Source organism: Elaeis guineensis, chromosome 9 (assembly GCF_000442705.2).
Source record: "Elaeis guineensis isolate ETL-2024a chromosome 9, EG11, whole genome shotgun sequence".
NCBI classification, from domain to species: Eukaryota; Viridiplantae; Streptophyta; class Magnoliopsida; order Arecales; family Arecaceae; genus Elaeis; species Elaeis guineensis.
Genome location: NC_026001.2, coordinates 18,674,361 through 18,746,449, shown reverse-complemented (window position 1 = coordinate 18,746,449; position 72,089 = coordinate 18,674,361). Strand labels below are relative to the sequence as shown.

Below are 72,089 nucleotides of genomic sequence, written 5' to 3'. Positions count from 1 at the left end.
CTATTAGTTAACATTTGTGAAAATATTCATACTTTCCATTGAGAATCCAGCCTTGATCATCCTGTCTTCCATGTCCTCACCAAAGCATGCTTTAACAAAAGCCTGTTGTAGGAACAGTTGGATCAAGATGTGATATGAAAGTATATGCTTTTCATGAGCGATTTCAAGGAAGCAGGAGGATAGTGAGAGCACAGGTAAAGGAAATAGAAAACTAAGTAAGCTCTCTTTCTGTATCAGACGATAAGAATGCATCTTGAACTTAATTACCTACCATGAGGGTCATCTTGTAGCCTCACTTAAACGACCCAAGGAACAAACATGTATATTCTGCAATCAAGCCTGTCTATTAACGAGGTCACCTTATGAAATTAGCAAACAATTAAGAAAAACAGGTTTTTAGCTCAGGCATTGAACTTGCAAGACCTCCAAATTTCTATCCAATTTATAGTTCACTTATGATAAATATAATTTTAAATGATTCATCAAAATCACATTGAGAAGAGAGTGCACATGGGTATCTTCAAAAAGAAGCTCCTTATCGACATTCCACCTTCTCCCTTTTTGTTCTCACTTGAAATCCTTCCTCTGTTATCACAAAGGTGGTCTTTTGAATCCAAAAATCCTCCCTGTCAAGGGGATCACGACACCGTGAGAATGATTTTGTTCTGTCATGTCTGAGAAATATAGGACTAGTATCTATGAGATGTATGTCAATTCATCATGTTTGAAGCTAGAAAGGGCCGGCATGCTTTCCTAACATTAAGTCCAGATTGCTTGGGTCAAATTGCAGCTAAACACTCTTTACTCCAACAATAACCTCTTTTTTTGCATTATATCCTTAACCATAGTCTCTTTGAAGGAACGTTAGATCATCTTAATCTTTTAAGGGATCTAATAAAAAGCCCCTGGTTATCTTTTCCCAGATTATATCAAGGAAAGTATGAGATTCCCTGAGTATGTTGGAGGTGGAAAAGAATATAGACAGGAGGAAGAATGGAGATGCAAACAAAATCCATTCAAAAAATCCCCAACGTTATTCAACCATTAACTCTCAAATATTTAGCGCTCTGCACAGAGAAATCAATACAAGATTTGCTTTTAGAGAATACAAACCAAAGTTAAGCTTAAAACAAAAGCCAATCCTAACCATGGCATATGGTTTGTGGAGACTGAGGAACCCAAAATCATAAATATTGGTCTTAAATTTTGTCCATAAATGCTCGAGCTCAACCAGAACTCAATCGATCTTCCAAATGAGCTCAGGTAACTCAGTTTTATCCTAAATGCTAAATTAGTGAATTATGCAACTATAGTTCTTGGTAGTAGCAAAGTGCAAAATGAGGTCTCATGTACCTCATCCTGGTTACATTCTTGCATCATCTTTATCATGCATGAATTTGATCCGTACAACATTGTTGGTATGATTTTCTTTCACTTCTCCTCATACTCTTATGCTGCTCTAGTTCTGTTATATGTCCATCTATCCCTTGATTCCTCAGTACATTTGATCGAGCAGTGAAATGATTGTAGTAGTAATTTCATTTATCTGGAATGTCACTTTTGTTTCTATTTCCACTATAACTGCACCATTTGTGCCACCAATCCCCAGTTCATATTCTTCAAAACCTTTCATCAATTTCACTTTTATGTTGTACCATGATTTCATAAGTCGGTTACCAAATTTTGTTTTTGATTATTATGTGCCATGGTGCCTTCTTCATCCTAGAAATATATAAACAAAATAATGATAAATCTATTACCTAATGAAAATCTGAAGCTCTTTCCTTATGTTGGTTGCCAGATTTTTGCTTCTTTTGATTCAGCTCAACCATGAGCATCCCAGTTAATTTCCCGATTAGTTTTTCTCACTTGTTTGCTATAAGTGGAATTGCTTGAAGTCATTGTGTCAGTGCTTGGTGTGCTAATAATGGAGTGCTTTGATGTTTCCCATATTCTGGTGGTTTTTGCCTTTCTGGAGCTGTTGTGTTTTTGCCCCTGGTAAAAAATTCATGAGAATATATGCTTGAACCAATGTTCATTCTGAGTCAATAATATGAGGCAAGGATCTCAGTTCTCAGGATGAAAAGTAAATATTGATAAATATAGACTATTTTGAGTGAAATTTGGAGAATAGGGTCTTGGCATGTTGTAGATTGCTTGCCATACATATCCTTTTGTTTACTCTTATTGAAATTCTACTGTTACCAATATTTTTCGATCATGTTTTACAAGGTACTTAGGATCGATAAATGAATCTGCTGCTGTTGCTCTATAGCATGTATTATTAATAAGCAATAGATCCAAATGTCTCCATATAGAGGTGCATGTCACCACAGGAGGAATTAGCCTTTCTATTGCATAACCTTTGCAGTTCATTTTAGCAGCTGGTATCATTTGGTGATGTGAAAGATTTTGAATGTAGTTCTTATAATTTGATTGACCTTCAATTTAGAAACATTAAAACTTACAGGATGAAGACGACTAATATGACTTTGTAGGCGTGCTCTAATCACTAAAAATAAAAAGAACAACGTCTTGATATTCCAAGTTTCAAATCTCCCACATCATAGTTGCTTGTCCACCATCAGTTTAGTTTATTTTATCAGGAGGAATTTGTGAAATGATGATTTTATTTCGACTGATAATTGCCTTTGACAGAAGAACCAACAGTAATGGTTGAAGGTCCAAAGAAACAAATGGTAAGAAGCTTGACACTGGAAGAGGCAACTGACACCATACTCTTCTGCAGTTCTATCATTCATGATCTGGCCTACACGGCTGCAACAATTGGGATGGAAAAGGAGTTTGTTCCACCTGAGATTCCCCGTCCAACAGTTACAATATTAGGAAAAACTGTTTCTGATCTGAAAGACTCATGCAAGATTTCCAATAAACGGAGTCCATATTCACGAAAGGTCAAACGGAAAAAGGTGGAGACTCTGACCCCATTACCATCTGCAGAATTGGGAAATAGTTGGAAAAAATCAGATTGTACACCTCCCAATCCTGAGGTTTCAAACACGGTGGATGGTGTAAAGCCTCCAAAGCTGGAATCAAAATGCAACTGCACAGTGATGTAGAGAGTTCTAATTCGTTCAGCGCATATATTTCGATGAGAATTGCAATGTTTGCCACGTTCTCCACCCTTCAGTCCAGTATTTGTAGAGATCTCTATATTCTTTCTGAAGAATGAAATTTATATACTTTCAGGGGAATATCAGCATGTATGCCCCCATTCCAATGTATTTGTAGAATATGCCACGAGCTGGTAACGTTATCTTGCAAAATTATTGTCTTTTTGGTCCGTTCACGAGGTGAATCAGAGGTTTGAGACAGTCCATCTCACTGTTTTCCTGTTAGTCTCGCTTTGTGCTGATGATCTGCTGTTTTGTTTTGCATCTTCTGAGGAAAGGGTGCAGTATGAGTTATTCTTTTGTAAATTCTCTTAGTATTGCTTTTTGGTGAGTAACTGAATGTTTGCATTTCATGAACTTTATTTTAAGAATTTGCTTGAAAGGGGATTCACCAAATGTGCTAATTCAGATGTCTGCAGTCTGTAATTTTTTACTTTTCCAAATGATGCAATCTCTCTCTATCTCTCTCTCTCTCTGCTTTGCAACTCTAGGCTGAAATGCAATACTGCTATCAATCACCCGCTAATAATCACTACTGCTCAAATTGCTCGGTGATTGATGCCATACATAGCCGGTGTATGGTGCTAGTTGAGCTTTGCTTTCTCTTGAACCGACTAGCGATCAGTGGTAGGTGATCTTTAGAATTTTCTGTTGAGCTAAACAATTTCCTTGGTGATCGAGATGTATCATTTGATAGGTAAATATTTCCCAAAGTGCTTGGCGAAAATTTCTTATATTCTTTCGAAATGGAAATGGGTCTGGGCAGGCCTAAGGATTTTTGAGTTCACCGCATGCATTTATAATATGAAATATGAAATAGGAAAGGGGCCACAAATAATACCATGAGCCTTGTTCGTGTTGATGGATGCTGTTGCAGTCTCTTTTTTTTTTTTTTTGGTGGATAGTCGGTAGCCGGTCTAGAGTCGATTAGGAGCCGTATCTGTTGGAAAGTGGTGGGAGTGTCGGAAGATGATGTGCCATCATCGGAGAAGGTGCATACGGTCAAAACTGAGGGTGGCGAAGTTGATCGAAAAAGAGTGGTGCTGGGCTCTGCTCAGTATCAGAGTGGAAGGGTCTGCAAAATAAGTCCCGTCGGAGGTAGCTCCAGTGAGGATCTTCCGACGCTCAAATCAGTGAAGTAGCTCGAGGAGAAAGAGCGATGGAGTCTTTGGGTTGCAAAATAGTATGCATATCTGGAGGGGTTTTCGCTTATCTCTATTTATAGAGGGAGCAAAATGAATAATAAGAGGATAGGTAATCATGTCTATCATATCCTATCGTATGGTGCTGCGTGGGCGTTTTTAAATGCTTACGGCAGGCATGCCTTCTACTCGACGTGCTTATGGCGGCGGATGCTATCGGATGTGAGATGTAATAAATGATCCTGTAGGCGCATTTAATGAAGTCATAGTATCTTATCACGGCGCGCAGCTAGCTGGTCAGAGTATGGTATCTCAGTGACATGATCTTAATGTGGTCCGTCAGAATGACATGGTGGTCATATTCAGTGCTCAGCTAGTCGGTAGAGGTCCGTGTTGTCGAAGTCGGCAAGATAAAGCCATGGGGGGTGGTGCCCCACAGTCCAATGGTGTAGGCAACTGTGCATCGTACCGGAGAAGTCGGTTAAAGGTCGGCATAGTGGACCGTGGGTAGCATGTAAAACCTAGTCGGCTTTGTGTCAACTGGAAGTATGCTGCTCTTAGTTGATCGAATGTCCACGATGGTGGCCGACGTCGATCCTGTCGGTCGAGACTCATGAATCCGAGTTAGATTGAGTGGCAGTATCTTAGTCGATGTAGCTCCTCTAGTCAGCTCGGAGACGAGAAGAATTGATAGTTGACTAAGCGATGGGGATCTACCCCAACATCTGCCCCCAAGTCCCGAGTCTGATTGCGTGGTTTAGTTGGGCGAAGGGAGTTCGTCTTTAAGCAGATCCGAGTTGCTTTTGCCGACTGTCACTCACTTGTCATGTCGCTTCGTGGGATGGACCGTCGTCTTATCTTTTCTTAGAACGTGTGGTGGTGCCATCCCATCATAAGTCGTGCGGCAATAAATGCCGTAAAGCTCGAGGTGATCTTTCTTATCAATGACAGAAGATCAGCTGATAGAGTGATAATAAACATGTGTACCAGAGTCATCCGCATATCGAGCGTTTGTTGGCTTGTCTTATTATCATGCAGATTCAGCTTATTCGGCGAGATCTGAGTAACAGTGCATCGAATAGGCATCAAGATCGTTGGTCGAGATAGCCGCCATGTGTCAAGATCTTTAAGTAAGACATGGTATTCGGTGTCGATTCAGGCCGTTGAAGGGATTTATAAATAGGGGTTGATCTCCTCCCATTTTCGGTTTCATTGTTTCTGCTCCACCTCAAGTCTTTCTTATCTTCTTCTTAGCAGAGAGTTTAGGTAGTATCACTGGCGAGTAATCTCCTCTGGTGCTGGTCTTCCATCGCCGTCATCATTGCCGCCAGTCTTTTCCTCTAAAGGTTTCTTTCTCGATCTTTTTTTCTCTTTCCTTGGGTTTCTTCTGTTCTCCTTTTTATGGCTTCCATTGGTAGAGAATCCAGAGACGAGAATCAGATCAGTGATCGGGGTTCTCAGGCTCCAACCGTCCAAAGGGTGACCAAGGAGATTACTCGTGATGAGCCCGATGAGGCATCTTCTTGACAGGATCAGTCGGATCCAAATGAGTCAAATGAACAGCCGACTGCCAAAAATCTCTTTGGACCTCTTGTCGAGAGGTCCGAGTTGACGGAGTCAGCCATTGACCGACTTAGGAGTCATTACCATATTTCTAGTCGGTATCGATTGATGGTGCCCGACGAAGGAGGCTGGGTTGTTCGTCCTCTTGATGGCTATATTGCCATTTATGAGGAGTTTCTTTGATCGGGACTCCAATTTTCTCTGCACTCCTTATTTGCCAACATTATCGACCTGTACGAGGTCGTCCCTGTATGGCTTGCCCCCAACTTTTGTCACATTTTTGCTTGTTTTGTTATTCTTTGTCAGTTTCTTTGGGTTGAGCCTCGAGTTTCCTTATTTCGAGCCATTTTTATATTGAAGAAACATCCTCGGGAATGGAGATGGTGGTTCTTCTGTCCTTGGCCCCATCAACAACTTTTCAAGAAACTTCCTTCCTCCATCCATGGGTGGAAAGGCAAATTTTTCTATACTGTCGCCGACTACCCATGGGGCTTCGACTGGACCTGGATGACTCCCAATCTCTCCCCGAATAGAAATGAAACAGTCCTGGAAGAAGATCAAGAGGCGTACGAGAAATTGTTCGAAGTCCAGATCCCTGTACATCAAGAGCTGCTTAAGAAGCAGTCCCTTTATGACACCAAGATAAAACCGACTAGTCATCTCGGTAGTCTTTTTTTCTGCAAAATTTTTGTAGCTTTTACTTTATTCGTAGACTAACTTTTCTTTGTTGTATTTATATAGGCATGATGGTTACGACGGGATCCCTCAAGGAAGCGGTCCAGAAGAAGAAGACAAAGGCATCATCCGGGCCTGACGGTCCCTCTCGGCCACTGAAGAAGTCGAGAGAAGAGTCTCCTCCTCGGGCACCAAGGAGTACTCAGCCACCGTCGCCATCCCTAGTAGCGTCGGAGCATTTGTCTCCACCATCTGCCGCTGAAGTTGTCATGATCGTGGCTTCTCCCTCGATCGACAAGGATGTGGTGGTTTTGGAGCCACTGACTAGGACGGTCGAAGCAGTACAAATCCTTCCGATCCAAGCCGAGTCCGGAGGAGGTCGGCAACTGGTCGGGAAGCTACTGACAATGGTGCTGACAAAAGTAAGGCACCAATGCTCTCCAGTTTTATTACGGACTACGATCCAGATTTGCCTTCTGGAGAGTCGACTATAGCGATCGGAATGCGCTTCAAAGCCACCGATCAGGCACTTCAAGACCACGACTTGTTGAAGAGTTGGCGAGAATGATGATGCTTCTTGCAGACCGAAAAGTCAAGAAGGCATGCCTAGTCTTGGAGATTCAGTCGGACGCTTACATGTTGTTGATCGGGATAAGTCTTTGATCTTTTCTTATTTGGTTTTTTTTCGAATTACTTTTGGCCGAGTAGATGACTTAGCCATTTTTTCTATTTTACAGATGATCCACGACATTATAGTTTTATCGAAGAGGTTGATCAAATCTACTCAGATCAATCATGATTTGCAGGACTAGGCTCAAATCGCTCGTGCATTGGCTGAGGTCTCTAAGGAGCTCCTTTGAGCTACCAAAGAGTGAGAGAGGAAAAGTAGAGAGAGAATAACTCTGCTGGAGGCTGAATTGATGAATTTGGCAACCCAGCAGAGAAAAGAGGAGTTTAAAAAATTGAAGGCCGACTATCAAAAGAAGATAGAGTTGGCTGAGAGTGCCCTCATCGAGAAGAAGAAAAAGGTGCAAAGGCCTAAGAAGGCTGCCAAAGAGGTCGAGAACGCCATCAAGAAAGCTGAGAAGACTGCCATCGAGCTATAAGAGAAATTATCGGCGGTAGAAATTCGGGTCCAAGCTACTTTTCGGACACTAGCCAAGTTCTGAAATTCAAAAGAATATGAGGAAGAACTTGCTAATGCAGGTGCGGATGCGTATTAGTTCAGGTTTGCGAAATGTAAGAAGTAGGTCCGTCGTCTCGTGCCCAAGGTAGATCTGAGCTCCATACAAGCCGACAAAGAATCAGATAAGTCAAACGATGAGGAAGCTGAGGCTAAGAAGGACCATCCCTAGCCCACTTCTTAGATTTCTTTTGTACTCTTTTTTTTTTGTTTCTTTATCATGTACCTTTTTCTTATTTTATATTAAACTTCTTTGAAATGAAATGAAATTATTTTCTCTTTTAACTTATGAATTGTCTTACTTGATCTTTATGCATGTTTTCCTTCTTTACTCACTTGGCAATCTTTCTATAAAATTGGCTAAGTAATAAAGTTGGTAATAAAGCAAAGTAGTTGGTAGGAAGCAGCAAACCAAGTAGATCGTAGCCGAATTAATAAACTTGAGAAGATTCTCTAAGTCATATAGTCAGTTTTCGTAGACGAACTCGGTCAAACTGAAGTCATAGTCGTAGATCTTTCGTCGTAGATTGTTTCGCTGAGTAGGAACTTAGAGAAGATTTTTGTTTAGGATCAGTGGATCCTTGGCCAGTCGGTATTGAGCCGACTTATCATAATTTATTTTCTTTAGATCGTATGACGAACTGTAGCTTACATGCTCGTGGCCCTTGGACCGTTGCGGGTATGGTGATGGTTGTCAGACCGTATGGCTCCGATATTCGATTATTTGCCAAACACCATATTTGTTCCGTCGGGAGTTATGGCTCCATGGCTTACAGACCCTATCAAGCTTGTTGGAGCTCAGACAGGTACACCATCGGATGTCAGACCTCAAGATTTCGCTAATCGGCCATTAGCCAACTAATGCAATGATTTTGTCTAGATCTCGTGTTCAACCTGATGTTGCAGCCTTTGGCAAGCACACTAATGGTTGAGGGATCCATCCGTTGTTAGGAATGGGTCTGCTCCTAGCTTTGTTAGTTGGGTATAAGCCTACTAGCATTTCATCAGGTACAAGCTGACGATGAAGTGGTAATGTTGTAAATCTCCGAGAACTTGATCTACAAGGTACAGAATGGCAGAAAGAAAGATCTTTTTATTGATGAAGGCATTCTTATCAATAATACATCCATAGTTCTTGGTGTTCCAGATTCGAGGGATCTTCGGTGCCATCCAAGTTCTTAATTTTGTAGGCTCCCGATCGCAGGACTGCTGAGATTCTATAGGGACCTTTCCAATTAGGAGACAGCTTCTCTTGCTCAGTGGACTTGGAGATTTCTACTCTTCTAAGGACTAAGTCTCATATTCAAAAGTTTTTTAGTTTGACTCGAGAGTTGTAATACCGAGCTACCCTTTATTGGTAGGAGGCCATTCTCAAACGAGCTCGTTCTCAGATTTTCTCGAGCAAATCCAAGTCTACTTATCTCTTGTCCAAATTGGTTGATTCATCGTAGTGTTCCACCCAAGTTGAAGGTAAGCTGATTTCAACTGGAATTATAGCTTCGGTCCCAAATGCCAGCTTGAATGGAGTCTCTCTGATCGGGATCCGAGAAGTTATTCGGTAAGACCATAGGATACTCTTGTCGGCCCAGCTACCTTTAGCTTGATTGATTCTAGTCTTTAGTCCTTGGAGAATTATCTTGTTGATCATCTCAGCTTCTCCATTGGATTGAGGATGCCCGACTGAAGTGAGCTTGTGGATGATATGATACCTCACACAGAACTCTTCAAACTTGATGTTGTTGAACTGTCGGTCGTTGTCGGTGACGACCACTCGGGGTAGATCAAATCAGCAAATGATAGATTTTCGTAGAAAACTATTAGTCTTTTGCTCCGTTATCTATGCTAGTGGTTCAGCTTCGACCTACTTAGTGAAGTAGTCAACGGCCATTATGAGAAATCTCCTTTGTTCGCTAGCTGACGAGAACGGACCAAGTATATCGACACCCCATTGGTCAAATGGCCAGGATGTTGAAATGGTTGTAAGGTGACTGGACGGAAGCTTTTGGATGTTGGCATACTTTTGACATTGGTTATATTTCTACACCAAGTCATAGGCATCCTTCTGTATAGTCCGTCAGTAATATCCTTGTCAGAAGATTCTGTAGGACAGTGACTTGCCTCCTAAGTGATTGCTGCAAATATCTTCATGCACCATCCAAAGAGTGTAGTCGGCTTCGGAAGGTCAGAGATACTTGAGCAGAGGCAGAGATGCTGATCTTCTATAGAGTTGATCGTCAATGATCACATACTGAGTTGCCAATCATTTTAGTCAGCGTGCCTCAGTAGGATCAGCCAGTAAAATTCCATCTATCAAGAAGTTAATGAATGGGTCAATCCAATTCGGCTCATGTCCGACTTGGATCAAATGAACTTCTTTCTCCGAGTCGATGTTTGGACTCTCGAGATGCTCGATGAAGATTTTTTCAAACTCGTCGTAATCAAAGATAGCGAGATGAGATAGAAAATCATCTCGGACATTCTCGGAGTGAGGGATGTGAAAAATCTCAAAATTGTCAAAGTACAATTGTAGAGATTTGAGCTTTTATAGATATCTAAAGAGAACAGGATCTCGGGCCACATATTCTCCTCGAGACTATTCGACGATGAGTTACGAGTCGGTGAACACCCGTAGGTGCTTCACACCAAGATATTTAGTGATCTTCAGCCTGATTATTAGGGTTTTGTACTCTACTTGATCATTTGAAGTCTTGAAACCGAATCAAAAAGCATATTCGATCACCATCTCATCAACATTAGTCAAAATCAGGCCCGCACCGCATCCTTAAGCATTTGAAGCTCCATCCACACGTAGAATCCATGCGGGTTCTTGAGTGTCCTCTGGGGAGTTATCTTCGACTCGATCACTGTCAGTTGGAGTACACTCGATGATGAAGTCAGCGAGAATTTAGATTTTGATCGAAGATCTTGGAACAAAAGAAAGATCAAACTCGATGAGCTCGATCGCCCACTTGGCCATTCTCTCTGAGATGTTTGGTTGAAGGAGAATCCTTAGGGGAAGATCGGTCAAGACTTTTACTGAACGGGCTTAGAAGTAGGATTGTAGTTGGCAAATAGTTGTTATGATTGTGAGTACGACCTTTTCAATACGAGAGTATCTTGTTTCGGCATCGCATAGCATTCGACTGATATAGTAAATGAGCTTCTACATTTTGTCTTCTTTTTGGACCAATATAGAGCTGACAGCTTCAGAAATCGTCGCTACGTACATGAGTAATTCATTATTAGTGTTGGGTTTTGTCAGGAGTGGAGGAGAGCTAAGATATTACTTCAACTCATCAAAGAATTTTTGACATTCCTCCATCCAGGTGAAGTCCTTCATCTATCTGAGGGTCTTGAAAAAGGGAAGGCACCACTCTACGGATCTGGAGATGAATCAGCTTAAGGATGCGATGCGTCCTACCAATCTCTGAATATTTCGTCAAGAAGTTGGAGGCTTCATGTCAAAGATCGTCTTGATTTTCTCGAGGTTGGCCTTGATTTCTCACTTCATCATCGTAAAGTCGAAAAACTTCTTTGATGTGACGTCAAAGGCACATTTAGTTGGATTTAGCTTTATCTGATGCTTCCTCAGGACGTCGAAAGCTTTCGTCAAATCATCGATATGGAGGGCAGCTTTAGTATTTTTCACGAGTATGCCATCGATGTAGACCTTCATATTGCATCCAATCTGATTTTTAAAAATTTTGTTGACCAGCCTCTGATACGTTGCTACGATATTTTTTGAGACCAAAGGACATGACTTTATAGTAGTATAGATCCTTGTCGGTGATGAATATCATCTTCTCCTTATCCTCAGATGCCATTAAGATCTGATTGAAGTTAGAGAAAGCATCCATAAAGCTGAGTAACTGATGGTCGGATGTCGTATCAACTAGCTGATCAATCTGTAGAAGTGGCAAACTGTCTTTAGGACAAGCTTTATTCAAGTCAGTGTAGTCGATGCAGATCCGCCATTTACCATTTGCCTTCTTGACCATCATGATATTCATGAGCCAATCCGGGTAGGTTGCCTCATGGATGAAATCGGCTATCCACAGTTTGTCAACCTTTTCATCGATGGCCTTCTGTCGCTCAGAAGCGAAGCTTCTTTTCTTTTGTCTCACTGGCTTGTAGTCGGGATCGATATTAAGTCGGTGAATGATGACTTTTGGAGGGATGCCTGGCATGCTCGAGATAGATTAGGCAATAATGTCAATATTTTTTCTTAGAAAATCAATTAATTTCTCTCGCAATTTCTCGCTTAGCAAAGATCTGACTTGAATGGTTCTAGTTGGGTCTCCACCATACAGGAGAACTGAGATGAGTTGCTTCATGGGTTCTCTCTAACTTTCGACTTCTCTCTGATCTAGCCCATCATCAATAAGGAGAGCTTCAGCTAGTCTTTTTCTATTGAGAGTGATTAAGTAGCATTATTAGGCCAACTGTTGGTCTTCTCGCATCTTGTCGGATCTGTTCTTTATCGAAAAGCATACGAGTAGATGGTAAGTTGAGACGACTGCTCGAAGTGCATTCAATTTGGATCGTCCTAAGATGATGTTGTAGGTGGATGGGACTTGGACTACGAGAAAGTTGAGGTAAATGGTCAACTGTCGAGATGATTTTCTGACCATGATGGGGAGTTCGATCACACCCTTCACTTTGATCGAGTCATCTGTAAATCCGACTAGAAGAATATTGATTGGTTTGAGAAAAGTTTAAAAGAAAATCATCACATTTGGGAGAAGCAATCATAGAAAATTATGTCAGCAGAACTTCTATTATCAATAAGACATCTTTTTACATCATAGTTGGCAATTGTCATTGATACAACTACAGCATCATTATGGGGAGTTTGGACTCCTCGCAAATCTACTTCAATGAAGATGATGTTATTGTCAGCCTGCTGGTGCTTGAAAGTGCTTCCACAGTCATCTGTCCTCTAGAGTCATGGTCCCATCAAGATCATATTGATCACATCCACCGTCGGTTGGATGTAAATCTCTTTCTCAGGTTTTGGATAAGGTGGATCAGAAGATAGTTGCATAGGTCGCTCTCACTATACTTCCTGAGATACCCCCGTCGATCAGGTTTTCAATCTCATTTTTCAACTGGTGGCACTCTTCGATATCATGACCATGGTCGTGAAGGAATCGACAGTAGCCCTTCCGGTCACAAGATGTAGGCTTCAATGTTATCGGTTGGGGTCGTTGAAGAAAGTTCTCCCATTCAATTTCCATGAGAATCTGAGCACGAGGAATAGTCAAAGGAGTTTAGGAGTTATACCTGTTGATGGGGTTCTTGGGCTTCAGATTTGATCAGGGAGGTGGAGCCTTCTTCTCGGTGTGAACCTGAGTAGACTCTTCGGAGATCTCCTCCCTCCTCGCCTTCTTCTTTCAGTCCTTGCCCTCAAACTCATGTCGGTCAATCACAGCTTCCTCGGTGCGAATGTATTTCTGCATGCACTCGAGGAGTTCGGCATAGGACTAAGAAAGCATCTTGTCTAAGGAGTAGATGAACTTGGAGCTTTGCAAGCCCCACTTTATGGCTGTGATGGTTGTCAATTCATTGAGGTCCTTGACCTCCAAGGTGGCAGTATTGAAACACGCCATGAAATCGTGTAGAGATTCCCCATCCTACTGTCTGATGAAAAAAAGACTGTCGGTGGTCTACGGTAGTCTCCGATTGGTACTGAAGTGCACCACAAACAACTGCTTGAATTGCTCAAAGGAGTTAACACTTTTCGATTGAAGTCCGAAATACCATGCTCGCATGGTTTTTTCGAGCATAACCGAAAAGGCAATGCAGAAGAGGGCATCGGATGCCCCCTGTAAGAGCATGAGAGCTTTGTAGCTCTCGAGATGGTTGAGTAGGTCGGTGGAGCCATCGTGAGGCTCAATTTGCAGCATCTTGATCCGAGTTGGAATCGGTTCGTTGAGGATCCAATGAGAGAAAGATGGACTCGTACTGATGTCGAATTCATTGGAGGGATCTTGATGGTTTGCTTGGAGCTATTCTATTCGACGATTCAACTCCTTCAGCTTTCGTGAAGCACTCGACTCTCCATGGGTCGTCGGAAGTGTGTCATGCCGTGATGAGCATGGAATAGAGCCTACAAAAATATTCTACATCCTTATCTTGGCCATGGAGGTCCTTGAGAGAGAAGCATTTTATCTGCTCGATCCCCCCCTAACTGGCGCACTAAACTATTGCGACTTTTCTTTGATGGGTAGTCGATAGTCAATCTGGAGCCGATTAGGAGCCATGCTTATTGGAAGGTGGTGAGAGTGCCAGAAAATGATGTATCATTGTCGGAGAAGGTGCACACAGTCTAGGCCACGACTGAGGGCGGTGAGGTTGATCGGAGAAAGATGGTGCTGGGCTCCGCTCGATGTCAGAGTGGAAGGACCTGCAAAATAAATCTCAGCGGAGGTGGCTCCAGCGAGGACCCTCCGATGCTCAAATCAATAAAGTGGCTCGAGAGAAAAAAATGACAGAGTTTCTGGATTGTAAAATAGTGTGCATACTTAGAGGGATCCCTGCTTACTTCTATTTATAGAGGGAGCAAAATGAATAGTGAGAGAAACGGTGATTATATTAATCATGTTCTATCATACGGTGCTGCATGATGCCGCATGGGCATCTTTAAATACCGATGGCAGGCATGCTTTCTACTCGATGCGCTTATGGCGGCGGATGCTATCGGATGTAGGGTGTAATAAATGACCCTATGGGTGCATTTAATGAAGTCATAGTATCCCATCACGGTGCGAGCTAGTCGATCAGAGTATGGTGTCCGAGTGACATGACCTTAATGTGATCTGTCAGAATGGCATGATGGTCATATTCGGTGCTCAGCTAGTCGGTGAGATCCGTGTTGTCGAAGTCGGCAAGATAAAGCCGTATGAGGAGGGGTGCCCCATAGTGCAATGGTGTAGTCGACTGTGTACTATACCGAAAAAGTTGGTTAAAAATCGAGTACTATTCGACGTAGTGGGCCATGGATAGCATGTAAAACCTAGTTGGCTTTGTGCCGACTACAAGTATGCTGCCCTTAAATGGTCGGATATCCACGATGGTGGCCGGCATCGACCTTATCGGTCGGGACTCATGAATTCGAGTTGGGTTGAGTGGCAGTATCTTAGTCGATGTAGCTCCTCTAGTCGGTTCGGAGATGAGAAAGCTTGGTAGTTGGCTAAACAATAGGGATCTACCCTAACAGCTGTTATGCCTATTAATATGTTGAAAGTTTCAAAGTGCTAGCTTATCAAGTAGCTAAAGTCTTTACAGTTAGAACAAAAGTTTTATAGCCACTAATAGGCTCGTAAAATTAAGATCGAAAGAAGCATGAAGATGAGAATGTAAAGAGACAAAGGTGTAGAAGGATTGAGGTCCGATGCAAGAAAAATGCAGGTAAATTTTACTGTACTGTCTAACTTCTGGACCATGGTCCTAACCCACCTATTCCTCCTAGTAGGGCTGAAATCAAATTAGGTACGGATTGGATATCAGTATATCCATATCCATATTTGTTTTGTTTGACTAATACAAGTATGGGCATGGACATTAGTATGATGCAAAAAATTATATCCATATTTATTTTAGATATAAATTGAATATTAAAAATATAGATATATATTAGATAATTAAACTATGATCATAGAATCAAAAATATTATTAAGCAAATGATAAATCAAATTAATAGCATATTAATATGGTTATAAATATTTTTTAAAAATTTTTAAGTGATATATAAAATTAATAAAAAATTACAGTGATACCCTTCGAATGTTGACCCATTTACACTTGAATCCTAAATGTTTAAAAAGTTTCAAAAGGATCCCAAAATTTTAAAAAGTTACAAAGAGATCCAGCTATCTATCTTTATTTTAATAGTATTAATGATCAAAATGTACTCTATTCTTTTTAACCATTAAACAGATTGCTTTTTTGGGAGAAAAATTATCGGAGCCTTTTCTAATTCCATTGCCTTTCCTTGCTCTAATCCATGGTGGTTATCTGATTGCATCTCTAGGACCATCGAAGAAGTCGGAATCATCAACGAGTTCCTTAACGATTTTGTTGGAAGGAAGAGGTCAAGAGGTAGGTTTTGAAATTGCTTGTGTTTGTGCTTGATAGTCGGTTTTGAAAGGGATTTCATTGCCCTTTAAACTTATTTGTATTTGATAATAATAGATTTTTTGGATTTTATAGTTAGTTCCAATTTGGGGATTTTATAAAATTATTTTTTTAAATTTTTTGAAATTCTATTCCACTAGAATTGGAAACTTTTTTTGGGGGTCACCATCCATATGCATTGGAAGGTATTTTCAGTCTTAGTATAAGGGGATAAATAAATCTAAAAAATTTTAAAATGGTGAAAGCAGGGGACCACTGTACTACTCCAAATCCTACAATTTTGGTATGATAGAAATATAGCAACTCAAGTACTTGTGGACCATTAGAGTAGCTAAATTGCAATGGTCTACTGTAGAATCCATGTAGACTGTTAACCTTGTGTTTAATATAGTTCACATATGCAGATGGGACTTGATTGTTTACTGTATTGTTTATCTTAATGAAAACTAGTTAGTTATTATATTATTTATTGTATTATTGTATTGTAACAGTGTTCTATTTTGAGGTAAGTTGGGCCATCTTAATAAAATTAGATAACACTGTCACAATATAAAATATAATAGCTTTACATATTCATGCAAAATGGATGACCTATTTACACTAGAGATCTACTATAGGGATGTCTTTGTTTCTCTCTCAACATGCAGCATGTTGGTGGCTTCGTCAACTACTTTGATAATTGTGATCTAGACTTAATAAGTTATATAAAGTTAAAAAATTTTATGAAAAAGCTTAGTTACTGAAAGGTGGAAAAACTATGCAATTCTACAATAGTCTTTGAAAAAGGGACTAAAGCCTTTGTACATGTATCAAGATGTGCTCCAAATATCAGCTATCTATAAAGAAGAGAGCAATATAGTAGTTTATATACAACATCAAATTGATGTGATTGATGTGGATATAGTAGAGCCATCCCTCGTACTTCCATCAACCCAAGATATTGATGAGGTAGCTAGGGAGCAGCAAGAGCAAGGGTAGTGGCAGGAGTAGGGTTAGCTACAAGACAAGATCAAGAGCAGGGGCAGGTGTAAGAACATGTTATAAGGTCTGACAAAAGGCCCATGGATGAAGAAAGATATGATACAGTTAGTTCTGATAGTGATCGTAGTGTTTCCTTAAGTGACTTGTTGGATTATGATGAGAAGGATGATGAGTTGTTTGAGTATATTGATGATTTAGTTGTTGATGCAAATATTTCAGGACAGGAGAAAAGAGTTATAGAAGAAGAGGAGATAGTTAGGAAATAACTTGAGCTTGCTAATAATGATGAGCTCAAAAGTATTGATAGCTCATTAATAGGGACGAGGACAGCTCCAGCTTTCTAGAGTTCAATAAGGTCATAGATTTCTCAAAGGCTATAGATTTGAAGTTTGGAATGCCTTTTGCTTCAGTCAATGTATTTAAAAAGGCTTTGAGGCAATATTCTATACAACAAGAGTTTGACTACTAGTACAAACATAATGAAAAAGTTAAAATAATGATAATGCGTAAAAAAATTATGGTTGAAGGATACATGCTTTCTTTTATAAAAGATATCTACTTATCAGATTAAAAACTTTCAACCTACACATAAATGTGAAAGATATTTTGATAATCACCTTATGAACTTCAGATGGTTGTCTGAAGCCTACATTGAAAACATTAGGAATGATACCAAATGGAATGTTAAAGGATTTGTTTCAAAGATCAAGAGGGATGTTAAGGTATAGATTTTTAGGGCTTAGGGCAAAGAAGAAGGTACTCCTAACCATTCATGAGTCACATAGAGAGCAATATGAAAAATTATGGGAGTACCATGATGTTATTAAGAAGACTAACCCTGGTAATACCATGCTCATCAATTCATTGCCTAAGGAAGGATAGCAACCTATGTTTCAAAGATTGTATGTCTACCTTCATGCTTGCAAGAGAGACTTTCTTGATGGATGCAGACCATTATTAGCTTGGATGGGTGTCACTTGAAAAGAGCTATGGGAGGATAACAAATTGTCAGTTATTGAGAGAGATGTAAATGATGACATTTTCTCTATTGCATAGGCTATTATTGAGGTTGAGAATAAAGAGAGTTGGATATAATTTCTGACTAATCTTTTAGCAGATATAAAAACAAAGAAAGAAGGAGGTTGGATATTCATCTCAGACAGACAGAAGGTACTAACCCTTAACTATCCTTGTTAGATTTTTTAATATTTTTGTATATATACTAACTTTTGTCTTATCTTGTTAGGGGTTAGTGGAGATATTCAATTGCAAGATGTTGATCATAAGTTCTATGCGAGGTATTTGCATGCCAATTTTAGAAAGTTGTTCAAAAGAAAAAACTTCAAAGATGTCTTATATGTAGCAGTTAGGATTTCTACCTAATCTGAATTCAAGCTGAGGATGAAAGCCTTAGTTAACTTGGATCAAAAGTAGCAGATTGGCTGCTTAGACAAAAATTATCTCTATGGTGCAAGCATAATTCAGTTGCAGGCTGAGGTGTGATATGATACTAAAGAATATATGAATCATTTAATACTTATATTATCGAAGTCAAGGATAAGCCAATTATCACTTTTCTAGAGGTCATTAGAAGGCTTCTAATATAGAGGTTTCAAACAAAGAGACTACATTAAAGTATAGTGGTCTAATATATCTTAAGATTCAAAACAAAATGGAGTTAGCAAAATTGTAGGCCATGCAGTATCATATCATATGGGTTGGAGGTAATAGCTTTGAAGTGGACCACTATAATTATAACTATATTATTGATCTTGAGAAAAAAATTTATGGTTGTAGGAAGTTTGAGTTAATTGTATACTATGTTGCCGTGCAGTGACAACAATTATGTTCTCTAAAAAAGAAGTTGAGCAATATATAGATCATGGTACACTAAAGAGATCTTCATGAGAGTATACGAGCCAGTTATCAACCCTATACATGATATATATAGTTATAGAAGTCATCTTCTTTTGAGCCACTAGATGCAAAGTACATAAGAGACCTCCTGACGAGCCAAAAAAGTTAATAAAAAGGGAGAAGGATGAGGTGCAGGATTCTCACAAGGTAAAAAGACCAAAGGTGTTTTAGGTGTAGCAACTACATGGAGTGGGGGCAAATGCTAGGATATATAAAGATCCTAAAAAGAACAAACCCTCTATAAAAGAAGCTTCTAAGAAGGGGGGAGCTATACTTAAACAAAAGAGCACTCCATTTGGTGATACATCAGGGAAAATGAAAGTTTAAGGAAGGTAATGAAGAACATCAAAAGAAAATTATCTTATAAAAGCTCTTATCAAATTCATACAAACTAAATATGTTTGTTTGTATTTGCAAATGGTAAAGACTGAACAAGGAGCTGGGACTTCAGATGGCAGCAACCAACCTTCTTCTGTAGTAGCCCTAACTATAGAGGTATCAACAGCCTCAGCAGTAGTAGCAAAGAACAACCAAATGGATATGAAAATAATTTTTCTTAATGGAGAGTTAGATGAGAAAATCTACAAAGAACAACCTGTAGGTTTCATAGTACAAGGCTAAGAGCACAAAGTTTGCAAGCTCAAACAATCAATATATGACCTTAAACAATCATCCAAGCAGTGGTACTAGAGATTTCATCGAGCTGTAACTTTATTTAATTTTATAATGACTAATGAAGACCACTACGTATCTATCAAGCGACATGATAGCAAAATTTGTGATTGTCTCTATATATAGAAGACATTCTATTAGCTGAGAATGATAAGGAGTTTTTGATATTCATAAAAGAATAGTTATCTACTAACTTCGAGATGAAAGATATGAGAGAAGCATCTTACATAATTGTAGTTAAAATTCAAAGAGATCATTCAAAAAAATTAATTTTGATATTTTGATTTAACTACATTTCTGATATAAGCATTATGATTTAACTACATTAATTTAATGTACATTTCTTATGTACATTTACTGAGATATTTTGATACTGATTGGGCTAGAGATTTAGATGGGCACAAATCTACTTCTGATTATATTTTCTTGCTTAATAAAGGTGTAGTTCATAAAGAAGCTAGAAATAAAGTTGCACTACATTATCTACAATGGAGGCAAAATTTATAGTTTGTTCAGCCACAGTGCAAGAGACAATTTGGCTTAGAAGATTCTTGTAAAGTATAGGAATTATAAAGAATGCAAATAAACCTATGACTATTTATAATGATAGCCAAGCAGCTATTACCTATATAAAAGATCCAAAGTATCATGGGAGGACAAAGCACATTGATATTAAGAACAACTTTATTAGAGATACTATTACACAAAAAGAGGTGGTCCTTAAATATGTTTCTATGCATCTGATGTTAGTAGATCCATGTGCTAAGCCTATATCTTTAGATGTATATTCAACTCATATTGAGTCTTTAGGCTTGTATAGAATATGACTTGTAATATGTACATTGTAATAGATCAATTTGTTAATTATTATTGGAGTTTTTTTTAATCTCATATCATATAACTTATGAATACTATAGTTAGCACAAAAAGATTCATTAGTCGACTTTCTCACATGAGCAACTATCTTAGGTGCTGACATAGTGAGCTAAGTTGAGATATTTAGTATACTATCATGTATCGTCTTGATGTAAATCAAGATGAGATTCAATTCTAAGACTGAACATGATATTTCTACTATCATGTGAACCTGTTTTAGCCAGATACCAGATCTCTAATATAAAAGAAGCATTTTAAGAAGATCTTGAGTTAGGTATCTGATGGTGACTAAATTGAGATATGTACGGTGTTTATAATTAAATACAGGACATAATGCTCATTATTGGAGATATTACATCATAGCATATGTTTCATACTATGTGCATTAAGTGACTATGAGGAAAGTGAGTAAGAATCCTTACATCCTTACTATGTGCGTTCTTTGAAGAAAAATATTATTTTACCTTTTTTATTCCTTTTGTCATTTTTGACTATGTTTTGATGTGATGGGCTAAGATCTTGTCACGCCCCCGACCCGAGATTGTGAATCGAGGGTCATGGCAACCGCCGCATACTTATGAAGAACTCTCTCCATAAGCATGCAAGGCATCTCATCACAATATCAATTTATCATAGCGAAAAAAATTTAAATAATTATTATTCAACTGTAATTCAAGTAATTAAATCAAATATCTTACATCCAATAAAATTTTACTAAAACAATAGATCTAAGTTTAATGAAGTTGACAACACTAATCTCGCTTCTAAAAGCTCTGTCCCAATATTTCGTCCCACGCTCGAAATTAATTATTTGAATCTGAAAAATAGAAAGAAAGGTAATGAGCTAGACAGCCCAGTAAGTAACAAGTATCTCTACCAGATATTTCAGATATTATATAATTTTTAAGAATAATGCTGCAAATAAACATAAGAGTATATTTCATGCTGATTTAATACAAACCAAATATTTTTAAATATTCACATATAATATAATCATAAATCCGATTCGATTCAAAATACTCGTAACTCAACAGCCTTGACTATGACCAATGTTTAACCCCCATTGGCGGGGTCCACAGAATACCAGCGCACAACCCCCACTGGTAGGGTCCACAAATACCAGCGCACAACCCCCACTGGCAGGGTCCACAAACACCAGCGCACAACCTCCACTGGCAGGGTCCATTGAGTACCAACGTATAATCCCCATTGGCGGGGCCCACTGAAACATAGTTAGGCTGAGAGCATAAATCCGATCTGTATCAAAATACTTTGTATCATAATATGTCATAATTTTTTACTGAACATGTGCATAAATTGATATACCATAACATTTCAAAGCACTTTTCTTTCAAAACATAATTTCATAAATCATGCATAATTTCAGAGAATAATTATTTATTTTCAGAATAAATATAGAAATATCTCGAGAAGATGATTCATTACTTACCTTCCACGAAGCACTGAATGAACAGATCGACTAACTTCTAGAAGATTCTTCCATACCTATTATTCAAAATTATATTTTTATATTAATTTTAATTTAAAATTAAATCTAAACAAATCTCAATTCAAAACTTCACTTAAAATCGACTCTTTCCTAAACTCGATCAAAATCATCAGATGAGACCTCCCACTAGCTAATCCTAGAGGAATAACTTTAGAGAGAGAAGAATCCATCAAGAGAGAGAAATAACTTAGAGAGAAAAAATTTTAGAGAGAGAAAAGAGAGAGAGAAAGTCCAATTTTAGAGAGAGAAAGTCAGGGTTCAGACTGAAAGAAGAGAGAGAAGAGAGAGAAACTCTCTCTCTCATCATTTTTTTTATTTTTATTTTATTTATTTATTTATTTATTTATTTATTTGTTCATATATATATATATAAATATATATATATTTATTATTATTATTATTATTATTATTATTATTTCTTTCTTTTCTTTTCTTTTCTTTTTCTTCTTTTCTTTTTCTTCTTTTTCTTCTTTTTCTTTCCTTTTCTTTTTTCTTTTTTTTCCTTCTTTCTTTTTTTTTTCTTCTTTTTCTTTTTCTTCTTTTTTCTTCTTCTTCCCGTGCCGGAACAGAGGACCGGCATCCTCCGACCTTGACCGGCCGTTCGGGCCATGACCGCCGCGGCGGAGGCCGACGGCCGACGGGGGCCACTCCCTCGATCACGGAGGAGTATGGCCGGCGATCAATTCCGATCGCCGGCGCCGGAAAATTCAAGGAAAAGAGACCCAAAAACAGAGTCTCTTTTCCGACTGTAGATTGGCGACACTCGTCGCCGGCAGCCGCGTACAGGAGCATGAGAGGAAGGAGAAGAAAGAGGGGAAGAAAAAGGAGACTCACCTCGGCCTCCGGTGACCTCACCGGCGAGAAATCATGGCGAGAAACCAACAGTGCCCGCTGCTCTTCTTCGAGAAAATCGGAGAGAAAGAGAGGGAGAAGAGGCCGATGGATCGATTCTAAAGAGAGGGGAGACCTTCTTATAGAGGGTCCTAGGATTTCGAGGGATCCTAGGACTCCTAATGTGCTTGGGTCTCGCCGGAGAAGAAGACTCCTACCGGGAGTCTTCTTCTCGATTTTTACTCTATTTTTTTTTTCATTTTGGGCTTGGGTCTGTTAATCTAGCTTGGGCTTGGGCTATGACATTCTTCACCCCTAAAAAGAAATTTCATCCTCGAAATTTTTCATACCTATCACCATTGTATTGGAAGCCTGTGGATTCTGTTGAGTAAGCGCATAAACTCTTCCCTGGGTTTTAGAAATCTGTCCGCCACCCTTATGTTGTCCTTCATGAGTTCTTTTGCCAGCTTGATTTTCAGTATTTAGCGGGCAGCTAAAAATTTTATGATCCTTCTGACCACATTTGAAACAAGCACCGATATTCCAATAGCAATCCTTGTCTGCATGATTTTTGCCACATCTGGAGCACGGCTCACCATCAATCTGTTGAGTCTTATTGTCTACTGCTCCCTTAGCTGATCTTTTGATGTTTTTATTATTCTGCTCTTGTGTATCATTTGATTTTGCTCTCTTTCTTTGCCTTCTTTCCCTCTCCATGCGTTCTTCATTGACTTCCCTTTCAATTATCAGTGCTTTGTTTACCACATCTGCATAAGTTGTCAATTCATATGGAACCACTTATTTTCGAATCTCAGTTCTCAGTCCCATCTCAAACTTGTGAACACGTTTTTGCTCACCATCCACTAATCTCGGAGCAAATTTTGCTAATTCTGTAAATTTTGCTTCATATTCAGTCACACTCATACCCTTTTGCTTCAAATAAATAAACTCTTGCTCTTTCTGGATCCTTATACTCCGAGGAAAATACTGATCATAGAATGCAATCCGAAATCTTTCCCAGGTAAGTATTTCACCGTCTTGTTCATGCTTGCGCTGTAGTCGCTGACACCAGTTGTATGCTTCTCCTTGTAGTAAATAAGCTGCATATCGAATCTTTTCTTCATCAAGACACTCTTGGACAGCGAAAGCCTTCTCCATCTCCATTATCTAGTTATCAGCCTCCAAAGGTTCAGTAGTCCCCTTGAAAGCTGGAGGGGCAAGCTTTTTAAATTCTGAAATGTTGTTCCGTTGTACTGGTTGCTCTCCATGTTATGGTGGTGGATGCTGATGTTGTTGTGTATCCCGTTGTATCTGCTGTTGTTCAAACATTTGCTGTTGTATTTGCTATTGCGCTTGTACCATCATGATTAGGGTCTGCATTAACTGAGACATATCTGGTTCTTGACGTGCTCTCGAAGCACTCCCATTAGGATCTACGACTCCCTCCTCCTGAGGGGTGCCACTGGTCAGATGGGGAGTGCTACCATCCCGTGGTTGTGATGTCTCTCTTGCAATTCCTTGAGTAGTTCTTGTCATTCTACGGAGAGGCATGGTAACCTTGTAGTAGTAAAACCTTATTAGATTCATTTATCTATTTGTTAGGATGGGTTTATTATGATGCTCATATTCTAACGTCCCAATATTCCTAATGTTTACCCACCTACACTCATACTATGTCAAATTCTATGTGTCATAATTTATCCACTTATGCTCTGATACCATATTAATTGTCACGCCCCCGACCCGAGATTGTGAATCGAGGGTCATGGCAACCACCGCATACTTATGAAGAACTCTCTCCATAAGCATGCAAGGCATCTCATCACAATATCAATGCATCACAGTGGAAAAAATTTAAATAATTATTATTCAACTGTAATTCAAGTAATTAAATCAAATATCTTACGTCCAATAAAATTTTACTAAAATAATAGATCTAAGTTCAATGAAGTTGACAATGCTAATCTCGCTTCTAAAAGCTCTGTCCCAATATTTCATCCCACGCTCGAAATTAATTATCTGAATCTGAAAAATAGAAAGAAAGGTAATGAGCTAGACAGCCCAGTAAGTAACAAATATCTCTACCAGATATTTCAGATATTATATAATTTTCAAGAATAATGCTGCAAATAAACATAAGAGTATATTTCATGCTGATTTAATACAAACCAAATATTTTTAAATATTCACATATAATATAATCATAAATCCGATTCGATTCAAAACACTCGTAACTCAACAGCCTTGACTATGACCAACGTTTAACCCCCATTGGCGGGGTCCACAGAATACCAGCGCACAACCCCCACTGGTAGGGTCCACAAATACCAGCGCACAACCCCCACTGGCAGGGTCCACAAACACTAGCGCACAACCTCCACTGGCAGGGTCCATTGAGTACCAACGTATAATCTCCATTGGCGGGGCCCACTGAAACATAGTTAGACTGAGAGCATAAATCCGATCTGTATCAAAATACTTTGTATCATAATATGTCATAATTTTTCACTAAACATGTGCATAAATCGATATACCATAACATTTCAAAGCAATTTTCTTTCAAAACATAATTTCATAAATCATGCATAATTTTAGAGAATAATTATTTATTTTCAGAATAAATATAGAAATATCTCGAGAAGATGATTCATTACTTACCTTCCACGAAGCACTGAATGAATAGATCGACTAACTTCTAAGAGATTCTTCCGTACCTATTATTCAAAATTATATTTTTATAGTAATTTTAATTTAAAATTAAATCTAAACAAATCCCAATTCAAAACCTCACTTAAAATCGACTCTTTCCTAAACTCGATCAAAATCATCAGATGAGACCTCCCACTACGCTAATCCTAGAGGAATAACTTTAGAGAGAGAGGAATCCATCAAGAGAGAGAAACAACTTAGAGAGAGAAAATTTTAGAGAGAGAAAATAGAGAGAGAAAGTCCAATTTCAGAGAGAGAAAGTCAGGGTTCAGACTGAAAGAAGAGAGAGAAGAGAGAGAAACTCTCTCTCTCATCATTTTTTTCATTTTTATTTTATTTTATTTATTTATTTATTTATTTATTTGTTCATATATATATATATATAAATATATATATATTTATTATTATTATTATTTTTTTTTCTTTCTTTTCTTTTCTTTTCTTTTTCTTCTTTTCTTTTTCTTCTTTTTCTTCTTTTTCTTTCCTTTTCTTTTTTCTTTTTTTTCCTTCTTTCTTTTTTTTTCTTCTTTTTCTTTTTCTTCTTTTTTCTTCTTCTTCCCGTGCCGGAACAGAGGACCGGCATCCTCCGGCCTTGACCGACCGTTCGGGCCATGATCGCCGCGGTGGAGGCCGGCGACCGACGGGGGCCACTCCCTCGGTCACGGAGGAGTATGGCCGGCGATCGATTCCGATCGCCGGCGCTGGAAAATTCAAGGAAAAGAGACCCAAAAACAGAGTCTCTTTCCCGACTGTAGATCAGCGACACTCGTCGCCGGCAGCCGCGTACAGGAGCATGGGAGGAAGGAGAAGAAAGAGAGGAAGAAGAAGGAGACTCACCTCGGCCTCCGGTGACCTCACCGGCGAGAAATCACGGCGAGAAACCAACAGTGCCCGCGGCTCTTCTTCGGGAAAATTGGAGAGAAAGAGAGGGAGAAGAGGCCGATGGATCGATTCTAAAGAGAGGGGAGACCTTCTTATAGAGGGTCCTAGGATTTCGAGGGATCCTAGGACTCCTAATGTGCTTGGGTCTCGCCGGAGAAGAAGACTCCTACCGGGAGTCTTCTTCCCGATTTTTACTTTGTTTTTTTTTTTTTTTTCATTTTGGGTTTGGGTCTGTTAATCTAGCTTGGGCTTGGGCTATGACAGATCTGCTATCTTAATATGTTTCCGATAGCAATGAAATAATTTAATCTTATGGGATATATTTAGAAAAGTGATTAGTTCAAAATTGAAAAATATAAGGGTGGAAACGAAGATTGTTTAGATTACATTGATTGTGCATTCAATAATCAACCAATTACATCATTTAATATCAGTTATGATGTAATTGTGAATACATAACGTGTAATTCAAGATTAAACATAATCTTTTGGGGATTAGATTTGTTTAATCTAACATAACTAAACATGTCTAGGGCACAATAAGATTTTATTTTAAAAGAATAATAGCCACTATGTTAATCTTATAATATATATAGCAAGAGCTCCCAATTGCAGATATGTTCATAGGTCGCACAACTTATTTGCCTGTATGAAATCATAGAGACCATAGATATATTTATTCATTATGTGTGAGTGGGAGATATTAAATATAAATTGGATCGAATATCCATGATGGGCAAAATCCGACCCATGTCCATTTGAAAATAGATGAGAGAGAGGGATTAATAGCAATTATTTGATATAAATAACTACTAGTTACAGGTTATATAATATGAAGTAACCATTGAATCATTAAGATGTTTTTTCATTCCTCTACATCATTCTGAACACTCTTCCAACATAATAAGGCACAAATCTCTCTCCCTTTTTGTCTCTGTGAATTTGATACTTAAATTGTGGTCTAAGTGTATTTGTCACATTATGATTACACTCACGATCCATTAAAAATATTTGTTCGATTGATCCTTGACTTATGGATTAATAAAGAACAAAAGGTATGCTTATATTCTTGTGTATTTTTGTTTTCAGGAAAAGAGAAAAAAAACACCTGGACTTTGAAGGAACTAATTACAAGGATTTGATATAACTTGGTTGAATGACTAGCCCCCTGCATGCAACATTATTGGAGGGGTTTTTGATGCTTCTGATATTAGTGTAGCAGCAATAATGAGTATCTATTAAGGGGAACTATCATCTCCTTATCTTTCCTATATCTTTTTCTTTTTATGTAGTAATATGGATCAAGAACTATCATTTTCTCTATAAAATTTCTTCTTGAAATTCCTAGAAAGTTGATCTTAAGTAGTTATTTTCTTTTCTTCTTTATTTTTTCTATTTTTTTTTAAGTTCCATGTCACAACCCAAGATCTCACCATACAAACTAGCTGGAAAGTATTATTGGATTTCTTGACTTTATAAAAGTATTCAAAATCTATTCAGTACATAGCAAATATGAGTCTAAATATATGCTACATTTATCTCTATTAACTATGACACCTTTAACTTTAAGGCAATACGTAAGAATGTGGTTCAGAAAAATCAACAATGACAGCCATAATGTTTATGATTAGATGCATTTGAAATCATAGTTTAGGCAAAAATATACATAGAAAAAAAAATAACTACATCCCAAGAGAGGTAGGGTTGTGGTCTGATATCTTCATGGATTCTTTTTTCTATAGATAAAAAATTTATCTAAAAATTTATATTTTTCTAGATAAATATTTTTTAGATAATATTTAGATAGAATATTTATTTATGTTCTTTTACATATGGAATAGTGGCTTTGAAATTAATCTATTGTCCATGTTCTTTTGCCTTACTATTTTCTTGAGTAAGTTGCTAAAATATATTCATATTTTTCATTATATCTTTTATATTTTTAATTTTGAAGAAAGTTGATGATTAAGTTATTGGATATTGAATGATAAAGATATTGGAAATGAGGATGGGGCGCTTTAGGAATAAAATTAAATATCAACTTTATTTGCTGATGGAAAAATGATTTAACTATTCTTTAGGTGGATAAGATTTTCTTTCTATTTCATAGATAAATGCTATCTATAAAAAATAATTTATTTATTTTAAAAAATATAAAAATATTAATAAATCAATTAATAAAAAAATTAATTAATTTTTTATAATATTTATTCACAAAAGAACGGTTTCAAATCGAGATTAATCTCATTCTAGGAATCGTTTCCCTTTGCTTATTTTACCCTACCATTTTAGGAGCTCATCAGCTATACACCCTCTTAAACATCGATTCCTGGTTCCCATTTACCGAAATCGTTTCCCCTTGTTCGCCGCATTCCCTCTCGTCCCAGTTACGGGGGCCTTCTTGTTGTCGATCTCCGTATCTTTCTCAGTCTCAATCGCTGCTCGATCTCTCTTTGGACGCAGGAAGAAAATGGCCTCGACGACGATTCTCCGGTCTCTATCCTCGACGGCTGGCCGGAGGCTCCGCTCCATCTCGACAGCGAGCTTTTCCTCCCTCTCCGCCGCCTCCGCCGCCGCTTCCCGCGGTACAACCACCACCATCAACACCACTAGCATCTTTCGTCCATCCCCCACCGTCAATCGCATATCAGGTTTTGATCCCACCTCTTCCTTCCCCTTTCAATTTCAAGAAGTGGTTCGCACTTCTTCGCAATCCATACGACATAGAATTTCTTCTTGGATTTGCTAAAACTGGTGATCTTGAACGAATTCTTTCTTTCCTTCTTTTCTTTTTTGATGAAAAAATGGCAAGATATCTCATGTTTGTGCAGTTTCTGGAGGAAGGAAAAATTTTGATATAGATAGAAGAGAAATTTATCCGTTTGTAGGAGAAGCTTATAATGATCCATTTTTCAGATTTCTTCACTATAATTGGATGCAGAGGTGATGAGAGGTCCAATGATGGAAGGGATAGTAGTGGATTTGGAAGATCGGATTTGTGAGTTGTCCTATAACCTGTGTATTTTTAATCACTTGAGGACCAATAGATTGCAGGGCGTACATTGTTAGGTTTTTAGAAATGGATGAAGCTTTTGGCAAGGATGAGAAGTGGTCAGAGATTTGAACGGATGGCATACTTGTTTAACTAATCAGCTGGATCTTGAGGGCTAGAAGAATACCAAATGAGTGGAGGGAGAGCATGGTGTTGCCAAAATACATGGAAAGAAGTTTTGGTGGAGTTAGGCTTAAGGACTTTCAAAGATTAAAAGAATAGGAAAAAGAATTACTTCATGTAGGCAATTTCAACCATAAAAGCAGTGATAATTTAGCTCGAAGAAGTAAAATCTGCATCTGACTTTGATCAACTAGAAAAGATGAGCAGTGTGAAAGTTAATTTAGTGGTACTGCTGTAGTGCATCATACTAAGGGGGTTTATTAACAATGTTTAGAAATTGTACAGATGAACAAAGACATGCGCTGTATGTAAAGAGCCAGGTGGATTTGCGCAGGCAAGTTTCCCTGAGAACATACTAGGAAAATAACCAACCAGCCTGATTTAGAATTTGCAGTGGCACTTTACTAGGAAAGCCTTTATATATTTGCACTTTGTCAGACATGAACCAACTGCTTGTGTCCGATGGGTTTTTTTTGATTCATGTACGATAAAGACTCCGAACAAATTTATATTTGTTTATTTTTTGAAGGTAGTCATAAAAAATAAGGGTTTAAATTCTATTCTGATAAACAGATGGTTTATGGATTACAACTGTTGAGGAAATCACTTTAGACTCTGTTAGAGGTTAGGGAGGAGAGTTTTTCCAAATAAATCTGTCAATATTCTACTTTATGACTTCAGCATGTTTTCATCTGAAAATTCTGTCCGATCGGATGCTTGGTACTTAACGACGAACTCTGAACAGAAGATCAAGGTCTCCTACTATGTTCTGTTTTCTACAGTTTTTGTTTGAAACAATGATCATTCTAAATCAGCGCATGAGGTTTTCATTGCAAAAGGCAACTGTCAATGAATTTTTTGCCTAGTTAATCTGTTGAGGTGCATTACCAAGTTTTGTTGTAGGCATGAAATCCTCATGCAAAAGAAAAGTTGTCTTAAACATCTAATGTGGGATTCAAGGTGTAGATCGTATATAAATTTCCTTATTCACCTGCACCTCTTTAACCTCCTGTTCTTTTCTTCAATGGGACTTCTTTGCCTCCAATTTCTTGAGTGCAATTAGGTGGTCAACATTGGTGCTGGCATCACTTCGAACCACACACAGTAGGTTGGCCTCCTCCAGGCCCTTTGCTACAACCTCAAAGCCCTGTTCCACCTCTACATCATTATATCCTAGGAGCCATGAGGCTCGGCATTCTCTTCCAATTTTGCACCTATAGCTCACCCAAGAATCATATCGATGAGCTAGGGCATACATGAGAATTTTTTCAACTTTTCCTCTAAATCCAATAGTGTTGACAACCAAATAATAAATATGCTTTCAGAAAATGTAAAATATAATTGAAGGTTTATGCTTTTTTTTTTTCATTATTTTTTTCTTTTTTGAAAACAGGAAAGATAAAATTGATGTCAAATGCAGCCTAGATTGTTTAATAAATACGGAAAATCATCTTGCATCTCATGTTTTTACTCCAAAACAAATGACTGGAAAAGGGCTTTTCCAATAGAAAGCTAAGTTCCCAGGCCTAGGCCTTTGTTCTTTGCTTCACCTTAAGTCCATAGCATGGTAGGCTTGGATATAGCTGGGCAAGTTTGCATTTGTGCTCCCTCATAATTGCACCAAGAAGAGTTGACATTGGGTTATGCATCAAGGTACAGTGGAATCTAGGATTAAATCATCCTATTGGAGGCTGGAGGAAGAGCTAAGCTCCCATCAAAGGAATGATATTTTGATTATACCTCTTACAGGAACAAAACTCAGACATTCTTCTTGTTCTTCCCTAGTGAGAAAACTGACCAACTGGATGCTGCACTTAAACATCATCATTAGTTCTTTCCTTGCAAATGACTACCACTTGTGAAATTAAATAATGTAACTTTTTGAAAATTGAAGTACTTGTGTCCATAGTAAAAACAATTACCATTTATGATGGAATATGAAATGCAGGTCAAACAACCATGAGAATCAAGGCCAAACATTTGTAGCTGCCTATTAGAGAACCGTAGAGTTAAAGTGCCATTTCTTTCTTCTAAACCTGGGCACTAGGTTTAGATAGTCTTGCATGGGTCATGTTTCTCTATGTAAAAACAAGCTTATTTTAGACACATGCCGATAGGCCTAGGTAGAGTGCCATAAAAGAAATAAATTAAGTGTTTACAATGTTTCCACCATGGGGAAGAAAACAAGCAACTACTGTTTATTCCTTGTAATATAATTAATTCTTGAAAATAATTAGTTAATGCAGAATGGTTTATCTTACTGCTATTTTGGTAATCAATATTTGCAATTGGGATGGTGCAAATTCATTTAATCCACTAAATCTGAAGCAATCCTGCATTTTACTTGGTCTCTCTATAACTTTGCACATGGCATATAGAATTCTATACAACATTACTCATATCGCGTTGTACTGTCCTCAATCTTTTGATTTTCTACTCAGGTTTTGGCTTTAACTTGATACTTGTTTTCCCTATGTGCTAGCAATCTCAGATTGCGGCCTTCCTTGCAGATTGAACTTTAGACTTGCATTCTCTTCAAATGTAAGCCAGTTGCCTGCCATAGCTGACCCTGACATAGAAGCTGCATTCAAGGATTTAATGGCCATGAACTGGGATGAAATTCCAGATTCTGTTGTGAATGAGGCAAAGAAGGCACTCTCTAAAGCTACTGATGATAAGGCTGGCCAAGAGGCTTTGACAAATGTCTTTCGTGCAGCTGAAGCTTCAGTGGAGTTTGGTGGGATTCTCGTTACTCTCAGAATGGCGCTTGATGATCTAAATGGTTTAAGTGGTGAGGTCGGTGCATTTTGTCCCTGTTAATTGTGCCACTTTGTGTTAAAGTTATTAGTGTTATTATTGTCAATTTGCACTGTGCTGCTTTGTGGGTTTGCCCTTCTTGTGATTAGTGTTATCTTGCAGAACGTAGGACACTTACCAGATTATATAGAAGGTGCTGTAAGAGCTGCATATGAACGCTACACAGCATATCTTGATTCTTTTGGCCCTAGTGAGGCTTATTTGCGGAAAAAGGTTGAAACAGAGTTGGGAACCAAAATGATACATTTGAAGATGAGATGCAGTGGCATTGGTTCTGAGTGGGGAAAGGTAAAGCTACTTTTTTGTGAAATGCATGATAGATAGCATTTAAGCATATGGTAATGTACTTTGCAATTAAGATCTTGAAATGTACCATAAATATAAATGCTCTTTAAGCACCAAAGTGCTACTTCGAACTCCAACAGGAAATTCTTCAGAGATCATGCTTCTGGGATGAAGATAATAATTGTAAGAAACCTCCATGGGATCAGAGTGGTGATTGAAATATTGTTGGCTATTTATACTATTTAGCAGATCTTCAGCATTATGCCTTAGTCTAGTCTATGCCTATTATATGCCACTATTCTAGTTTGCTTGCCTTGGATTTCCTATACATACGTGGAGAAAACCGATGTTCCTAATGCTGTTGTCCTTGAAATTTCTATCTAGTTGGTTCTCTAGGTTGCAAATATATCACTTGTACTTACAGTTCTATCATTTCTAGTACACCATCAGTGGCTTTTCAGTACCATATGTTCTCTTTTCCATAGGGTGGGGGGAACTCAGTACATTGACCATTTTAAGAGTTATAAGGAATCTTGTTTCATTTAGTTTTTAATATATTTTCAAAAGTTTTCTGACATATTGTTAATGCAAAACAAGTCCTTGTAATCTATGAGATTTACTATAAGCTTTATGTTGGATTCTTTGCTTGATGTCAGAACTGGTATTGCAATAAGCATATAAGGAAAATTATTCAGGGTATGCATTTTTTGGGGTGGATAGGGTATGCATTACGAGGATCCTCAGATAAATTCTAAAATTTTCCATATTTATCATATCAAGATAGCTCTCTGGAATTTCTGCATCTTTCAGATCTTTTAGGTATTGAAACTTTAATTTCATATTTTCTCCCTAAGTGCCATGCCATAATCTAATTCTAAACCAATGAATCATGAGTTCTCCCTTAAAGAAACATTAATTGCAAATCATGGAAAATTTTAGCCTAGTTATTAGGAAATACTCAGTCATGAACGGACCTTGTCAAAGTTGTATGTTTGATTGCTTTAGTTGTTTTGGGCTCTGAAATTCTGAATTTATTTAGTTGTTCAGATAAGATTCAGGAGCATCAGAATGCATGTTTGTCTACACTGTTTCTTGAGATATAGATATGGTATGTAATCAGTCAACTCGTGCTCACCTCTTTTGATTTGCAGGTTACACTTCTTGGCACTTCTGGGCTTTCTGGGTCCTATGTGGAGCTTAGATCTTGAGAAAGATGCCAGAGGGGTGGGCTTCTGTCTTGGCTACTAATGGATGTTTATGAACTATGTTTTAAATAAGAGGATCGATCAGTTGATTCTCAAGTTGTACTTGCAAGTTCAGGAAATCCATAGAAGAATTCATATGATTTTTGCAACTCACCAAAATTTTAATTGATCGCATGAGTCTTCCATTATTTTTGCTGCAGTGATGTGTTGGGTTGTACGTTCTTTGTACTAATTGAACGTAAGGCTTTTTTGATCTTCTTCTGTTGCTTCAGATAGATCATAGTTTCCAACAACTTGGGTTTGGAATTATTTTCTGAGCTTTTTATTTGGGTTATCCAAACTGTTCTTAACTTTTAGGGCAAATGTTATTTGAAGGTATGCAGGCATGCACTTGACAAAGCGGGACCAAATTCTTGGATTATATCATTTCCTTGAGCTCTGTTTAGATTAAAAATTACCACTTTCTAATTTCTCAAGCGAGTTGCATGATTTGGCATGTGATTATATTTTAACCAGGTAAGTTTGTGAAACTTAATCTTCCAATCCATTTCTTCCAGACACTTGGTATGGGCTGGTCTCCTTGGCAAGATATTTGAAATCTTCTCTCTTGTGTTAGCTGGGCCGTTTTCCCAAAGACACTTGTGAACACATGTTTTTAGGGCTTTACCAAAAAAAAAAAAAAAACACTTGTGTTTGGGGGGAAACTTATTGTAGGTTTGTTGTGTCTGTAGAATATTTGTTTAAATAATTTTTTCTTTTTCCCAACTTGGGCAGCATGGTGGTGAATCACTTTTTTTTTTCGGAGCGTGGCAAGATACTCTAATGCAGTTCTTAGAGTAGTTGCTGACATCGGGCAATTAAATGTTGTTCTAACGTAAGACAAATCTTCTATGTCTCTTGTTTCATTCCTCTGAAATGGAGTTGATGGACTAACCATCAGTCTCTCCAAGTCTGGAAAGAAACAGGAAGACCAATGTTACAGATATGAACCATAAAATGACCGGAAAGTCCCATCAAACAAATGTCGAAACGTGAAACTAAAAGTTTTTACTTTCATATGAACCTGGCCTGCCCCTAAAATATCATATTTATACAAAATTATACATAAAATAATTAAATATTTTAAAATTTAAAAATGAGAAAAAAAAGAATATAAAGGGAATGGGGGAATACAGAAGACCTGGCTTTCCATTGAAAGTTGGTTGATTTTTCAATTCCCATTAATGAAAAAATATTTCCTGTTTTCTTGAATTGTTTTTGGAATTGCCCTGTTTTAAGTGTCTATTATCTTGATTAATAGTTTCCCTAATACTTTTCAATATCCTGTTGTTTCAGATTTATGATCTTTGCCTTATTATGGTTTGTACTCTTAAGACTTTAGTTTGGCTTATATGCAATGGTTTATAAAACTATTAAGTATTCATCATTTTCAGAATATCCTTGACTTCACATTATATTAATATGTAAGTATTAGCTGTCCTGCTCACCATTCCGGTTCATGCTGGCTGATGCCAATGGTAATGACCCTGTTTTTTATGTCTTGGGTCTTGAACTTGTCACAGACAAATATCCAAACAAAATAAAAGATAAGAAAGATTTTTAAAAAGATAATGCAACAATAATCCTATGGTTTGCTGCAATAACATTTGAAGATAAATGGAGTTTCAAGAAGCCTTAAAAGTCTTGGATTCCTTTAACTTTAATACATAAAAAGTGTTGTAAATATATCCACCTTTCTTGCTTCTAAAGCGGAAAAGAAAATTGATAAAGTTTGACAAAATTAGCTCATGAACATTTCAACACTACATCCATGAATGCATTTGGTTTCATAATAAATGTATTTTGGTCAGCAAACCTGTCATTAGGCACCGATGATAGAGTAACACGGAGTTTCAATATTTTATTTATTTATTTATTTATTAGTTGTAAGGTCTTTTGGAAGCACTGGATTTAATTTGTTTACCCTTCCATCAGAAAACAAGAAAAAGCACTGGATTCTATTTGACCAACAACTAAATCCTAATTAATTTTATCCTCTGTTGAGTTCTGACTCTTCTGAGTAAGTCATGAGATAATAGTGTCAATTCATACTTAAATTTTCTTTCTTATACACCCAAAACTATTTGGCGATTACAGCGTCTGTTTCCCATTTCATTGCCTACTCATGTGATATTCATTTGACATCCTATTGGAGAGTGGAGTCTTTATAAATAATCTTTTGGAGTGATGGAAATAACCTGTTTCCCTTGTCATTTTCTCAGGTGGATTCTCTTGTTCCCTGTTAGAGCATTGCAAATTATTTATAATTATTAAGGCCTCCTTCATATGCTTAACATGAGCTTAGCATATGCTTTTTGTTCATTTTGATTTTCTTTACAAACCATTGGGTTTTCCCTTGTCAACAGATAAAGTTTCTTAGGAATTGTGAGTGGAAGAAAAATTCTATCGGTTTCTTGGGATTGGGGGAGTTTGGTTAAAGCTCCTAAGTAGGAGCTGAATCAGAAGGCCGCTAATTGTTTCTGAAACTAGGTTATGGTCATGAGGTGGAATTCTGTGTTCCTCCTACTGTGTGTATTTTCTAAGTGCTATTCGTAGCTGTATATTTATTATTATTATTATTATCATTATTATTATTTTATATGATTCTTCATTATAATCGGATGGTTGAGATTATGGAATTCAAGTTTTTTTGTTGATTTCCAATATTTTTGACATATCAAGCGTCTCATTTTTTTTTTTTCTTTTAGTTGATCTGATATCATTTCCCAATTTGATTTCTGTTTTTATAGATTTCAATTGTGTGCTGCTAGTGATTACCCTGAAGGTGTTTAATATTTTAAAGGTTGGAATCTTTTGTCACCCAAAAATGGTTGGAATCTTTAGTTTATGGTGAACCTTTGGTCTTTTGAAATTAGGAGGCTATCCTGACATTTATTGTATATGGATGCTTGTTTTCTTTATTCCACTATTATACCTCTCATTTTCCTTTTCTGAAGTATTTCATTGAACTATTTCAATCATTATATTTGTACTCTTTCTTAACTTAACCGAGCTCAAAGATGGAAAGTAGGCCTCTCCAAAAGCAGACAATCTTTTCTACTTTGTATGATACAAAGAAACCCATAACGTGGTTAGAATAGACGTATACCATCTGAGGCTGTGCATCTCACTTTTTCCTAAATTTATGCTTCACCATGCTTATCTTGAATTTTTCGAAAACCATACAGAATTTTGACACTTAATTTCGTAACAGCGTTTGAGAATTCACTGGATTCAATTTGGAGATCTAAATATTTAACCTCCATCTTGGGAAGCTGGTATCAGGCAATCTCATCTAGGATTGGTCAGAAATATATGAACATATCTATTATATATTGCAGATAAATAACTTGAAAAAAAAAAAAATCATTTGAATTTGTAATATAGCCACAGTGTTGTCTCAATTTATAATACTGGGAAGAAAACAAAAACTACTATTCTATGCTGTGGCACTAGCTAGCAAGATGTCACCTCCATTTATACTCTGCTGCTAAACTAAGGACCCTCCCATGCCTCATTTATATAATTTAATATGGTACCGCAAAAGAGAGGAGACTTTGTAAGATAGTGGAATAAGGTAAGCTATGGAAAGGATTCTTGCACGCAATTTACACCACACGGAAGAGACGTGCGGTTGATGCTTGGGATTTTTTTTTTTTTTTTTAATAAGATAGATGAATTGATTATTTGAAATAAGTCTAAATATATCCATAAAAATTAAAAAAAATAGATTATTCGAAAATTGCTTTGTAGATCCAATATGGCTAGCCAGAAGTCGCCATCTAGTCTACAGTTTAAGTACTATTAACTTTTTGTTGATATGGAAAATCTCAATAGAGTGCAAGTCACGCTTCATATGCTCAGGAGTTTAAGACATCATTTTTGTGGTCCATGAAGCCTATGACCAGTCTTTCTATGTTCCTTGCAAATTAGGGACCATGATATGGAGCCATGAATTAAAGTGTCCTTTTGCTGTGATGCACTTTATCTTAAAGCTCTCCTGCGGTACTATCATGTTCCTATTTTTGGATGACAAGGCTTGGGTAGGAGTGGCTGTGGGCTCGTTCCACTTGGCACTTATGGTGGTCTAGGAAGGTGATATCCAACTACAATTCATAGATGGCAAATAGGACATGTTTTCAGATTTAGCTGGGTTTGAAAGATAGTCTTGTCCAACTATAATCTCAAAATGAATAGATTAAGTTAGAGTTAGATTTACCCAAAGAAAGAAAAAAAAAAAACATTCTATTTCAATCAAATTCTTCCAAGTAGATTAGTTCTATGTTCAAAAAACATTTTTCGTTAATATTTCATGTGCAAGTAGATGTTTTTGAAAAACCATTTTTCATTAATATACCATGTTGAATAGATACTTTTAAAAGCACTAATTATACTGCATGTGATTGCTAAACATTTGAAATACAAGGTAAGTCTTAAAAAAGTTTAAGCATGGATTGTATACCAATATGCCTTTTCCATAAAATTATTTAAAATTTATTTGCTATATTATTTTTAATTACTGCCTACTCCATAAATCATTCAAAATCAATTTGCTATAATTTTTTTAATCTAAACAAATTTTAAATTTTTCACTAATATGGTTTGCATGAAGCTGTTTACACTTTACTTTTTTTGTTATATTTTTACTCTAAATAAATTTTAAATTATAGGATTCTTCTAGAAATCTTAAATTTCTCTATCTCAAAATTCAATAATATTAGAATTCTTCTTCTATGACTTTACAAGTCTTCGAAATGAAAATAATAATCAAATTTATCATACAAGTTAATATTAAAAAAATAATTAAAAATTATTTTTGAAATTAAAAATGAAGAAATTAAGCCACTATAATTAAAGGATGGTTGTCTACTTGGTAGCTCAAGAATAAGGACATGGCTTTTATGGTAATGACAAATTCAAGACCCACATTGAAATTTCTTCCAAATATAAAACAGCACAATTATATACTACCCATCTACACAAAGCAAATCTTTGTCCAAACTCAACCCACATAGCTTGAGTGAAAACATCAATAACAAATTGAGAAGATACGGATCACGTTGTTAAGAATCATTCCACTTGGCGGCATATTCCGCGGTCTCCTTTTAAAGACGTAAAGCACATTCAATCCCTCCCCTTCCTCAATTCCCAATGCAAAGACCCGCCGTTGCCTCCCCTCCATTTAATTAGAGAGAGAGAGAGAGAGAGAGAGAGGAAATAGAAAGAGCACAAACCCTTCCCTCTCGCTTCCTTTCGCCTTGGAAGCACCGCTTCCCTTCCCTCTCTCGCGCTACGTCTCTCGCGGTCTCCCCTCCCTCTCTACGCCTTCTTAGCTTCTTCTTTTGCTCCCACTTATCTCTCTCGGTGGAACCGAAGAGTGGGAGGAAGTTTAGCTGAGAGGTATCGAAGAAGGGAGAAGAGGATCGGAGATGGAGGACGGCAGGATTTCTCTTTCTCCGCCCTCTACCTCCTCCGCCGCGGAATCGAACTTTTTTCATAACTATCCTCTCATCTCGGCTCTCCTGGCCTTCGCCATCGCCCAGTCTGCCAAGTTCTTTATTACCTGGTAGTCTCCTCGATCTCCTCCATCTCAATTTGTCTTTCTTTTTGGTTTTGATGTGGTTGGCGTGAAGATTTCTGGGGGTGTGCTCGGGATCTTGCTTGGATTCTTCGAATTTTGGATCTTTGCGTTGCTTTCTGGGAATTTAAGTGGAATTTTCGTATTCTTTTACGTGTTGCTGCATTTGATTTGGGATTGGTGGATGTGTAGGGTGAAGATAGTTCGGATCTTGATTCTTGACCTGACATTGATGGTTTAGGTTTTTGTTAGCTGTATCTTTGTCTTTATCTTGGGATTTTGAGCTAATATAGCTCGAAGCTAGAATTGGATAGAGAGAATGTTTTACAAGCATAGTGATATTATGATGTACAATTATTTCTTCCCGAGAATGCTTTCTGTATTGATAGAATGGAGAAGCGGCTTGGTAAAGGAAAGAAACATTTCATTAGTGAAATAGAGAAGAAAAAAGAAGAAGGTAAGTAGATATCATTGTGGCAGCTGAAGCTTAGAAGAAAAGTTATTTTAATACTCGAATTCCATCTCTATTAAGTGACCTTTCTCTTTCTATCATATTGCTTGCAACTCTGCCTAACAAAAAGTTGGTGCCCCCTTTGACATAGTGGATGGGAACCTCCTAATAAATATATCACAATTTATCATCAAAGGTATTATTACTGTCCCAGTAATGGCCAATCAGCATGGTAGTTTAGAAAGGACATCAAATAAATCAGAAAACTATAGCCATGACAAAGTAGTATGGATGAACTTTTAGTATCAGAAGAGGGGACTTATTTGCCACATGAATTTGAAGCTGTGAGGGTAAGGTTGACTGATTAAATATGGTAGGTATGTGCATGTAATGAAGAGCACTTATTTAGGACCAAATAATACTTAGAAATGCTGAGGCTCCTTCCATGTTCTGGAATATGGTTTTGACAAAAGGAATAACCACAGAGGTTAGGAGTTATATAGACTAGAGCTGGCAGAAAGAGATATTAGGAAATAGGGTTTTGTCTGGTTGCAATCTGAATTTGTATGGGAAAAGAAAACAAGAATAAAAGATCTGGAAATCCTATCTAACAACAACATATTTTGGTTTTTCAACTTCTTAGAATGAAAAATGTAGGGTGAGGAGTGGGTAAGTCATGGGGATTTCGAAGTCTGTAATATGATTTTGCTACTTTTCAGATCAAATCTATCATTTATTATGATTAAGGAAAAAAAATAATAAATAAAGAGCAAAGAATAACTCAGAAAATAAAAGGAATTATAATACTTTGTTTTTCTTTTTTCACTTGATTTGATTGCAAAAGTTGGACCGAAGTACCAGTAAGAACTGTTATTGCTAAAAGTGGAGATGATGCAGGAGGTGTACAAAGTTTGCCTTAGGTTTGGTCCACATGGCATATCATTGCCCTATATTGTTAGTTCGTCAGTTCAATGCAGTTAGAATATGGGAAGACAGTAATTAGGTGAATGAGTTTTGTACTTAGGTGCTTTTCTTTTATTTTCTTTGACATCAAATCGACGTGATCACGGTACCAAGATCTGTGGGTTCAATCTGCAGATTTATATATTTTGGATTGGTTTCATGTTGTTTAGTGAGATTTGAAGTGGAAATATCTTAAGAGACTAAATAGCTGCCTTTGTTCACTTTTATGTAAATCTCTAAGGCCTAGAACCATGATTTGGAGCACTGACTAGACATGAGAAAATTGTTAAAGAAGGAAATAGAGTAAATAACATTCAACTGCCAAAACTAAAGGAGCAATGAAATGAAATACTTGAAGAGGTACTTGAATAAGTTAGGCATTTATTCCACTATTCCAGAATTCTTTTGAAAGACATGATGACCATGTTGTAGCTGGTTTAGCAGGCATCTTGCCTCTCTCCTATGAATGCATCAAAACCCTAAAAACAAGATGGAAATATGGAAAAGCAGCGTTCATGAAAAGGTTGTCCTCAAGGAATTGAGGAGCCATTGGTGAACAAGTTGATGCAAATATCATGTTATTTAGCACCATATGTACAAGTTGGACGCATGCCAAAAGACCATTGAATACATCTTTCTCACACTATATCTGTAATGTATAATTACACTACTATAATTTTAAGATTTCTCAGCACTTAAGTATTATATTTGCTAGTAGAATGCATAGGTTGTTATCAAAAAAGTGTTTTCTTGATGTGCTATCGCTATTGGCGGCACTCTCTCTATTTGGGCTTTCTTCTATGACCCCAATAGGCATCTGAATACGGAAATTGTCTATCAAGCCTCACAAGCCAATGCAGGGTACCACATATATTGTATGTTTCCCTAGATTTACCTACTTTGGATAATAAGGGAAAATTCTGTTAGACCAGTAAAATTTGTGACATTTGCTTGTTCTGCTATTACGTACATTACAGAGATAACTCCGATGAATCTTCCTAGTATCATCTCTTGGCACGTATTTAATAAACCTTTTCCCTAAGAGCTTTAATTTTTCTTAGTTTTGCAGGTACAAGGAAAAACGTTGGGATGCCAAGCAACTTATTGGATCTGGTGGTATGCCATCATCCCATTCTGCCACAGTGACAGCACTGGCTGTTGCTATTGGAATTAAAGATGGCTTTGGTAGTTCCATGTTTGCTATAGCAGCAATATTTGCAATTGTGGTAAGCCCCCCCTTTTTTTCTCATCATAAGATTTTGCAGATTTTTATAAGGATTGTTTAGGATGTTTATTTGTTTATTGCTACAGTACCATTCCAAAATCTAAAGTTCCTTCTGTTGAACAGTCTTATGCCTTTCCTTTCCAAATCATCATATTGATAATTTATGACTTTCACCCACTAAGGGTGCATTTGGTTAGCCATTAAAAAAGTACTTTTTTTGCTTTTTGATTTTTAAAAAGCAAAAATCAAAAAGCAATGTTTGATAACACTATGAAAAGCAAAAAGCAAAAATCAAAAAAATCAAAATAATTGCTTTATATGCAAAGCAAAAATTTTTAGCTTTCTAAAACTTGCTTTTCTGCTTTTTTTGCTTCCCCACATCTAAAATACCGAACGAAAAAGTAAAGAGCCCGAACCTTCTCCCTCGTCAAGCTCTTCACCTCCCCACCCCCTTCTCCCTCCCTTCCCGAACCCTTCTCCCTCGTCGAGCTCTTCACCTGCCGTCCCCAAACGTAGCTTTTTGCTTTATAACAATGTAGTTACCAAACATACTTTTTGCTTTTTTGCTTTTACTCAATAGCAAAAATCAAAAAAAATAAAAAGTACTTTTTAAAAATTAAAAATCAAAAAGTATAACCAAACGCACCCTAAGTTAATCTATTTAGATTCACGGTAAAAGCCTCTGTATCTTTTTTAATACAGAATAAGTGAATATCCGTTTTTGTTGTTTCAATGTCAAAGTATGTATTTAGCTACACTGACATTTATTCTAAAACCTATGTATCAACATGAGATATCATATATCTTTTGAGGAGCACGAGGGTATGAATTTTGAATCATGCTACATATAGTTGATGTTTGCAGCATGGAGGAATTCTATAAGAAAGTTCTTCCTTTTGCTCTTATCTTCTAGGGCCTATAGAGAAGGTTTATATTGTCTTATGAGTGTAATGGCTAAATTTTTTTTTCACTCATATCATTTTTATTGTGTATTGGTACAAGGAGAACTTGTCCACTGGCCCCATCCATTGGTGAAGAAAATACTTCCTTGAAGGGGAAAATTATTGAAAATGATAGTCTTAATACTTGGAAGTCAAAGAAATGAAGCAAACAACTGCTCATGATTAAACGCTAGGAAAATAATGAATTGGAGAAGTAGAATTTCATTGAACTTTTAGACTCTCATCATAGAGTTGGATATGTTGAAAACTGAATGATTCTTAATAGAAAAAAGAAGATATTATTTGGGCAGATAAATTGGAAAAGCAAGTATATACAGAAATATTTGGGCAGACAAATATAGGACCTATGTTGAAAAAAAGAATCATTCTTAATAGAAAAAAGAAGATAATATTTGGGCAGATAAATTAGAAAAACAAATATATAGAGGGACCTATGTAGAGAAATAACAAGAATTGTTCAAAACTTTGAAATGAAAGAAGATTGGCAAACGAAGGTTTGGCATTATTGGTTTAGTGTATGGAGGACACAAATGCATGTGCACATTTTATTCATTTACTTTTTTTTTTAATAATTTTTTTATAAAGAAGACAGCAAAGAATTCGTTCTGTGAATGTGTGAATGGTCAAGAGCATAGTTCAACGAGAATAGAGTTATGAAACTATCTCTAATATAAATTAGGATATTTTTATAGTGCTTATGTTTATTAGAATTCCCGGAGAATTTTCAAATATTGTGACTGAAGGTGTGTAACAATGCTTTTTACATGTTGCACTATGGATGATACGTTCTATAGTTTGAAGGGCATTTTAACAATGGGTGAAAAAGCAACTTTAGTCTTATCATTAAGACTGACAATTAGTCAGTCCAAATGGGCAGTTGGAACTTGGAAGAACTTCCATTTTCGTTCCGTGGATTCTCAACTCATTGAATTTGTTATTGAGAATGAGCTTCTGGTACCTAAAAGTTATGACGGGGCTTGAAGGAGGTTTTTTATTTATTATAGGGAGAGGGGAAGCATAAGTGATGACCAAAATCTTTGGTTTAGTAGGCTTCTTTATAGCCTTGAGGAAGACGAACTCAGTTTAGAAGATATTGACAATAAAAGACCAAGAGATGGATGAAGGTCTCCACACCTTGTCACATTTAGGAACCTAGGAAGCCACTTATTGTTTAAACATTAGTATATATAACCTCTATCCAGATCATCTTGTAAGTAGAATTGTCTGGCAGAAAGTGGTCTGAGGAGGTGATGCCAAATGTCCATTATATAAAGTTGACAGTTGGTACTCCCAGAACAACATATCCCCTGATTTGGTATCTCATTGCCTGTTCCCTTTCATTATTTTGAGTTTGGGAGATGGGTTTCCTTTACCTTGTTTAATGTGGATGATCTTATGTATAGGCTCTTTGCATTTCTTCATGAGGTTTGATATCAATTTAATGATAGCTCAGGATGTTTGCTGCCATGTTTGGCTAAAGTGCAATGTTGAAGTACAGGAATTTTGTAGAAAGAGATCTTCCTGCAATAATATATATGGTGAAGGGCTAGAAGATGTCAGTGGTTCCCTCTGAATTCTTCATTCTTTGAACCTGCTTATGAAATTTCCTTTCATTGATGTTAACTTATTGAATTACAACTAACACTTCCAAGCAGTTAATCCTTTTACCCTAGGACATTCAGTTCATCTATTGCTATATATACACAACCTTTTGAACCATCTATCTTTTGTCTCTTGCTGAGCCGATAATTGCTCATTTAGTCCTTGTTGCCATAGCAAGAATTCTGTAGTTGCTAATTTCACCTTGAACTAATTATTTGCTATCTTTGCCTTTACTGCCTAACTTTTTCATACCACTAGGGGTTTTCATGGATTTTTAGGACCTTATAATTTCATAAAGACACAAAACTAGGAAAAGGAGGAGAATAGCAACCAGAGGGCAAGAACTAGGACCTATTGCCATAGCAATAGGAAAAGGAGGAGAAATAGACGCATAAACTTTTCTAAAAAGAAGCCACAAGAAATACCCTGGAGATGATTCCTCTATATGTTGCTTTTTCTCACTTCTACCTCATCCTCATTTTCTTTGTTCTGATATCTTCCTTTCTTTTTTCTTCTCATCTTCTTGGTTAAGGCAGGAGATTGGGTAATACATAAGAGAGAGAAAGAATGCACCACCCATCCCAAAGGAGACCCAAGAAGATTCCTTAATTGGGATCCTGCTCTTCTTTCCTTAGAACTTGATGAGATTCTGAGGACTCTATGTCTCCAAAAGAATGGGGGGAAAGGCAATGTAGTTTTCTTAACACATACAGACAGTGGTAGTATGAACCATAACACTATACATTAAATATTGTACCAACATCTTATGAATACTTTGTTAATTTTTCTAAGAATTCTTGATCCATGAGGTGTGATGAGTCTTTGATTAGTTCTATCAATGGGAATTAACTCAAGGAAACATTCGACCAATGTAAAGAATATGAACATTTGATGACAATCTTTTCATTGATTTTTATAAATTTTCAACCATTTTTAGAAATGAGAATATATGTTTATTTTTATGGTTAATTTATGTTTGTTACTGCATCTGTAATCCTAAATATGCATAATATCCTTTTAAACCATCTGAACTTTGAATCCTCTTAGGTGATAATGCATTTTATCAAATCCTCTTTGGTGATAATGCATTTTATCTCATGGTGCTTTGCAAAGGAAGTCTTTTAAGTATCTTCATAAAGGCAATTTGACCTGTCACCAATAAAGAAGGCAACTTGACCCTAGATCTATATCTTTAATATTTATTTTGATGGGTAAGATAATTCAATGTACTTTGTGTATATGTAGCAAGAGCATTAATATGATGTTCTTGCAGATAAGTTTGGTGGGTTTTTTGGCTTTTAAGCTATGGTATTTTTGGGTTTAAGACCTTGTTAGTTACTTTTTCCTGGCTGTGTTCCGTTCCTCATTGGAGATTTTGCATGTGCAACACTGATTGGCAGGTAATGTATGATGCTTTTGGTGTTCGATTACATGCTGGAAAGCAGGCGGAGGTATGGTTTTATCTTGTGGCTTTTAGTTTTTAACAGATTTCCCATGTGATTATTTTATATTATCATCATAATTAAAATTATGTCTTTGGAAGGTAATAAAAGGTTGCAAATTTACTGCCTCTATAGTAGACAGTAACTATTGAATTTGTGATAAGACCACCAATGGTGAAGGTGTAGATGTGAACATAGAAGCCTAGGAAAAGGTTAACAACCATAAGTTATCATCGTTCATAGGGCAAACTAGAGTATTCCATATGGGTGGAATGTACGTCATGCATTTCCAACTTCAGCAGCAAATATATTGGCACTTGGTTGATGATATTATCTTGTGCTGTTTTTATTGTTTCATATACAAGCATGGTCATAGTCAAGGATGCCAGATTGTCGAGGCATTGACCTCCCAATTGTATACCGGGACAGCATTGCTAGGCTGGTAGCTAGAATTTGATTTCTTTACCAAGCTAGTCGTGCATCTGTGGATATATAATGTGTTTATGGAAGAAAGATTGAAAAGCTCTAAACGTGAAGGAGTATAGCAGTTTTGTCTCATTTAAATTGCTGTTTTGCAGTCAACTACTCCTTCAGGTGGGTTGTCTTATCACTAGAGATAATGTAGAACAGTAATTAGAGTTGGTCCAACTTCTGTCTTTTGCTCACCTCGCATGCCATGCATTGGTAGAATGAAGGAGCTAAGGAAAAAGAATTAAAGCTTCTGTTACCACAGTTCTGAAACGCTATAAGCTCACTGAATCATTCTCAAAAAATTTCATGTACACTGGAAACGGTATGGATGATAGCAGAGGATTTATTTTGCTGCCTGTGGCTGATGCATCTCAGGGTTGTTGTTATTTTATATCAAGCTCTGGACTATTAAGAGGGTGTTAAAGCATGAGTTTTTGCCATTGGCATTCTACTTTCTAAGGCTTATCTATTTACACTCTATTTCCTCTCCATTTTTGGAATTCCAGTGGATGTGACAAATGCTTTTGATGAAAAGGTTGCCAATCTGTATTATGCAATCAAAGCTGATAGTAGATCTATGACTTATTTTAAATCTGACATGTTGTAGTTGAAAAGGGCTGAAATCGGGAATCTCAATGGCTTGAGATACTGACTCTGAACTATCAGGTAAATGGTGCAGAACCTTAAGGAAATATAGACATTGTAAATTTGTGATTCATCTGTCTAAAATAAGTACTTCAGAAATCATTAGTTAGTATCTGATCTTAATAGTATTAGGTTTGACAAGCAACACAAATGTAAGAATAGCCTGGAGATAGGGCCTGGTTTGAAGTTGACTGAGGTGATCTGATGTCCCATTTCTTTGGATTCAATAGATGCTGCAGCTAACGCCCTCTTGCTGATCCCTTCCCTGGTATAGTTTGGTTATTGCTCTCTACTGTGCAAAAGCTGTCAATTATTTGGCTTTAGGAAGGGCTGAGGGAGCTTGTACTGATTGGACATCTCTTTCTGGAAGAGATCCTTGGGATGAAGACTTTTCAAAGATATGATAGCTTCTTCTCCATGTTTACGCATCATATGGTTCAAGAGTTGCTTGCATAAAGTGCAGAAAGTCATGTGTCTCAGCTTTCAAAAGTAAGAATAGATTCTGGATAATTGAGGCAAAGAAGAAACAAGTAATCGTTTATATGTCCAGGTTGCTTCTTAGTGAAGCAATGGAACACTCCTTTTCCATGTTCCTAGTGATTAAGTCTTTTGAATGGATTATAGATCTTGTTTAATTGAGCTGCCTAATTCCTTTGGCAATGTCAATAAGTAGGGCGTTTCCATAAAGTGATATGAATTAAATTCATACTGCTAATATTTTGAACTGGATAGTTTGGAAAGAACTCAATATAGAATATTTTACAGAAAACTTCAAGGTGAAAGAAATCTTAGAGGAAGCTTTGGAATTGCTTATGGGTTGTCGGTTTTTTTAGCCGGTCCCTAGGTGCCAGGAATTAGGTTGCAGTGATGGTAGCGAGAGGCTAGTTAACCTCATCTTTTTATTTATTGGGGTCAATCTACCTATAAAGTTCTTTATATAGAGCATTATGTTGTAATCTAGCACAGGTTTTCTCTTATCTGTTGAGTTCTAAGAGTCAGAGTCCATAACCTGGCTCTACCAAGTTCAAAGTGTGACTACAATTAAAATCAATAAATGGCCAGAAATTTATAGCAATCATTCATTGTGGAAGCAACTATTTGCAAATTTATTTCCAAAACATTTAATAATTAAAATTGTGGGCAATTGATCAAACAGAGCAAGCTAAATTTTATCCAAATTTAAAACAAGGTTCACTTTAATCCATTATCTTATGGTACATAAAAGTAGTTCGTTATAATTTGTAAACACACATTTGACATCTTTTGATACAGGCAATACTCTGTCTATGCTAGTAATGTAACAACTTCTACAGCTAAAAGACCTTACTTTTTAATATAAACAAATTGGCTTTAGGTCCCTTTTTTTTGATGAAGCAGCCTCAATATATATGCCAACGGTAGCTCAGATCTGCTAATAGCTTAAGCCAATAGGCCTCTCACCCTGAAATGTAAATTACATAATATGTGGGTGAGCCAAACATAATGAACAAGAAAATAGGATCTAGTGTAACAGAACAATAATAAGAACTAAAGCTTATTGAAACTTAAAAATTACAAATGACATTTACCAAACAGGTATTTTTGCCAACATAGTTTGTTTTAGGAAAAACTGAAATACACTTGAAATCACTTTGTACATTCAAATCAATACCATCTAATCTAGAACCAACTGTTGTACCTCCTAGTTAGGGTTTCACTAAAACCAACTATTGTACCCACTGGTTAAGGGTTGAGTCACTAGCAAGAGGTTTCAATCCATAAGAAAGCCTAGTAATCTATAACATATCAGCTGATAAAGTATGACTCTATTGAATGGTGTAGCCAAAGTTCCAATGGAAACAACATGGCTTGACTAGAATAAATGTAGATGTCAAGTGATTATTTAGAACATAGACAAAGATTTGGAAGCCATTCAGCAGAATGTTATTAAGAAGAAGTGATGTGAAAATCATGAAAACAATGTTGAATTACCAACAAGAAGATAGACAGCATTTGGTTTTCATATAACAAAAACAATTCCAAGAATTGAGCTTTGTAAGGTGTTTCAAACCCAGACAGAAGCAGCGGTTTTAGAACTAATTACTAACAAGGAGATTGAAGGAATGTTTTGAATCAGCGGACCATGAATCAATACATACATACATACATCCATACATATACACATATGAAAAATAGATATTTGTAGGGTACAATTATCTCTTTTTATCACCTTGTCCAACTATTAGTTAATTGTATTATTGGCCAAAAAAAATTCAGCTCCGGCCTGAGCCTGCTGCATGACAGCTCTAGGTAGTTGCTACTTGTAAGGTTCATGTCGATATATTTTCCACATACTTGGTTACCATGCACTTGGCAAACTTAAAGGAAACTTCAAATTCTCAACTGTGTCTTGAAAAAACCCACAGAGGTTTTGCTGGTTCTGTTTTATATATTTGGCTAAGGTCCGCAAATGGAAGACTATAAGTCAGCTCTGCTAGTTTCCCTAGTTTGAGTGAATAAGAATAATCATAACCAAGCTATCAAGTTTTGTCTCAACTAGTACGGTTTGGCTATATGAATCCATAGATGTACTGAATCTTTTTGTGAAAATTTGGCATATTTGGGAAACATATAAAACTTCCCCAAGCATTCTAAGACAATCCAATCTTCTGCTTTTTGAAATTAGGCATAAGTTTTCATAAAACTGATTAGAAGAACTTTGACTTGTCTTAGCCTTTATAAGTCAGCTTGGAGAGTTCTCTTTGAATCTTTGAACAGGAAAAGCTAAAATCCAGGTAATCACTTCAATCTATCACTTTGAACTCCTAACAACATTAGCTTTTCAACTCTCTTATCAGAGAAAATAAGTAAATTGATTTATCTTAAGCATTATCCATCTTGAGATTCTTTGATACCAGAGCTGACTAAACTCTACAACTAGACTACTTGTATTAGGCTAGATGGAAGTTTCTTTAGCTCACATATTCTGCTTAAAGATAGGTTGTATGTGGAAGATAATGGTGATGATTATTGTCCTAGTACTGGAAAAATTAGAGTTCTACAAATTATATTTTACAAAAAAATAAGCTGTTAAATTCATATCCACTATTCTCATTCTGGGCTCGTTTTCAGGTGTTGAATCAAATTGTAATTGAACTTCCAGAAGAACATCCTCTTGCTGACACAAGGCCACTGCGTGAACTTCTTGGCCATACCCCACCTCAGGTTTGTTCTGGCACCTTTTAAGTTTCATGTGGAAACTGATCTTCTGATGTGATCTCATATAACATTTGTTCGCAACTTGCTTACATATGCATATTGCACATGGTACATTTCACATGCATGCAAGGAAAAAATGCAAATTTTGCCAGGAAGCATTAGCCCTTACCATTTTAGATGTCTCTGAGATTGGTTCATGTATTGGTCGGTTTATTTAAAAGTAATGTATTTACCACATGTCATTGGTAAAGAGTTCTGTAATTTGCACTCTGCTTGCTTGGATAGGTTAAAGTAAGATGTCTTATTCCCAGTTTGGTTGGTTTTTCAATTTTTGACTTCCTAAAAGAATTTAAAGGTGAGGCTGATGTCTGCATGTGAACTCTCCAGCCACCACCACAAACTAAAATTTCCTATAGCAATCATTTAACAAATGAAAATTGTTAATTTCTTCTTGGAACACAGTTGATTTCAGAGTATTATTACTAATTCAGGAAATAATGGATGTGCCACTCTACTTGTATTGGGTCATATTTTGGTGGACTTGAGTCTAGAGTGTCTAGTTTGTATCTTATGGTTCGATATTGATCTAAATCTGAATCATTGGTTGTTAGTTTGAATATTTCCCCCTCATTTGAAGCATCTTAAATGCTGATTCCAAATTGTTAGGACAAGATGTGGTGATTAAAACAATGCTTTAAACATCTAAATACTATTTTTATTCCAAAAGAAATCTTAAATACTATGTTGAGCATATTTAAGCACTAGCTTAACAATTTGCAATTTTGCTACTTTATGAAGTTCCGTAGGATGAACTCAACATCTACATTTTCTGAAATAACTGTTAGGTTGTTGCTGGTGCCATCTTGGGGTTTGTTGTTGCTGTCGGTGGGCGCTTGATCAACAAAATTGCCAGTTAAACTTGATGTTCATAATGGCAAATACAACACGACTTCAAACTCCTGTTGCTGATCATTGCAGCATAGGAAAGTTTAATCCAGACTAGAGATCCGAATTAGTTTCTGGGATACAAATATTGTAACCATGTATAGTATTGTGATTGACATTGGATGTTGGGTTTGTGATTGAACTTCTTTTCATTGGGTGTTGCTTCATGAAGTGTAACGGTTTAACGATCCATTCTTTATGTGACTGGACCATGTCAACTTATGGGTTTGCTTAAAGTCTCAGAAAATATTCATGCAAATTAGTTTCCTGGGTATGAATTATGAGACCATATTAAAATGAGGAGATCAATATTGGACATGCTGTTTGCAATTAAACTTCTCATTTGGAATTTCTGTATGTTGAGAAAGTGCTACTCTTCAGTACTCCATTCATTCTGCAACAGGAACCTTCTTTTTTGACCTATTGGTATTGCCTGGAACTCAGACATTCATTCTTCCAAGTAATTGACCAATCTTTGTTTCCAGTATGGTTCCTTTTGATATACTTCTTACATATCAGAATCCTTATGGCCCCACAATGGTAACAGCTCAAGGCATCATCACTTGAGAGGTCAAGGCCAGAGAAACCTTACTGCCTACATTGCTGGAAGATAGGAATTCTTTTTTCCTTCTATTTTCAGTGCATATATTCATGCAGGGGCATCTTAACAAACTTTCTACAAGACCACGGCACCCACTCTTTCTAGTAATTGTTAATAAATCTTCTTGTTGTTAGATCTGTGAATTATTCTAGAAATATTTGATGGTCTTTGTCAGTTTGGGTAACCTAGCAAGATTTGGGTGTACTTTTTTGCTGGGAAAAACTCTTTGTGCACCGCAAGCAGTGTAGAATGTCCGATGTAGAGTGCATTGTTTTGTCTGACTGGTCTATGTAGTTACCATTTTCCAACGTACATGTAATGTTTGTAGATCGATTTTTTCGTTTAAAAATTTTATGTGATGAAAATATTCATCTTTTGAAAAAAATTATGACATTTTATGATGTAATGTAATCCAGGATGTCATAATATAGTTTAAGATATCATATGAGAGATATTTTTGTTCAATCATTTTTCAACGCGCATTTAATTTTTGCAGTTCGATTTTTTCATTTGAAAATTTTGAGTGACGAAAATGTTCTTATTTTTTAGAAAAAATCATGACATTCTGTATATATTATGAACACAAGATGTCATTATATGGATATAAAATATTATAATTTTTTTAAAGAGCAAGAATTTTTTCGTCATATAAAATTTTTAAACAAAAAAATTGACTTATAGGTATTAAATGTACGTTGAAAAATGGTAACTATGTAGATCAATCGAATAAGATAGTGTACTTCACGTTGGATTTTTTATACCGTATACGGTGCACAAAGAATTTCGCTTTTTGCTAGAGTAGGAAACAATTTGAGAATGGGCTGTATTAACCCAACAATCCTCCAGCACAAGTCTTTGGGAGAAAAAAAACAAAAGAACCATGAACGGTTTTTTTCCTTTCTTTCTACAGACCAATAAGTGCACGGGCTAGAATTTAGGTTGGGACTTAAGCAGATCCTTGGATGATGCAAATTTGATGGGCCAACGGGATTGATTTGTACAAGATACTTTTGCACGAGTTTTGTGAGGATTTGTGTAGGTGTGTGTTTTATCAAATATTAATTATATATTAAAAAAATTTTGGATTTTAAGATAGGATCAAAAAATTTAAATAATATTTTTGAGCTAACTTTTTGGATGCGGTCTTAGATTGTGATAAATGATATCACAGGGCAAATTCAGCCTATAGTTTATATGGACTAAGGAATATTATTATATGATTTTATAGGGGTTCATTATGGGCCAATCATAGTGCCTATGTGCCTTCAGCTTGGCGAAAATGTCAAAGTCTTGAATAAGGAAAGTATGTGAGGATTCATGCAGACATATATTTAGTCTCACATTAGCTATACACTAAATAAATCTTAAACATTTATATAAAGTCAAAAAATCTAAATAATATTTTTCAACTATTTTTTTTGGATGAGATCCTAAATTGTAGCATATCTAAATAAGCTCTTAGTATTATAAATAAATAAGAACAAAAATGACACTATATTTAATAATTAATACCTTCCAATTGGTCTTTTTAGATGAAATCTTCAATTACATACCCAAACAGGTCCTTAGTGTTTTAAACAAATAAAAGTAAGAGCAGCATCACATTTAGCGCAAGAAGCGGTCAATCATTAAGTATAGACTCTCATAGGTTAACAAAGTACTCCCATGCTGTGACGTTCACTGATGGTTCCAGCCATGGCTGACCATGTGAAAATTATTAGCATAAATCAACAGGCATGCAATGAAAAGAGCTTATTACGTAGCTGCAACACAACACAGATATATGGCAGCACAGCAGCTATTGGATCGAGACAACAAAATCCCTGAGGATTAACTCATGGATAGCTTTTTATTCAGAGCCTAGAGGATACCTTGGGGTGGTGGACTATGATCTTGTTATAAGCATCCAAGGTCAGGAAATCATCCAGTTCCGGGGCAGTGCATTGCTTGGTGAAGATCTCGCAGGCCTCTTTGTACATGCCACGGCCGAACTTCTCTGCTCCGACCTCCCTCTCGATCTTCGCCATCTCTTCCTCCACAACCCTTGCAAAGAGATCCAGTGTCACCTTAACCTTCACCCCTTCTCCATCCAGAACCACCCCATATTTCAGCCACTGCCAGTTCTGAACCCTGCTGATCTCTGCGGTTGCTGCATCCTCCATGAGATTGTAGAGTGGCACCGATCCGGTCCCGGTGAGCCAGGCTGCAATGTACTGGATTCCGACCCTGGTGTTCAGCCGGAGGCCCTCCATTGTCCTCACACCTCTGGGCCTCTGCAGGAGGTCCTCTTCAGTAATGCAGTCTGCATCCTCTCTCTCTGCTGTCTGAATCTGGTTAGGCTTGTTGCCCATGTTGCTGGCGAACGCTTCCAAGATGGCTGGAATGAGGCCCGGGTGAGCAGCCCATGTGCCATCATGGCCTGCTCGGACCTCTCGCAGCTTGTCCTTCCTCACCAGCTCCAGAGCTGCTTCGTTGGCTGCTGGATTATCCCTGATCGGAATTTGCGCCGCCTGTCAAGAAGACAAGGAGCTAAGTTGGTGGAATGCTGAATTGAAGACTGAGGATTAATGTCAATGGTGACATACCATGCCACCCATGGCGTGAACACCGCGACGGTGGCAGGTGCGGATGAGGAGGTCGGAGTAGCTCCGCATGAAGTGCTGAGTCATCCCCACCTGCACCCGGTCGGGGAGGAGGCGGTCCGGGTGGCCTTGGAAGGTCTTGACATAGCTGAAGATGTAGTCCCATCTTCCACAGTTCAGCCCAATGGAGTGGTCCCTCAGCTCATGGAGGATCTCATTCATTTGAAACACCGCCGGAAGAGTCTCGATCAGGACCGTAGCCCTGATGCTCCCCTGTCCTATTCCGGCGAACTTCTCGGCCCTCTCGAACACACAATTCCATATTTTGGCCTCCCTGTCGTCACCATGCACGTCTTGGTTATCAGTTGTTTGTAACGTTGTTGGCAGGTTTAACTGATGTGGAGCTTTAGCTTACCTTGAGTGCTCCATCTTGGGGAGATAGAAAAAAGGTCCAAAGCCGGCCCCTTGGGTGGCCCGGAAGGTGGCATGGTTGTGGAAGAAGTAGAGCCCAAAGTCCACAAGGCAGCCGGTCGCCGGTTCACCGTCGATGAGGATATGGGACTCTGGCAAGTGCCAGCCCCTCGGCCGGACAAAGAGCCTGGCGATCTTGTTGTTGAGCTTGTAGACCCTGTTCCGGGCCTGGTCATGGAAGCTTATAGTCCCATTTACAGCATCTCTAAGGTTGACATGGCCTCTCATCAGGTTCTCCCAACTTGGTGAGAGTGAATCCTCAAAGTCAGCCTTAAAAAAAACATCAGGCCAATTTTAGAAGAATAGTGTGCTTGGGCTTAATAGCTTGGTGTGGATGATTGTAGGTCACTCATGGGCCTTGAATTTTATAGATCCTAAATACTCCTTTTATCCCCTAGTGATGGTGTGGCATGGTGAAGTGATCATGTGTTCACTTTGCTAATTGGATTCCAGATGGTCCGCTTAATTCTTATGATACATTTCAATGAATAGTTAGCAAAATAATATGATGATTATCACAGCATTCAATCAAATTATTGTCAAGGAGGTAGGTGGAGTTAGGGTGTATTGACGACTGCCATTGTTTTATAGGGGGATGTCCGAATTAGTGAATCAGTTTCTTGATTTTTTTTTTTTTAAATAATGCCAAGATAAAGAAATCTAGAGAGATTTAAAGTTTTGACTTTGGAGGTTGTTTTATGTTGAACAATATTCTTAAATAAAAATTATATGATGTACTTTCTAAAATTGTGTTTATCTATTTCTTTCATACTTTCATAATGACTTGATAACTTTTGAAATATTGTGTTGATTTCTTTTTTTTTCGTTACATCATAGTTATATGTTTATAGCAAAGAAAATATTCATTAATTCTAAGACTATATAAAAGTGAAAATATTTTAAACTGTTAAATTTTTATAATTAAATTCCTTGCTAAAAGGTGTCCCCACTCGTATCATATTCTTAATCACAGTATGCTCTTTCTAGCCCATTTAAATCTATCATCACTAAATTTCTCGCCAATCTTTTGTCCAATAATTCTAATCTTTTTCTCCATTCAACTGAGGCATGTTTGGTATTATTATTTTAGTACTTTTGTTGTTGTTGTTGTTTTATTTTTATCTTTCTGAAAAAGTAATAAATCTTTGCTGCAAAAAACTTTTAAAGTTTTACCATAATTTACAAGATAGAGAGTTTTCTCAAAAAAATAAAAGAAGTTCTATTATATAAATTTGTTTAGTTTGGTTCAGTTTTATTCTTTGACTTCTAAAAACGATAATAGAAAAAAAAAAAAAAAATACCAAACAGAGCAATTTAGATTATAATCATTGTCCTATAAGAAAAAGAGAGTGATTTTAGTTGACCTTTCCTACACCAAAAATTTTAAACAGCCACGCATGTTTGCACATAAATCATCACTAGTACTATGAAGTATTTGCCCAATACTTCATGGATCTTATCTGTTTTATGTGAAGTACAGCAAAGTTTATGATATTTAAAAAAAAAAAAAAAAACAAAAAATTGCACTGTAACAATCATATTTCCTCTAGAAAATTTCCTTATGATAACTTCTCTACTCACATACCATAAAGACTTTGGCCCCAGAGTTGAGTGCATTGATGATCATCTTCCTGTCTACAGGCCCAGTGATCTCCACGGTCCGGTCCTCGACGGCCGGCGGTACCGGAGCACACACCCAGTCCCCTTCCCTAATAAACTTTGTGGCCGGATCAAACCCCGGCAGCTCCCCAGAATTGTACCTCTTCTTTGCCTCCCGGCGACACTCCAATGCATACCTGATCCGGCCCCGGAACTCCCTCTGCAAGTCAGCAACAAACTGCAGTGCATCCCTTGTGAGAATTTTACCAAACTCCTCATCAAATCTCCCTCTAATGTCCACTCCCTCTGGAACATCATAGGAACCCATGTTCCTAGCCATCAACATGGCAGCAGTTCCCTAACTTTCTAAAGTGAAAGGTTAGAATAAAGGACTCTCTTTGTTTTAGTGGTAGTGGTTAGCTAGTGTGACAATATATATATATATATATATATAGAAAGGAACAAAGTGGATATGCTTGGAGAGTTGGTGATATCATGAATGTGGGAGTAAGTTTTTGGCTACGCTGTAGACAATAGTATGGTGGAGTTTTGTGCGTCAGATGGCAGGGGATAGGGATAAGGACTCTCTTCTTCGAAGCGGGGGGAGGGCCGTTAGAGTTTGGACTTTGTGCCAACTTTCCTCGCTATCCATCCATCCACCTAGGGAGGAGAGTTGGGCACCTTTGCTTACATAGTTGTGTCAATAGGATACGGATTGTATCCTTTGCATAACATTATTGATTTGCGTAATATCTACTTTGAAATCTATCCAAACAAAAGACGGTAGAGATGAAATATTTTAAATTTTATATAAAATGCAATCCAATGATTGATGCTACAAAAAAAAATAGATCAACCATTCTAATTTTGTATAAAAGATATAATCCAAATCGGATCCGTAATCGTATCTTTCATGCCAAAAATTGATCGATCTTTTATATGCATCATCAATCGTTAAAGATCATTAAATCATATCTCGCATAGCTCTCAAAGCATTTCAAATTTTTATTTTTATTGATCTGTATAGATTTTATAGTAGTTGTTGGGAGAAATTTTGCGAGAATCGATGATACGAAGAAGTTCAAAATTTAAGATGTCTCATCTTGATAGGCCCATCTGTTGGACCTCTGCCGATTTATTGTCGGTCATGATCTTCGTCGTTTCATCACCAACTAGCTCTCGACCTCCATCCTGTCGGCACTCCACAATCTGAGCAGATGGAGACTCGCCAACTAGCTCTCGATAATATTTTTTGGAACTACCGATAGGTCAGACTAAAAAATCATCGACATGCTCGAATGATTAGCTCAGTCTGATCAGATAACGATTTTCAACCGATCACATCCAATTGGTTGGTTTTTCACTATCGAACTGATTCAGCTATGAATTTCCCATCTGAGGATGGCACAGAGCATCCAACTTTTAATTCTCACTGATATTAGTTGACATATCAGTTCAAAATTTAATATCTGTCAGATGATAGCTATCATAAAATGGATAAAGCAACCATAACTATCATATCTCAAGGGTTTCGAACGACAGTTCCATCACTACTCGCAAATTATGTCCCAGTTAGGTAAGATCGTACCAATTCATTTGCCAACCAAAATTTTCACCGTCGTCAATAAAAAAAATTAAAAAAATATATATTATTATTTTATCTCTCATATTTTTATATCTATTAAATAAAAATTTTATTTTAACGTCAGAAGATTTTTATTAAAATAATTTTTAATTAAAATTTTTTTACAGATCATATTTTCGAAAGGTTCAATCACAGACGTCTTATGGAACCTTGCACCAATAGCTGTTGTGCAATCCAACCATGCAGCTCGTGGGAGGGATAAAAAAAAAAAATCTTTTGCACGGAAGATGCAGCCTGAATCTGGTTCTGCAAGGGGTCAAGGGGTTGGGCGGTGAATTCGCTGCAGTAGTAAATTTTGTCGTTGCTAGAGGTGTTTTTACGCGCTTTTCTGGGATGTCTCGAAGTGGATGTCCTCTTCGTTGAAGGAAGGTGACATCATGGCTGCTTTCTAGAAATCTCTCTTGAACCCTTTTTTTTTTTTCCTTCTCAGTAAGTATAGAAACTTTCATATGTTAGCGGTTAGAACTTGTTATTATATTATTTTTTAATCTTTTATGGCTATTTTGAGATTATGTATTTGCCTAAATTTTTGGCATGTCATCTTTTATATCTCTTGTCAATTATATCGACTGGGTGATGTCTCTATGAATTTTTAATAAATTTTTTATTTGAAATAGGGTGTCTTTTTTATCGAAAAAAATTTATGTAGGAAAAATTAGATAAGATCTTCATTAGATAAGATTTCCATCTAGACCTAGATGTTTGTTTGTATCCACTAGGCACCTCTTCATAATAATATACTAGTTTTTAATAAATTTTTATCTGAGTTGGGATAGCTTTTTTGCCTGGATAAGTTCACATGGAAAAGAGCAAAAGACCATCACTAGATAAAATTTTCATCTAGGCCTAGATGTTGGCTTATATCCATTAGGCACCTATATATGTATAGTGATATATTAAATATCTTGAGCTCAGAAATATCAGTCAATATAAATTGAGAAATCTAAAAATTTTAGTAGATATAAATATTTAGATTAATATTCTTCAATCTTATTATACCTTTTTGTTAAATGATAGCTGATAGAACTTGTTATTATACTATATTTTAATTTTTTATGGCAATTTAAAGGTTATTATTTGCCTAAATTTTTTGCATGTCTTCTTCTCTATCTCTTACCAATTATATCGGCTAAGTGATGTCTCTCGAGTCTTTAATAAAATTTTTATCTGAATTAAGATTTTTTTTTGTCGAGATAAGTTTATATGGGAAAGAGTAAAGTTTTTCACTATATAAGGTTTTCATTTAGACCTAAATATTGATTTTATTGCAGTCAATCCCTATCGCTGTGTCGGTGAAGAGCACCTGCAAAAAAAATCTCACAATCGAAATTGTGTCCGACGGAGATCCTCCGATACTTAAGTCAGCGGAGAGTGATGAATAGTAGATGAAAAATATTTAAATTGCAGAGTTTCGGTCCAGAATTGTCTTATCCATGCTGCTCATTTACTTCTCTTTTATAGATGATTCTGATATAATCGTTGAGCCACGTGGTCCCGCTTTTTATAGCGCTAAATTATCGGACATAATCATAGAGTTAATAGATCGTTTATGCCCACTAATGATCGTGACACGTAGTCGATAACCATCTATAATGGTTAGATTGTTGAAAAGATAAGCCGACTATATGTCGGTAATAATAGTAGGTCGGTGGAGATCCGAATGAGAATCGGACAGTAATTCTGATATACCAATGATCATCAGTCGGATATTAACTGATCATCGTGGTTGTTCGTTATCGGTTGATAATACCGACTTGGTCGGTTAGCTGATTGTTGATGGAGTATTGCATTTATAAGATCGATGTAGAATCGAAGTCAGAAGTCAGTTGAATGTCTCAATATTTATATTATATCCATTAGGCATCTCTATATACTGATATATTATAATTTCTAACCAAACTTTTATTTGAATTAGGATGTCTTTTTTGTAGAGATAAGTTCACATGCGAAGGAGTACTAAAAGGCCTTCACTAAATGAGGTTTTCATCTAAGCCTAGATATTGGTTTATATCCATTAGGCACCTGTATACGATGATATATTAAATATCCTAGACTCAGAAATATCAATCAATATAAATTGAGGAATCTGAAATTCTTAGTAGATATAAATATACAGATTAATATTCTTCAATCTTATTGTACTTTTTTGAAATATTTTTTTATAAAGTAAATTTCAAATCAATGTTTTAATATAGCTGTTAGTTTTGGGTTTGACCACATTGTTTGAAATATGAATATTTCGATCTCAAAATATCAATTAAGATTTCAAAATCTCTTATTTCTTCCTAAAATTTTTATTTCCCATATGAGATAAATGGAGATTTCAGCAGCCATCCATCTAAATGACCAAGCTTAGCTTTCCTAAAACCTTGATTTTAGGAGATCACTTATGGATTGTCCAAGATTTGAGCACAAATTTTAGAAACCAGAAATGCAAAAATGATTATGCATCTAAATTCATTAAAATATATGGCACCACCAAAAGCATTATTGGGAGGTAATATACTATAAGTTCATTATGAAAGAATTGTGCTTGGGCATTTATTAACGAAGAGAAATTTCTCAAGTTGTTATCTTTTTATTAAAATTTTCATCATACATGTTTTATTCAATGTCCAAACTTGGTTTGAGTACACATCTAAATTACATCATTGAGTGCATATGGAGATGATCAACATGCTTCAATATATCTTAGGAACACATCATTTTAGATTGTTTGTATTATGGTAGGTTGGAACGTGCAACAAATTTTGGAGATCATGCTTTCCTCACATCATAATTTTACAATGTATAACAACTTATATTTTTAATTTTGTTGGATAACAAAAATAAACGGAAGATTACTTATATGATGCATACTATGGATTGGCTTCTCAAGGTATAATAATCTGGGCCTGGGCCCATGGGCAGGTCTGAGGAGGCCCAGACCCATGGGAGTCACTCCGTAATAGGAGAGGGAAGACGACACTGATCGCGAGTCTTCTTTTCTCCTATTTCAGACAAGATCAAAGCAATTAGGGCTGCCTAAATCGGGTTAAAAATCCTACAAATCCATCTATAGAAAGTCTCTTCTCCTCATTTGAATTCTATTACCAATTTCTCAAGAAATTTCCATCAAGCAATTCTTCAGGCTTTCCCCCAGAAAGATCGTCGGATTCTCCTCTTTGGCATCATTGGATTGAGACAGCCATTCTTCCCATTCTTCTCTTTCTTTTTCCGACCTTCCACCCGTCACCGTTGCTTGGATTTGGTATAGCAAGCTACCAAATTGATTGAGAATAGGGTCTCCTCTATTTCATCTTCTTTCTTTGATTTTTTGCCTACTACCGTCGATCACCATCATTGCCGGGGTTGTCATCGTTATCATCACCGGCCGCTGTCATGGGTTATCGGCGATCAGCCTTCCATTGTGATTATTGAGGAAGAGAGAGAGAATGGGTATTCCCCTGATTTAGGGAAGGAAGAGAAAGCTCTTTCTCTCTCTTCCCTCTTCCTCCCTCTCCTACGGTTACAAATCTAGTGGGGAGATTTGGGCTCTTATTTTATAAATCCCAAGTTGATTCCAATAAAAAATTTTGGAACGGTATTGATATGGCTATCTACTGTATTAATTTTCATCCTAATTTTCTTTAAACATTCATCATTGACAATGTTTGTTATATCACCTTTAAACTAATTTGATTCATACTTTATGATCCATTGATCGAGTCTTCATCCAGTAGCTATATCCTTTCCCTCTCATCATCTTTCCAACATGATCATAGCCATTTTATGATTTTCTCTAATTATTAGATTCAGCTATGTATGGAAGTGATCAATTGGATAAAAAGATGTTGAGCAAAGGATTTGCACTGTGATCCTTAAATCAAGTTAAATTTTTGAATTTTTATTTATTATTTAGTCATGTATTAGATGGGATCGAATAAATTGAGATTAAAATAATTTAGATATTAAAGTTTTGAAAATAAAAATCTAATAATAATATATTATTTTTTATGCTAATGGTTGATCGCGGATGTATTGGAATCATGTTGTTCATTATATTAATAATATAATAATATATAATAATATAATATTATATTATATTATTATATGCATTTAAGATACTAATGTAGTATGTTATTATAACATATTATAATGATATAATATGTAATAATTAAATAATATAATATATCAATATATTATAATTTAATGTATTACTATATACTATATTATTATAATATATGATAATATATTATATTATATTATACTATATTATTATATATAATAATATTTGTATAATAAATGATATTATGAGAAATATGGATAGATCTTAGCAACTTATCCAAGAAACTAGTCATGCAAAAGAATATGGATAACAGATTCACGAGCCATTTTCCAATCTATAAAAAAACATGGATAAATTATTTTTCTGTTTAAATATTATCTAAAAAATACTTACCTAGAAAAATAAAGATTTTTAGGTAAATTTTTTATCTTCACAAGAATGGGCCCTAAATGTAAGTTGAAAAAAAGTGATTATAGAAAATTCTGTAAGATGTGAGGATGAAAATAGGGTATATTTCATAACAATTCTTTCCTCCCTGTGACTTACAATTCCCTAACAATATATCTTTCAAAATAGGCTTAAAGCCCACAGCCATGTTTATCCTTGTATTTTGGTAATTGATCCAACATGGTTGAATACTAAATCAAAATCACATTTCTTCTCTTTAAACATGTGAAGATCCTTGCTCTTAGGAAGTTGGCCGCCTGAAATGGGATGCCTTTTGAGGAGTTTTATGGACCATTCTCTCTCTCACATTGAAGCATCTCTTGTTACAGGATGCCATTTGTGATAGTCGAATTATCTTTTGGAGTCATTTGCTGAGATGGTCACCAACCACACTTTTGGGGGCAGAAGCAAGAAAGAGCACACATTCGCAGATGGACATACATTGATCAGGGATTTCAAAAGACATTTTCAAAATAGAAATTCATATAATGGCCCTTAGACAAATATATATATATATATATATATATATATATATATATATATACAAGTCTGATCATCATAAGATATAAAATATAAAACCTAACAAGCAATAAATTTGAGCAATCGCCACCAACTTAACATGCTCTCTTCAATAACAAGCTCTACAAGCCAAGAATCCTCCCAAGGTGCGAAAGATAATAGGAGTAGCAACTACAAATGAGATGACTGTGTTTTAGCTGAGTTCCATCTAAGTTTAGGACCAATTATGATGTTACTTCATAGATTGATGATGTTGTAATGTCTCGGTTCTATTATAGTCCCTTCTTTTTTATATGAAGGAATTAAGCTTCAAGGTCAGATACAGAAGAAGCTCCACACTAGCCTGAGCACAAACACTCATGCTGTTTCACTCCACCTAATGTCTACAACACCACGAATTTGAGCCCTGGTCTCTTCTAACCAGTGGAGGTAGCAACCACTGAGGCTAAACTGTGATGCCGAGCGATTTATGATTGCCTTCTTGTGTCCATTAGAAGTCTAAGATGCATTATTTTCTTTTAATGAGAACTAGGATGGGTAGACCCCATGATAATATATAATCTCTAAAGACTATAATTACCAACTACACTGGCTTGCACCCTCAGGTTAATAGGATGCTTAGGTCAATGATCAGCCTAGATAACAGTCTACAAATCTTTGCACATAAAGAATTTTCCATATATATCTCCTTACATTTGATACTTATCTCCTCCAGTTTCCACTTGACATGATGAGGCCTAATTTATCTAGCTATCCTACCCCTAATAAAAAGACTGGGATCTTTCTTTCCATCCAATCCATCAGTAATCACATAACAGAATTAGCCACAAACAAAAGCCACCATCTTAAGTTCTTTACTGAGTATGTCATACTAGCTAGCTAGATGTAACTATATCTGGGAAGCAGGTTTTGCAGCGGCTCACATACGGTAAGAAAGTATAATGCAGTCAATATTTGAACTAATTAACAAGCTTACGAAGCCTAAATGATGCCTTGAAGCCTGTCTATAAGACATCAATATCCTTCCCAAGGGTTTATTACTTTCATCACCCTTAGATATTGCAAGCATGCAATGGATAGTGGAATTGGAAAAACAAGGTTTAAACAGCAGTGTTGTACCACATCTAAATTTTGAGTCTTGATATCAGAATCATAGGTGGGGTCTCACCCTCATCCTCAGAGAGAGAGAGAGAGAGAGAGAGTCATATGACACTCCTAACATATATGATACTCTGGAAGGTAGGTATTAAGCAACACACAGACCTCTCATGCTATACCAAACCCATCCTGTAGGATCACGTGTACAATCCTAAACAATTCAACTTTTTCCTATAGTTCCCTTCAGTGCCCTTCTAGTTGAACACTAGAAAATATTTACCTCCTAGGAAAAAACATACAAATAGACACAAAGATGCATGACACTTTATTTACCTTTATCAAAGTCATAGAGACTAGCAAACAAACTGCTGCCAAAAGCTCACATGCATCATTGATAGAAGACTTCAGCTAAAATTATAAGAACATGCATGTGGTAGGCAAAACCCGGTTTGCTGTTAATCTAGCCTGTGAGATTGACTATTGAGACATCAGGAAATTGCAGTATGCATGCTATAGAATTTGTCTTTAATTATTGATTTCCATTTCGCATTCCATAAACTTATTCATTGCCTCTAGCAAAAGAAATAGTATGTCAACTTCTTTCAAAGGAAAGAAAAAAAAAAAAGAAAATTTGCTTTTGTTTCTTGGTTGCTTCTCAAACATGTATAATGTATTCCTTTGCATGTTGCTAGTTCCATAGATTATGTTTCAACTTCATATTCTACCAATCCGACAATGGAAATGGAAGGATAAGGTGTTAACTATCTCCGCTTTTAACCATCATCAATGTGTGTCCCCCTGAAAATAATGAGAGTTAAACATGAACCAGTTATAGTACTTCAGTGCATTGAACATGTAATAAATATGTATCCTCTCTCTACTCAATCAAATTAAGCCAATGAAATGGAAAATGGAACTTAGACTTGTAATATATCCACAATCATTCATTCTTAGTAGGGTAGATTGGAAGGACCACAAGCATGAAGGGAATACATGCATTATGAATGTGCATGGACATTATGTCCTTTTTTATGTCAAGGATGTACCTGGACCACCTGGAAAGAATTGTCTTTGTAGTGAAGCAGATTCCATGACGGGATTTGGGAAGCATGTGGGAACCAGAGACCAATGGGCAAGACAAGATAGCACTTATTCTATCCTTGAGTTCCTCTGGGCCACCTCTGAGGAATTGGCTTCCTGTAAACCACAACAAACAAAGGCATCCTTGCTGGATGCAACGGCCTTCCCCCAAGGGAGTGTTGCTTTCATATCTCTTCTAACCATCACCATCCAAAGATCATCACTGGTCCCTAGATGTTAATTAAGAGCATCCATTGCTAGAACTTTTAGGATACCCTTTTGTTGATTTACTTCTGCTCATGCATTTGTTGGACATGAACTATGTAAATTGATTGTGGTCCATTAATGATAGAGAAAGTCTGTACTAGTGAATCTTGGATGTATTTGATCCATGATGATGACTAACTTCGGTTCATGCAATCACAATGATTGTCATGTTATCGTGGTACCATTTCATCGTTGGTTATATACTTTATGTAATAATTGCTTAAAGGATGCTAATTTTGCGTTATTCGCCTAAAGCGAATTAAATAGTGGCCATACTATCTACATTGGAAAGTGAAAAAAATTAAGATACTTTTACAAAAATGATTTTCCTCTATGAAGTTTGGATATCGAAAATTGAATTTGCCATGTAGGCTATGATAATAATAGTTAGACATCTAACATTGGCAGATGTGGCTGAATGAAAAGGAGGAACATGAAAAGGTTGTTAGATCTTCAATAATGTGGGTCAATAAGAAGTGTCATGAGAGCCCCTTGTGCATGGCCCATGATGCATGCATGTGCTTTCCTCTTATAATTTAATTTGATTACTATTTTTCATAAAGCCTAACCCACAATTCTGTTGACCTAGGGAACCATATTTTGTGGGGCTGTTCATGCCAAGAAAAGAGTGTGCAGTTGGGTGTTCTGCAAAGAAAATATTCAATATATTTCTATATCATCGACATCTCTATTTTACCGGCGAAAACCCTAATTAACATGTACTAGTTTCCATGTATCATAGCTACATGCAAGCTAACTCAAAAAGAAGCTAACTCAAAAAGATTGCTACCTCAAGATTAAGTCCTACATCATGTGGACTTCTTTTCTTTCATTCTCCTCTGCCACTTTCGCCAATGTAGGAAAATTTACATGGAGAAATGTCATTGTGGGTACAAGACTTGTTATAGTCATGCTTTGGGTAATATGGCATGCTTTATATTCATGTTCAGATTGGGGCCAACATTTGCATGTGCATGCATTTTATTTGAAAAGAGTCTTCACCGAAAACTCGACATATGCTCACATGTAGTCTTTGGACTGCATCTTCTACTCTATATTACATTCCTCCAATGTAAGCAAATTCTTCTTATAAAAAGAAAAGAGAAATAAAGCATGACCTGGCACTGTGCAAAATAAGCTCAGTATCATGCATTCCATGTAACTAAATTAAGTCACTGACAATCTAGGACTTCTTAAAATACCACAAAGGAAGACTTGGTCAAACAATGCTAACATGATCCTTCTGGACTTCACCCATTAACTCCCTACTGACCATCCAATTTGGTCTGAAGCATTACCAATCCCATGCAAACTTTTTATGAACTTTCTCATGCTTGCAAAAGAAAAAAAAAACACTTTAGATCTTACTTGGTTGTAAGATCATTTGAAATAAATAAAAAATAAATAGAATCATTTTCTTGGATGCATTCAATCCAACTCTATCAAATGCCACTGCTTCACATGGAGTTGGGGAAGGAAAAAAAAGGACATAGGATAGCACTTTTTTGATTCCTTTTTTTTTTTAAATCACTATCTCATCCCTCTAAATTAAAATAAAACATTACTAAAAATAGCAGCAAAATTTATTTCCAGTAATTTTTTCCATTTTCTGTCCTGTCTTATTCCCTACTTTAGTCTTATTTTGATAAAATTATTTTGTAATAAAATAGAATTTGATGATGTTATTATTGTTTTAGTGATATCATTTCTTTGAATAATAATGTAGTTAATGACTTCATGCTCTCACCACCTCAGATTCCCAGAACCAACCCACTAAGCCATCCAAAACCCACAATGCCCACGTGATTCACTGACGAGGCTGTCTCCACCACCCTCCCTCACGTGACGACACCTGTCATCATTAGCAGGGCAGGATCACCAATTGTATGCTTCCACGTGTCCCCGCCCAAGGCCTCCTACGAAAAGCTACTGAAAATAGCAGTAGCCGTTAAAAAGATCCAACCAAAATTTAAAAATATTACCACCACTGCACTCACTCGCGGTAAACCTAATGCGATGTTCGTCTTTCCCATAATATGGTAGAAATAATTCACTGGGTTATTGGTAAGTTCTCCAGTAGCCGAGTTTATTGTTGTCCGAGTGATTTCAAATTAGTCTTGATAAAGAAATTAATCCAGAATTATAAAATACTCATTAGATGTTCATGGGCTTCATGATCATTCACATATTACTCATGACTAATTATGAATTGAGGTTATAATATTCTGTGATCCACATATTCATTTTCCTATTTTCAAATCGACTAATATATATCTTAAGTTTCCTATTTTTATTGACATTTATGTTTCCTTGATTAGATGATATCAATAGTCTAGATAACCAAATGCAAAACATTTTTTATGAATTACAACACAGTGATCCCATATTCTGTAACCAGCTGGTTTCTTTTGCTATGACATAAATAAGTATACTAGTAATTTAATAATCTCATATTTATTATCATTATTTTATAATTTTTAACTACTTGGACTTTTCTAAAGTTGAAAAATTTTTACAATGAAATTCTGAAATTTTACTTTGAGCTTAATTATTTCGAAACGCCAAATTATAATTTTTTTTTTTTTTATCAAAAGATATTGTGTGTACACTTAGTATAGCATATAATTCTAAGCGAGTTACCTCAACTAACAAGCTCCTATGTATATAATATTGCGTACTGACTAATGAATGGGGACCAGAGCCAACATAGTTTGCAGAGTCGGAATAATTTTTTTCTGCGTCTCGTTGCAACTCAATTCCCAGGGATTCTCCTTCACCCACGAGCGGCTACTGCATTGCATCATCATCTTTCTTATAGGGGAGAAAGGCTACCATTTCCAAGGTGGTGTAATACCATCTTTTCACCACTCCATTGCAGCCACCTCCATTTCCATTCCTTGTGTTCTCTCCCACACAAACCATCATGCCTCTTTTCTCTGCGTACTTTGTCCTCTCTAAAACCACCAGATCTTGACCACTCTCTCCCTCTCTATCTTTTTCTTGTGTTCCTTTTTTTTTTTCCTCTTCTTTTTTGTCTCTGAGGTTCATAAAAAAACCAGTGGGTTGGTGGGTTTGTGGTCCTATGAACACTGAGGGTTGAGCTTTCTCCCGTGGAAACCATGTGGGCTTTGTGCTGAAGCTGATCCTAGACTAAGCATCATCTCCCTTTTTTTTCTGACTGAGGACAAAGGGGCACTCAGGGGGTTTTATTTTGAGTCAGAAAAGGATAAAAAACCAGCTGGGTTTTGTGTTCCACTTTGGCTTTAGCCTCAAATGACTTGCTGCAGTCTTTTAGATACCAAGGTGAGATCATGACTGTATGTTTTTGGAGTCTGTGCTAGAGTTGACTTGCCGCAGTAGGAAGATCTGCTTTTCGGTAAGATTTCACCAGACTGCCTCTTGGTTGAGGGAAAGAAGGGAAGAATAGGAGATCATACATTTAGCTTCGAAGATATTTGGAAGAACACTTCTCCTTTGAAACTTTAGATATTTTCCCATGGTTTGAGGCCTTTCAGATTTTGAATCTGGTACAGAAAGATTTCTTTGGTAAAGCCATTTTTCTTGGTTTCTTTCCTTTGAGGTCTAGTTGGTGAAAAAAGCTTGCCAGAGATTTGTGATGGTTTATAGGTCCAGATTTCACGATATTTGATATACTATTACTACTCTTCCTGCAGTTTAGCCAATACAAGGTCATTTCATCAATCTTCTACCAAAGGTCTGCAAGCGCTCTAGTGCTTTATGCTACTTGGATTTAGCTGCAGTTCTAAGTTTCAGTAACTGCTCCCTGGATTAGTTCATGGTCCGGAAAAGTGTTTCAATAGCTTAGATTTGAGCTTGTTTGTTCAGTCATTGGATTAGGAAGGCCTTTTTTTTTCTCATACTGAGAGAATGAGGCCTGTGGATGATAAGGGGTGTTACAGCAATGGATTAGCTCAGGACATTCCCAGCAGTAACTCATATAACTTTGAGTTCCACAATGGAAATGCAACTAATAAGGCTCGTCAACATCGCAAGATCTTAGGTTCTAGATCCAAGCCAACCCCTTCAAAATGGGATGATGCCCAGAAGTGGCTGGTTGGATTATCTGGTGGAGGTGATCACTGTCACAGCAAGAGCAAGCCCCGGAACTCGAATGCCGATGATAGAAGGCTTCTCGGTCCGATGCCTCCGAAGGGAAGGGATTCCTGCAGCAGTGCAGATGGAGCATTGGAGGATGATGCAGCACTGGCAGTTCCTACTCAAGATGAAGGAGAAACAAAAAAGATAGATTGCAGTGAGTCATTCTGGAGGATCAGGAAGCCGGTTGAGGAGTCATCCATGGAAGTAAGATCAGTTAGTGTGAGGGATATGGGCACAGAGATGACCCCCATAGCTAGCAAAGAGCCCTCCAGGACTGGTACACCACTTAGAGCTACTACTCCTGTGTTGAGGAGTCCCATTTCTTCTAGATCATCCACCCCAGGGAGGAGCAGACAAGGCACCCAAGCCCATGAGAGCTACCAAGCAGGTATGAGGAATTTGGAGAGGAATAGTGAGTCAGTGCTCTTTGGTAAGGCTAGTGGGAATGGATGGCCTACTAGAGGGGAGGGTGAATTAGATGCCAGCAAGATATCTGAAAATAAGGGTGCAGAACAAGTGAGGAACCTGATTCTCTGGAAGCACGAGCCATGGCATGGGACGAGGCCGAACGCGCCAAGTATACGGCGAGGTAATTTAATCAGCCTTCCTCCTATTAGAGCCTTCTTTTTTTCTGATTTGCCTTGTTTTATTGCTCCAGTTTCTATAATGAGCTCTTTGTCATGACTAATGATTTTGGTATATGAATTGAATGCATTTCGATAAGACTAGATTGCCAATAACTTATTGCCTTGTGCCTCTAATCATCTTTCTCTACTCTATATTTGCTTTCTCTGGAAGGAGATCTTCAGAGTGTTCTTCTGCCAATCTAGGTAGAATTAATGTCCTTTTTTAGACCAAACATTCACATCTTTAGGAATGGAAATTGAAGAATACTCAACACTCAAGCCTTCCTCTAGATTTAAGTTAAATATTGGTGTGTAATAACTTTTCAGTCTGAAGCATCACCTTATGGTGCTTTCCCCTGCTTGTGTCATATGAGGGTCTTGGGAAAAATCCTTGATGATGTTCCATATGTATTATAAAAGATGAGATGGACAAATTAGTAAATCTTTTAGTCTGGAGTATACAATAGGGTGAAAGGAGTTAAAATGGCTAGTAAGATGTAATGCTCTTTCGAGGATACCACTAATGTGTCCCATGTCATTTTAAAGAAGTTAGCTATAGATCTCTGAAAAATCACTCATGAAAGCAGATGATCCTTGGAAACCTTCGCTGCTGAAACATATGTTGTATGTTGCATGGTTAAAATGCAGGTGAATGGACCATTCTCTGGATATCTGTTATAGCAAATTAGCATTTCTATTGTTCTCTTCTGTTTTCTGTGGATCAATTTTTTTAACATTAGACAACATCGACAGCTGATGTCCAAAGGTTTAGTACAAAATTACAAAATTGCAATATGTGATTGGAATTACACCACAATTGCACTAGACATCTAGGCTTTGTGTTTTCAGATACAAGCGTGAAGAAGTGAAGATACAGGCATGGGAGAATCATGAGAAAAGAAAAGCTGAAATGGAGATAAGGAGGATGGAGGTACTAAATAATAGCCTTTTTGTGTCTATTACTGTTATTGACTTGGTTTCTTATTATCATGTAATATATCCTGCTGGTAGAAGTTCCATTCAATACTGTATATCGGACATCCAAAGACAGCTATAACTGGTAATATAAATTTGTCCTGCAAAAGGTATGCTATTGGAGACAGACAATTATTTCAATTGTTTGCAAGTAGCTGCAAAAGGCTATCCTTTCAAGTAGCTGAAAGAACAACAGATAACTTCTTAATTAATGAACAAAATTTGTGGTCCCCCTGTCTGACACTAAAACAATCTGGCTAGTGTTGCTAGGTGCATTCTTTTCTTATATTATCACCTTCTAGTCATAACAATCATTGTTGACCTTCTTATTAGAATCTCATATAATCACCTCAATGTGGCAATTGCGAAGCGACGTGGTAACTTGAACATGGTTTTGAAGACTTTAAACAGTCCTGGTGCCCATATACTGCATACAAACAACAAGCATATTTTTCTTTTTATTGAGTACAAATACTATGCAGCCAACAAGAATAAAGTAGGACAAGAACATAAGTCACCATATCAGCAGCCCAAGTTTGATCTTCAGGACTCATTTTCTTGATTATGCTGACTTATCTAATCTATTGATTCGACCATGATTTCCAAGCTCCTGCAGAATAATGCAGTCCTGAAGTACTAGGGAGACATTCAAATTCTCAGAAGATTATCCAGAGTTTGAGATTCTTGAATAATGTACTTTATTATGAATAAGCAAATCATAACAGCAGAGAGAGAGAGAGAGAGAGTTAAACCTCTGGCTATATGATTAGCAACTAATATAAGCAAATGAGTAGTACAT

The 72,089-nt window shown here is 36.8% G+C and overlaps 5 protein-coding genes across 10 annotated transcripts in view; 4 read left to right on the top strand and 1 right to left on the bottom strand.

Moving 5' to 3' along the window:
* The window catches only part of LOC105051371 (uncharacterized), a 15,416-nt gene extending 12,057 nt beyond the window's left edge, over positions 1-3,359 (top strand). For 2 of the 4 annotated variants that reach the window (XM_019852895.3, XM_010931770.4), the window contains exon 7: positions 2,659-3,359. In XM_019852895.3, the coding sequence (XP_019708454.1) occupies positions 2,659-3,080 (422 nt within the window). In that variant the 3' untranslated portion in view covers positions 3,081-3,359. The remainder of the gene's footprint in view (positions 1-2,658) is intronic. The other 2 variants (XM_010931772.4, XM_073242952.1) reach the window with 2 other exon arrangements.
* Positions 3,360-28,544: 25,185 nt separating this feature from the next.
* Positions 28,545-33,880, top strand: LOC105051372 (succinate dehydrogenase subunit 5, mitochondrial). 2 transcript variants are annotated; one of them, XM_010931774.4, is made up of 4 exons: positions 28,545-28,861; positions 31,877-32,181; positions 32,305-32,490; positions 33,639-33,880. In XM_010931774.4, the coding sequence occupies exons 1-4, from the start codon at positions 28,681-28,683 to the stop codon at positions 33,693-33,695; spliced, it is 729 nt and encodes a 242-aa protein (XP_010930076.1). In that variant the 5' UTR covers positions 28,545-28,680; the 3' UTR covers positions 33,696-33,880. The 2 variants fall into 2 exon arrangements, with proteins under 2 accessions (XP_010930076.1, XP_010930075.1); XM_010931773.4 differs by having other exon boundaries at positions 28,547-28,861; positions 31,868-32,181.
* A 5,060-nt stretch (positions 33,881-38,940) lies between these two features.
* LOC105051374 (uncharacterized) lies at positions 38,941-51,531 on the top strand. The gene is made up of 5 exons (XM_010931777.4): positions 38,941-39,297; positions 41,793-41,949; positions 45,913-45,963; positions 50,182-50,274; positions 51,114-51,531. The coding sequence occupies exons 1-5, from the start codon at positions 39,161-39,163 to the stop codon at positions 51,183-51,185; spliced, it is 510 nt and encodes a 169-aa protein (XP_010930079.1). The 5' UTR covers positions 38,941-39,160; the 3' UTR covers positions 51,186-51,531.
* Positions 48,217-56,895, bottom strand: LOC105051373 (malate synthase, glyoxysomal). 2 transcript variants are annotated; one of them, XM_010931775.3, is made up of 5 exons: positions 56,453-56,895; positions 54,812-55,137; positions 54,400-54,730; positions 53,686-54,324; positions 48,217-48,511 (listed from the first exon to the last, which is right to left on the bottom strand). In XM_010931775.3, the coding sequence occupies exons 1-5, from the start codon at positions 56,810-56,812 to the stop codon at positions 48,482-48,484; spliced, it is 1,686 nt and encodes a 561-aa protein (XP_010930077.1). In that variant the 5' UTR covers positions 56,813-56,895; the 3' UTR covers positions 48,217-48,481. The 2 variants fall into 2 exon arrangements, with proteins under 2 accessions (XP_010930077.1, XP_029122382.1); XM_029266549.2 differs by lacking the exon at positions 48,217-48,511 and having other exon boundaries at positions 53,464-54,324.
* Positions 56,896-68,298: 11,403 nt separating this feature from the next.
* LOC105051375 (uncharacterized) overlaps positions 68,299-72,089 on the top strand; it is a 4,727-nt gene continuing 936 nt past the window's right edge. Inside the window, 3 exon segments of the mRNA XM_029266550.2 lie at positions 68,299-70,209; positions 70,212-70,278; positions 71,165-71,246. Of these exon segments, the coding sequence (XP_029122383.2) occupies positions 69,459-70,209; positions 70,212-70,278; positions 71,165-71,246 (900 nt within the window). The 5' untranslated portion in view covers positions 68,299-69,458.

Excerpts from the sequence above, each read along its gene's own strand:
- LOC105051374 (XM_010931777.4), top strand. The coding sequence starts at position 39,161 with ATGGAGGACGGCAGGATTTCTCTTTCTCCGCCCTCTACCTCCTCCGCC. Across the intron at positions 45,964-50,181 it reads ATGCTGGAAAGCAGGCGGAG|GTGTTGAATCAAATTGTAAT; the intron begins GTATGGTTTTAT and ends GCTCGTTTTCAG. Across the intron at positions 50,275-51,113 it reads TTGGCCATACCCCACCTCAG|GTTGTTGCTGGTGCCATCTT; the intron begins GTTTGTTCTGGC and ends AATAACTGTTAG.
- LOC105051372 (XM_010931773.4), top strand. The coding sequence starts at position 28,681 with ATGGCCTCGACGACGATTCTCCGGTCTCTATCCTCGACGGCTGGCCGG. Across the intron at positions 32,182-32,304 it reads TAAATGGTTTAAGTGGTGAG|AACGTAGGACACTTACCAGA; the intron begins GTCGGTGCATTT and ends GTTATCTTGCAG. Across the intron at positions 32,491-33,638 it reads TTGGTTCTGAGTGGGGAAAG|GTTACACTTCTTGGCACTTC; the intron begins GTAAAGCTACTT and ends TTTGATTTGCAG.
- LOC105051373 (XM_010931775.3), bottom strand. The coding sequence starts at position 56,812 with ATGTTGATGGCTAGGAACATGGGTTCCTATGATGTTCCAGAGGGAGTG. Across the intron at positions 55,138-56,452 it reads CTGGGGCCAAAGTCTTTATG|GCTGACTTTGAGGATTCACT; the intron begins GTATGTGAGTAG and ends GTTTTTTTTAAG. Across the intron at positions 54,731-54,811 it reads CCCAAGATGGAGCACTCAAG|GGAGGCCAAAATATGGAATT; the intron begins GTAAGCTAAAGC and ends TGGTGACGACAG.